Genomic DNA, 72,089 nt, shown 5'->3' with positions numbered 1-72,089 from the left:
TATATTATTAGTCTATCTAAGGCACACATCTGATAGCCTTCATACTTTGTGAGGTGTATAATAAAAGCAAAACCATTTTCAATTAAATGTGTATATTAGTATTATGCTTATTAAATTTACATTTAATTTTAGACTATACATTATTCCTGTTATTAAAATCTAATAACAGGAAAGTGATTTATATTTTATAGAGAATTTTAATGATTACTTAGACTGTTGGGGAAAGCAACTGCAAAACTTCTTAATAATACAGGTGGTATTGTATTTTTCTTTGTTATGAATTATTAGCATACATTTTTGCAGTATTAATTACCAAGAAAGTCATACATAGTATTCAAAAAAGAGAATAAAAGAATAAAATACACTCAGCTTATAAGTCATTTGATTCTAATTCAATCATAAGTATATTGTAGAGTAAAGCCTAGGTTCCTGTTAACGAAATTTCACTTATTTAAAATTCAATGAAATCTACTCAGCATTCTATGTTAGTGTCTTAGAAATAATCAGTTCTCTCATATTATTTATTAAGTATACTCATTTAAGGAACTGAAAATCTTGATACACTGACAAATTGCACCCTCCAGTGGAAAAAAATCTTTATCCATTAAAACTTAGCGTGTTTCTGCATTGCAGGTTTATTTATTCAAATGTGCTTGTTCCTAAAAATGTTTAAAGCAATTACATTTTGACCTGAGGTAATGTATATCAACCACTATTTGTTTCCTCTGGGTCTCCAGGAAGTTGCTCTGAGTTTCAGAGTCTGTTATATAAATAGTACATTAAATGTTAGGAAAGTAAGAAAACTTTTAAAGAAAATTTTAAAAAGAAAAGGAAAAGATAAGATTGGGCCATAAATTAAATATTTTCTTTCTTTAAAAAAATATTTATTTATTCATGAAAGACAAACCGAGAGAGAGGCAGAGGGAGAAGCAGGCTCCATGCAGGAAGCCCGCTGCGGGACCCGATCCTGAGACTCCAGGAATACACCCTGGACCAAAGGCAGAAGCTCAACCGCTGAGCCACCCAGGTGTCCCAAAATTAAATATTTTCTAGAAGAGTATCCTTGTATTTAAAACAGAAATATTTCAGATATCCCATTTCATCAAGCAAATGTTTCCTACTTTAAATTTTTTTTTAATGTTTAAAATGTAAATTACTGTTAGTAAAGTTAGTTTTTACAAAGAACTGAAAGACTGATCACATCTCTGTTTTTCACTCTAATCTGAGAAGCATAAAAGCTGACACTCACAGGATGTAAGAGGTATGTTTTGAACGCAAATCAATTTGACTCCAAAGCTAAACTCATCCCACTATATTCTATGCCAATTCTATGGTTTGACCCCTTGAACTATATATTCTTCTGTTGCTTATCAGTTGGTGGTACATGATCAAAATCAACCACAGATATCACCTAAAACTGAAGTCCTTTTCTTAACTAACAACTGTCTTTGAAATCCCTTCCCTCTTGGGTGGGAAGGGGGTGGGGGATGAACCAAATGGGAAAAGAGGAGTGAGGAGTAGGAGATACAGGCTTCCAGTTATTGGAATGATTATTAGGTCATGTGGACAAAAGGGACAAAAGTGTCAATGGCATTGTAATAGTAGTGTATGATGACAGATGGTGGCTATACTTGTGAGCATAGCGTTACTCTTAAACTTAACCAATCACTATGTTGTACACCTGAAATGTAACATTGTGTGTCAACTATACTTGAATTAAAAAAAAAAAAAAATTCTTCCCTCCTTGGCTTTCCTCTCTCTGCTGCAACATGACCTCTGAAAATCTCTTCTATTTCCATAATTCTTCTATAGCCTTCATCTTACAACACCTTACACACTCCAGGCAAAACAAAAGCCGGATAATCCAATTGTGGCTACCTTTTAACCTCAACATGCTCTTTAGAGGATTTACAGTTTCTTTCTTGTAGAGAATTATGCTAGGAAATGACATTTTCTCTCTGTGTTGCCACTCTGCCAAACAAACATTTGGTGTCTTCCACAAATCAACCTAAATCTTGCTCTGAAAAGGAAGCAAATACAGTATTTATCTCTGTTACCCAAAGGTTTTATAGCCCCTGGACTAATTCTGACCTCTCCCCTTCTTCCTTCCTCTCCTTTGATCCTGTCTCATCTCCAGAGCCCCTGTTTGGAAGCAGCCTAGGCATTACCTATCGGGGTAAGTTTGTTCTCGCCCCTCTTGAACACCTTCCTTACCCCTAATTCAGTGTTTTGATGTTACTTGTCCCAGGTCTTATTTCTACTTCTTCTAAGTCCTTTATTTACTTCACCACTTTACCTATTTATAAATATTTCCATTTTATCACACTTAGATCTTACTTTTCATTCATCTTTCAAAAAATGTACCCCCCACTTCCTAATCTTTTATCATAGTGATTTTATTCTTTAAACTATTACTATTTCCTTTCATCCCTTTTCTCTTCTTTACCCATTCCAGTTCATGTTTTTCTTTCTTATCTTTTTGTCCCTTTCAACACCTCCATGTTAAACGATAGGTTAGGCCCACAGTAGAGAACAAAGGAAAAAGATGGTGTCATGTCTAGTGGAGGAAAATATGAATAAAAAAAACACACAAATAAGCCTAAAATTGTGGATGTTAAATACTGCAAAGGAGAGGTGTGTGGTTTTATGAGAGCATATGAATAGGTTTTTAGCCTAGTCAGAGAAATTAGCACAAAGCTTCCCTCCAGAAGATATGCACTGAGGTCTCATGAAAGGATGAATATGTGTAGGACAGCAAATGCCACAGATGGGCAGCAGTACTAAAACCCAGTGAGAGGAGAGAATATGCAAGTTGATTTGCAAGGAGTAAAACAAGGCTCTTGTGATGGGAACACTGAGGGAAGCATGGCATGAAATTTAGACACAAGTGGGGTTTGGATTATACAGGTTTTGTTCAGAACTTGGGTGCGCATCTTAAAACCAAAGGGATATAGCATTCAAATATTTTAGCAGAGGTTAGAGTGGTGTGAGGAGACTTCATTTGGAATTGTATTATTCCTTTATGTATTAGCCATGCGACATGACTTTGGGCAACTTCCTTGGCTTCTCCAAGCTTCGTCTGTGAAATGGCAATAAAACAGGCATTATGATAGCAATCATGTAAAAAACAGTAACAATAATGATGGCTCAGCTTTATGGAACATCTACCTTGCACCAGACAGTGTTCTCGGTGTCTCAGGCATTGCTCCAATTAGGTCCTATTACTACCATCCCTGTTTTACAAATGAGGAAAATGAGGTACGGAAATGAAGTGAAACAAAACACCTAGTAAATGGTGGATTACCTCCGTCATAGGATTTTGTGAGGATTGAAAGAATTGATATATTTAAAGTTGTGATCACAGAATCCAGTACATGGTGAGCATTTGGCAAGTGTTAGATATGGTACTGGAGATCCAGTTTCATATTAAAATATGAGTCAGATTATAAAAACATGAGGTTGAAATCTAAGTGATGACAGTTCCTCCTTTTTTGGCTAATTTTATCACACTTTTTCTTAAGATTTTGTTTATTTGAGAGAGAGAGAGAGAGAGAAAGAGAGAGAAAACATGAGTGGGGGAAGGGGTAGGGACAGAGGGAGAAGCAGACTCCCCACTGAGCAGGGAGGCTGACATCAGGCTCCATCCAGGACTCCAGGATCATGACCTGGGCAGAAGGCAGATGCTTAACTGAGTCACTCAGGAGCCCTTGTCATACTTACTTTTAACTTTTTCCAAACCTTTTTATTTTTTGCATTTCTCTACTAGCACTTTTCAGATCACTTGGGCCTCTATAGTATCATCAGGTACATTGGTTTTAATCTCCTTGTTGTCTATGCCCCAACTACCCTGTACTTCTCTGGGTATCAAAACTTTTCTTTGGATAAATAACCAGGAGTGGAATTGCTATATTGTATGGTAGTTCTATTTTTATTTTTTTGAGGAAACTCATAGCATTTCACATATGGCTTTTCACATACTTCTCTGGGTATCAACACTTTTCACTGGGCTTTCTGCTACGGTAAATACATTTCTCTAACTTCTTCACTGAATACTCTCTCCAACTCCTTTTGTTGTTGTTGTTGAAGAATATTTGACATATAGTATTATTAGTTTCAGGTTTACAACATAGTGATCCAAAATTTAGAAACATCATCAACTGATCACCATGATAAATCTAGCTAACATCAGTCATCAGAAAAACTTGTTACAATACGATTAACTATATTTTGTATGCTGTACATTATAGCCCCGTGGCTATTTTATTTCATTAATGGAAGTTTGTATCGTTAATCTCCTTCTCCCATTTCACCCATTTCCCCATCCTTCTCCCCTCTGGCTTCTCTGTATCTATGCATCTGTTTTTGTTTTGTTCATTTGCTTTGTTTTTTAGATTCCAAATATGCGAAGTCATATGGTATTTGTCTTTCTCTGACTTATTTCACTTAGCAATAATACCCTTTAGGTGCATCTATAGTTGAAAATGACAAGATACCATTTTTTTAATGGCCAAGTCATATTCCATTATTTACATACATATATAATACACACACACACACACACATATCCCATACCTTCTTTATTTATTCATCTATTGATAAGTAGTTAGGTTGCTTCCATATCTTTCCTACTGTAAACAAGGCTAAATGAGCATAGGAGTACATATAGCTTTTCAAATTAATGTTTTCATTTTCTTTGGATAAATAACCAGGAGTGGAATTGCTATATTGTATGGTAGTTCTATTTTTATTTTTTTGAGGAAATTCATAGCATTTCACATATGGCTGTACCAATTTATATTTCCACAACAGCACACAAGGTTCGCTTTTTGCCCCCCTCCTCGTCGAACCCTGTTATTTTTTTGTGTGTATTTTTTATTGGAGTTTGATTTGCCAACATATAGTATAACACTCAGTGCTCATCCCATCAAGTGCCCCCCTCAGTGCCTATCACCCAGTCACTCCATCCCTCTGCTCACCTCCCCTTCCACTACCCCTTGTTCATTTCCCAGAGTAAGGAGTCTCTCATCTTCTGTCTCCCTTTCTGATACTTCCCTCTCATTGTCTCTCCTTTCCCCTTTAATCCCTTTCATTATTTTTTATATTCCCCAAATAAATTAAACCATATAATGTTTGTTCTTCTCCAATTGACTAACTTCACTCAGCATAACACCCTCCAGTTCCATCCACACTGAAGCAAATGGTGGGTATTCGTTGTTTCTAATGGCTGAGTAATATTCCATTGTATATGTAGACCACATCTTTATCCATTCATCTTTCAATGGACACCAGGGTTCCTTCCACAGTTTGGCTATTGTGGACATTGCTGCTATAAACATCGGGGTGCAGGTGTCTTGGTTTTTCACTGCATCTGTATCTTTGGGGTAAATCCCCAGTAGTGCAATTGGTCAGCCCCCCATTATTGTTTCCTTTTTGGTAACAGCCATTCTGACAGGTGTGAGGTAGTATCTTATTGTAGTTTTGATTTGAATTTCTCAAATAATTAGTGATGTTGAGCATCTTTTCATTTATATACATATACCACAACTTCTTTATCCATTTATCAGTTGATAGACATTTGGGCTCTTTCCATAATTTGGTTATTATCGATAATGCTGCCATAAACACTTAGGGGTATGCACCCCTTCAAATTAGTATTTGTGTATCCTTTGGTTAAATATCAGGTAGTGCAATTTCTGGATCATATGGTAGCTCTATTTCTAATTTTTTGAGGGACTTCCAGACTGTTTTCCAGAGTAGCCACACCAGTTTGCATTCCTTTCAACAGTGCAAGAGGGTTCCCTTTTCTCCACAACCTTGCCAACACTTGTTTCTTCTGTTGTTGAAATTAGTCATTTTTACAGGTGTGAGGTGGTATCTCATCATAGTTTTGATTTGTATTGCACTGATGATGAGTGATGTTGAGCATATTATCATGTGTCTTCTTTGGAAAAGTGTCTGTTCATGTCTTCTGTTCATTTCTTAAGTGGATTTTTTGTTTTTAGGGTGTTAAGTCTGATAATATCTTTTATAGATTTTGAATACTAACCCTTTATCAGATACATCATTTGCAAATATCTCCTCCCCTCCCAAAGGTTGCCTTTCAGTTTTGTTGATTATTTCCTTCACTATGCAGAAGCTTTTTATCCTGATGTAGTCCAGTTGTTAATTTTTGCTTTTGTTTCCCTTGCCTTAGGTGACATATCTAGTAAGAAATTGCTACAGCCAATATCGAAGAGGTTGCTGCCTGTGTTCTTCTCTAGGATTTTGATAGTTTCCTGTCTCACCTGTAGGTCTTCCATCCATGTTGAATTTATTTTGTGTATGGTGTAAGAAAGTGGTCTAGTTTCATTTTTCTGCATGTGGCTGTCCAGTTTTCCCAACACCATTTGTTGAAAAGACTGTCATATTTTTTCCATGGGAAATTCTTTCCTACTTTGTTGAAGATTAGTTGACCTTATAATTGTAGGTCCTTTTCTGAATTTTCTGTCTGTTCCACTGACCTATGAGTTTGTTTCTGTGTCAGCGCCATAATGTTTTTGACTACAACTTTGTAATATAGCTTGAATTCCAGAATTGTGATGCCTTCAACTTTGCCTTTCCTCTTCAAGATTGCATTGGTTAGTCTTCTGTGGTTCCATAAAATTTTAGGCTTGTTTATCCTAGCTCTGTGAAAAATGCTGGTAGTATTTTGATAGGGATTGCATTAAATGTTAGATTACTTTGGGTAGTAATAGAAATTTTAACATTTGTTCTTGTAGTCCATGAGCTTGGAACGTCTTCCATTCCTTGTGTCACCTTAGTTTCTTTTGTAAGTGTTCTATAGTTTTCAGAATGCAGATATTTTCCTCCTTGGTTAGGTCTATTCCCAGGTATCTTATGGGTTTTGCTGCAATTGTGGATGGGTTTGATTCCTTGGTTTCTCTTTCTGCTTCTTTATTATTGTTGTATAGAAATGCAACAGATTTCTATGCATTAGTTTTGTATCCTGTGACTTTACTGAATTCGTGTATCAGTTCTAGCAAGCTTTTGGTAGAGTCTTTCAGGTTTTTTTACATAGCATATCATGTTATCTCTGGAGAGTGAAATTTGACTTATTCTTTGCTGATTTGGATGCCTTTTATTTCTTTTTGTTGTCTGATTGCTGATCCAGTATAGGTTAAACAACAGTGGTGAAAGTGGACATCCTTGTCTTTTCCCAGAGGAAAAGCTCTCAGTCTTTCCCCATTGAGGATCATATTAGCTGTGGGTGTTTCGTATATGGCCTTTATGATGTTGAGGTATGTTCCCTCTATACCTGCTTTGTTGAGGGTCTTTTATCAAGAATGGATGCTGTACTTTGTCAAATGCTTTTTCTACATCTATTGAGAGGATCATATGGTTCTTTTCTTTTATTAATATGGTATATAATTTTGATTGATTTCCAAGTATTGAATCACCCTGGCAACTCAGGAATAAATCCCACTTGATCATGATGAATCTGTTGGATTCTATTTGCCAGTATTTGCTAAGAATTTTTTTGCACCCATGTTCATCAAGGATATTGACCTATAATTCTCTTCTTCAGTGGGGTCTTTGTCTAGTTTTAGAATCAAGGTAATGCTGACCTCATAGAATGAGTTTAAAGTTTTCCTTTTCCTTCTATTTTTTTAAACAGTTTGAGAAGAATAGGTATTGACTGTTGTTTAAATGTTTGGTAGAACTCCCCATGGAAACCATCTGACTCTGGACTTTCGTTTGTTGGGAGATTTTTGATTAGTGATTCAATTTCTTGGCTGGTTATCAGTCTGTTCAAGTTCTTTATTTTTTCCTGTTTCAGTTTTGGTAGTTATATATGTTTCTAGGAATTTCTCCATTTCTTCCAGATTGCCCAATTTGTTGGCATATAGTTTTTCATACTATTCTCTAATAATTATTTATACTTCTGTGGTGTGCAAACTTCTTTCATTCATGATTTTATTTATTTGGGCCCTTTGTCTTTTCTTCTTCATAAGTCTAGCTAGAGATTTATAGATTTTTAAAATTCTTTCAAAGAACCATCTCCTAGTTTCATTGATCTATTCTACTGGTTTTTGTTTGTTTCTGCATCATTCATTTCTGCTCCACTCTTTATTATTTCCCTTCTTCTGCTGGTTTTAGGCTCCATTTGTCTTTTTTTTCTAGTTCCTTTAGGTGTAAGGTTAGGTTCTGTCTTTGAGACTTTTGTTGCTCCTTGAGCGAGGCCTGTATTGCTTTGTATAAAAACAAAGATGGTGGCATCACACTTACTGATTTCAAGCTATGTTACAAAGCTATAGCAATCAAAACAGTATAGTATTAGCATAAAAACAACCACATGGATAAATGGAGCAGAAAAAGGAACCCAGAAAGAAACTCATTCTTATATAGTCAGTCAATTAATTTTTTACAAAGTTGCCAAATATACAATGGGGAGAGAATGTCTCTTCAATAGTGATTTTGGGAAAACTCGGCCCCAATTTTACACTGTACACAAAAAAATCAACTCAAAATGGATTAAACACTTGAATTATAAGACCTGACTCCATAAAACTTCTAGAAGAAAACATATGAAGTAAGCTTTATGACATTAGTCTTGCCCATGGTTTTTTTAATTTGACAACAAAAACAAAAATTAACAAGTGAGACCACATCAAACTAAAAGCTCCTATACAGGAAAGGAAACATTTAGCAAAGTAAGTAACCTTTAGAGGGAGCAGTATTCTCCGTCTGCCTATGTCTGTGCCTCTCTCTCTGTGTGTGTCTCTCATAATAAATAAATCTTAAAAAAAAAAGAAAGAAAAGGAAAAATTTGCACAGTGGTGGTGGAAATGTAAATGGGTGTAGCCACTACGGAAAACATTATGGAGGTTCTTCAAGAAATTCATAACAGAACTAACATATAATCTAGCAATCTCAATTCTGGGAATATATCCAAAGGAAATAAAACCATTGTCTCAAAGAAATATAAGTAAGCCCATGTTTATAACAGCATTATTCACAATAGGCAAGATATGAAAATAACTTGAGAGACGTAGATAGAAGACTGCATAAAGAACATGATGTATATTTCATATATATCACATATATATATTATGGAATATAATTCAGCCAAAAGGGGGGGGGGAGTCCTGCCCTTTGCAACAACATGGAGGGTATTATCCTAAATGAAATAATCCAGAAAAAGACAAATACTGCATGGTGTCACTTACCTGTCGTATCTAAAAACAAACAAACAAACAAATAAACAAAACCCTTGAAGTTATAGAAACAGAGAGTAGGAAAGTGGTTGCCAGAGGATCAGAGGTGGGGGAAATAGGGAGAGATTAGTAAAGAGTACAAATTTTCAGTTAATAATAAGGTCTGAGAATCTAATGTATAGCATGGTGACTATGGTTGGGAACACTGTATTGTATAATTGAAATTTTCTAAAAGGCTAGAACTTAAATATACTCACAAAAAAAGTAAATATATGAGGTGATGGATGTATTCATTAACTCGATGGTTGGAATCCTTCTACAACGTATGGGTATATCAAATTGTATGTTGTATACTTTAAATCTTACAATTTATCAGTTGTACTTCAATAAAGTTGGAAACAAAAATTTTTCCCCTCTATTTAGCAGAGAACTCCCTAAAGTATATGAAGTTTTTATGATCATAATGTTTTCATGGTAAGATGAAAACTCTTTCCTGTTCTTTGTCTTGCATATTTCTGAGCTCTGACTTTGGAGTCTAACATCTAAATGAGCCTACAAGTACTGACTTTATCTGAAAATAAATTTATTAGTAAATTTATTTTTTATTACAAAACTGTATGTTTACAATATAAGAGTTGAAATATATAATTTTTTTTAATTAAGAAAAGAAAATCTGGGGCACGTGGGTGGCTCAGTCAGTTAAGTGTCTGACTTGATTTCAGCTCAGGTCATGATCTCGGGGTTGTGGGATCAAGGCCTGAGTCCAGCTCTGAGATCAGTGGGGAGTCTGCTTGAGATTCTTTGTCTTCCACTCACTCTCTCTCTCTCTAAAATAAATACACAAATCTTTAAAAAAAATTAAAAGAAAATCTTACATCACCTTATCACTCAGAGAAGATTTCTATGAATATTTTTGTGCAATGTCTTCCAGTCTTCACTTAGTATAATTCCTTTCTATACATGTGACCATACCATACCAAAAGTACTCTTTTACACATAAAAATTATTACATGTATTACAATTACAAAAATGAATATACCATTTTTATTATTATATGATTCATATACCATAAAGTTTACCCTTCTAAAGTGTACAATTCAATGAGTCTTAGGATATTTGCAAAGTTGTACAATTATTACCACAATCTAGTTTTAGAACAGTTTTATCACCTTAAAAAGAAACCTGTACCCATTGGGAATCATTCCCCATTTGCCCCTCTCCCTAGCCCCTAATCATTCCCCATTTGCCCGTCTCCCTAGCCCCTAATCAACTACCAGTCTTTGTCTTTGTGAACTCCCTTGTATGTTTTATGTATAAATAGAATCATAGAATATGTGTTCATTTGTGTTCCATGTCTTTCACTTAACATAAGTTTTCAAGGTTCCTCCATGTTATAGCATTTATCAGTACTTTATTCCTTCTTTTATCTTTTTATTTTTTATGTTTAAATTTTCATCAAAAATTTTATTTTAATTGTGGTAAAATACATACATATAAAACTTAACATCTTAATTGTTTTTAAGTGTATAGCCCAGTCAATGATAAATATATTCACATTACTGTGCAACCAATCACCAGAACTCTTTTTTTTAGAGTTTTTAAATTTAAATTCAATTAATTAGCATACAATGTATTATTGGCTTCAGAGGCAGAGGTCAGTGTTTCATCAATCTGATAAAATACCCAGTGCTCATTGTATCATGTGCCCTCCTTATACTTTATTGCTTTTTATGACAGAAAAATATTTAATGTATGACTATACCACATTCTGTTATCCATTTATCAGCTAATGGACATTGGGTTTTTACCACTTTTTGGCTATTGTGAATAATGCTGCTATGAATATTCATGCACAAGTTTTTGTGTGAACATGAGTTTTCAGTTCTCCTATGAGTGGAAATGCTGTATCATATGGTAACTTCATGTTTAACTTTTTGAGGAACTGACATTTGAGAATGTTTTCCAAAGTGGGTGCCCCATTGTATGTTTCCACCAGCAATTTATGAGTGTTCCAACCTCTCCACATCCTTACCAATGCTTGTTGTTATCAGTCTTTTTAATTAGGGCCATCCTAGTGGGTGTGAAGTGGAAAGTACCTAATTGTGGTTTTGATTTGCATTTCCCTAAAGACTATGATGTTGATCATCTTTTCATTTGTTTCTTGGCCTTTATATACCTTCTTTACAGAAATGTCCATTCAAATCCAATGTTCATTTTTAAAGTTGAGTTACTGCATTTTATTTTTTATTTGTAAGTTTTACAAAATATATTCTTTATACTAGATTCTTATCAAATTTATGATATACAAATATTTTCTTCTATTCTGGGATGGGATGGTTTTTTCATTTTCTTGGTCGTGTCCTTTCTTTTTGGTCCTTTTATAAGATGGGGGCCAGTATCACTTTCCAACTATGCTTTTCTTATTTCCTCTAAATCTTATCTATTGTTCTCTATTGGTAGAGACTAAAGGGAGTCAGCCTGCAAAGCTGAGTTCCATTCTCAGCATCACAATGCAGAGTACTGAAGGGTGGACTTGAAGTCAGTAGAATAGACAACAGCTTAATAAATGACACATAGGAAAGGAAATCTTCTTATGGGTTTATCAATTATATGTTGCTTTGTTTTTTACCAAAAAAAATACTTTTTTAATGAGCATATTAAGTGGTTGTTTTCCATTTATATATATATATATATATATATATATATATATATCAAGGAATAAAATATTATATAATAGTATACTTATCTTTTTATATCAGAATATAAAATAATAATTTATATATAAATACTAATAGGTAAATAGAAATATATAAGTACATAAAACACATAGATAATTTCATATAGACATACATATTTGGAATTGCTATATCTTCCTCCTGGATTGCAAATTGTATTATTATGAAATGTCCTTCTCTCGGGATCCCTGGGTGGCGCAGCGGTTTAGAGCCTGCCTTTGGCCCAGGGCGTGATCCTGGAGACCCGATCGAATCCCACGTCGGGCTCCCTGCATGGAGCCTGCTTCTCCCTCTGCCTGTGTCTCTGCCTCTCTCTCTCTCTCTCTCTGTGACTATCATAAATAAATAAAAATTTAAAAAAATGAAATGTCCTCTCAAGTAACACATCTATGTTAAAGCTGATTTTGTCCAATATTAACGTAGATACATCAGTCTATGTATTTGCATGGTGTATCATTTTCAAAATACTTTTAACTTTTCTTTATATTTAAGTTTGTCTCTAGTAATCATCACGTAGGAAGTTTTGATCTTTTTTTTTAATTTAGTCTGTCAATCATTGTCTTTTTAAATGGATAATTTGGTCAATTTACAGTTAAATAATTAGGTATTACATTTGGTTTTAAATCTACCATCTTATTGTATTTCTCTTTTTTTTCACCTGCTCTGATTCTTTTTCTCTCCTTTCTTTTCTTCTTCTGGATTCTGTATTCAATGTTCAAATTCCCTCCTCTATTAGCTTGCTTATCAACTATTCTTTTACTTTTGATTTTAGTAGTTACCTCAGAGATCATAACAAACATCCTTGAGTTGTTAAACTTACATAAAAATTAGAACTTTTTAACATATGCTGGACAGCACAGGACTTGAGAATCTCTTAATTCCTTTCAATGTATCTTGCCTTTTATGTTATTACTTTGTTAATCCCAAATAATAATAATTATTATTGTTGTTGTTTTCAGAGTCAATATTTACTTGCATTTACTCATGTTGTTCTTTATTCTTTCCTTCATTACATTATTCCCTCTATGATCATTTTTTCTTTGCCTAAAATATCTCCATTTGATATATCTGTAACTATGAGTCTGCAGCTAATGAATTCTCTCAAGATTTGTGTACCCTACAAGTTTTTTTTTTAACCCTAGAAGTTTTTATTTCCCTTCTTATAGAAAGGATTTGTTCACTGGATAATATAATTCTAGCTTGGCAGTTATTTTATTTTAGCCTCATTAAGATATTATGAAGATACCTTTTGGATTCTAAGGTTTCCATTGAGAAGTCAGCTTTTGGTCTAATTTTACTCCTGTAATGCTGATAACTTTTTTGTAGTTGTAATGGATGCTTTTTAGATTTTTTTTCCTTATCTGATTTTTAGCATTTTCAATGTGGCATGTCCAATTTTATTTTTTATTTTTTATTTTTTTTTATTTTTTATTTATCCTGCATGAGTTCCTAATAATCTCTGGCTTGATCTCTTTCATTAGTGGGAAACTCTTACCCATTATCTTTTACAATATAGCCTCTTCTTCATTCTCATTTTCCTCTCCTTCTGTGGCTCTATTAAGATTTACATTAGGTCTATTCATGTGTTTCACTTTTATTTTCTCTTTTCTGTGATTATCCGTTCTTGGTCTCTGTTTTATTTTGGAGATTTCTTCTGATTTATCTTTAGCTCAATGGTTTCTCGTAGCTCTTTCTAATCTCAGGTTAAATTCATCTATTGTTTTTATTTCATCATTTGTCTTTTTCTATCCTAGAATTTCTATTTAATTTCCATTTCTTTGTGGAAATCTTCAATATTCTCTGCCAATTTCTTGAACTTATTGCTCCTAGATTCTTTGTTGCTGTTGTCTTGGGCCAATAAGTCCATTTTCTTGATCTCCCGTAGAACTGTTTTGTCTACTTGTCTGTTTTGTCTCTTCCTTTTTTGGAAACATCCTTTTGTGTGTATGTGTTTGATTTGTTGCTGGACATTGTATTTTTAAAATCAACAAATTAAGATTCTGGATGATGTCATCTTAATTGAAATAGGATTTAGTTTTGCTTCTGGCCAACAGCTAGGTTGAATAAGAAGCAATTCCAGATTATCTTTCTCAAGGAGCAAAAATATTAAAGACTTCAGTCTTGTTTTGTTTCTTAATATTTTATTTATTTATTCATGAGAGACCAGAGAGAAAGGCAGAGACACAGGCGTAGGGAGAAGCAGACTCAATCCCAGGACCCTGGGATCATGACCTGAGCCAAAGGCAGATGCTCACTGAGCCACCCAGGCATCCCAAGACTTTAGTCTTGTGATTTTGTCTGTTTCTGGTACCTTTTTAACTCATAGGTTAGGCCTTTTAGAATCCCAGCTGAAAACATGGGGAGTTTATTAGGGCACTTCATTTTTTTGTGATCCCTAAATTTCAGTTTTTATCTCCTTGCTTCAGGAGTCTGTCAAGCTCTGTTCATCTTATCAGCTTTTCAGTTGTTAGTTTTCAGTCAGTAACTGCTTTAAGGGAGAAGCTTCCCCAAATGACAAGTTCATCTCTTTGAACTTCTTTTTCTTGCAGAGCATGACCTTATAGTTCTTTACACACAACTTTGGTAGCTACCCCATGCATTCAAAATAGATGCTTTGCTTAAAACAGCGTTTTGACCTAGCTGTTCACAGTGGGAAAATTGGTTTGAACTACTTAATATACCATTAGTAATACTAGAACAATTCCATGAAAAAATTTTTAAGTTTATATGGCTGATTTAATAATTTTGTCCCTTAACTGGTTCTCAATTCTGATTCATGATTAGAGTGACCTTCCCAATTTTGCTGTCATTAGAAGTTTGTTTTTGTTTTGTTATAGTACTTTTGTGGTTTCAGTTTTTATATTGAAAATTTTGATCCATTTGGAATTTATCTTGATCTGCTGAGAAGTTTATATACAACTTACCTTTATTTTTGATGCCCACCTCATTGTTTATTCTCATGTACTTGACAGTCTATGTTTATAGACTTGAAATTTTACCCTTTTATATGCTAAATTCATCCATGAATTTGAATCTTTGGGCTTTCTGTTTTTCTGTTGCTTATTTGTATGTCTCTGTTCATGTGTCTGTGTGATATTCTTTTTTTAAATCACTTTATTTAGAATTAATTGTCATGCAATATTCTGCATGCATTTAAAGTGTATAATTTGATCAGTTATGTGTATGCACTAGTAAAACCATCACTGCAATCAAAATGATGAACAAAAGGTGTTTTTTTGTGTGTGTGTCCTATTTTAATCTATCACAAACTGACCGCATTTGCTGTAACCAAGCAACAAAGTGATTGGCTTTTTGTCTTTATAATTTGCTGTTCCTAGAATTTTGATAAATGGAATTCTGTAGGCTATATTCATTTTGTCTTTTATTCAATGTAGTTGTTTTCAGAATCATCTGTTATGGCCTCCAGCATTAGTTCTTTTTTTTTGTTAAGTAATAGAATTCTGTATTTTGAACATACAACTTGTTTATGAAGTTACCTGTTGTTGGACTTTTGGGTTGATTCCTGTTTTTGTTAAATTTTAATTCCACTACAATTAACAAACAGTGTATTAGTTTCAAATGTACAATACAGTGATTCAATAATTATATAGATTTCTCAGTGCTCATCGAGATAAGTGTACTCTTAATCCCCTTCATGTATTTCACCCATGCTCCCACTCATCTCCCCTCTGGTAACCATCAGTTTATTCTTTGTAGTTAAGAGTCTGTTTCTTTGTCTCTTTATTTCTTTGTACATTTGTTTCTTAAATTCCACATATTGTGAAATCATATTGCATTTTTCTTTCTCTGGACTGACTTATTTCACTTAACACTATACTCTCTAGATCTATCCATGTTGTTGCAAATAGCAAGATCTCATTCTCTTTATGGCTGAGTAATATTCTATTGTATATACATTGTATATACATTGAATTTCTCCATTCATCTATCAGTGGACACTTGGGCAGCTTCCATAATTTGGAAATTGTAAATAATGTTTCAATAAGCATAGGGGTGCATATATCTTTTTGAATTAATGTTATCATTGTCTTGGGGTAAATATCCAGCAGTAGAATTACTGGATCATATGGTAGTTCTATTTTTTTTTTATCTTTTGAAGAACCTCCATACTGTGTTCCACAGTAGCTGCACCAGTTTGTATCCCACCAAAAGTTCATGAGGATTTCTTTTTTCTCCACATCCTCATCAACACTTGTTTTTTCTTGTGTTTTTGATTTAAGCTATTCTGACAGGTGTGAGGTGATATTTCATTGTGGTTTTGATTTGATGATAAATAATGTTGAACAGGGATCCCTGGGTGGCTCAGCAGTTGAGCACCTGCCTTCAGCCCAGGGCATGATCCTGGAGTCCTGGGTTTGAGTCCCACATCGGGCTCCCTGCATGGAGTCTGCTTCTCCCTCTGCCTGTGTCTCTGCCTCTCTCTGTGTCTCTCATGAATAAATAAATAAAATATTTAAAAAAATAATGTTGAACATTTTTTCATATGTCTATTGGCCATCTGGATGTCTCCTTTCGAAAAATATCTAGTCATGCCTTCAGCCCACTTTTTAATTGGATTATTTGGGTTTTTTGGTGTTGAGTTATATAACTTCTTTATATATTTTGGATACTAACCTTATCAGATATGTCATTTGCAAATATCTTCTCCCATTCAGTAGATTGCCTTTTAATTTTATTCATTGTTTCCTTTGCTGTTAGAAGCTTTTTATTTCAATGTAGTCTCATTAGTTTATTTTTGCTTCTGTTTCCCTTGCTCAGGAGACATATCTAGAAAAATGTTTCTATGGCCAATGTCAGAGACCTTACTGCTTGTGCTCTCTGGTAGGAGTTTTATGGTTTCAGGTCTCAGTTTTAGGTATTTAATCCATTTTGAGTTTAATTTTGGGGGATGATGTAATAAAGTGGTCCAGTCTCATTCTTTTGTATGTAGCCATCAGTTTTTTCTAGCACAATTTGTTAAAGAAACTGTCTTTTTCCCATTGTATATTCTTGTCTCCTTTGTCACAAATTTATTGACCATATAAGTGAGGATTTATTTCTGGGAGCTCTATTCTGTTTTATTCATATATGTGTCTATTTTTGTGCCAGTATCATACCGTTTTGATTACTACAACTTTGTAGTATGTTTTGATATCTGGGATTGTGATACCTTCAGTTTAATTCTACTTTCTCAAGATTGCTTTGGCTATTTTAGGTCTTTTTAGTTCCACAGAAATTTTAGAATTATTTTTTCTGATTCTTTTAAAAATGATGTTGGTATTTTTATAGGGATTTCATTAAGTCTGTAGATTGCTTTGGTTAGTATAGACATTTTAACAATGTTCTATCTGTGAGCATGTAATGGCTTTCCTTTTCTTTGTGTCTTCAATTTCTTTCATCAATGTTTTATAGTTTTCAGAGTACAAATCTTTCACCTCTTTGATTAACTTTACTCCTAGATATTTCATTATCTTTTATTATAATTGTAAATGAGATTATTTTCTTAATATCTCCTTCTGCTCCTTCATTCTTTGTGTATAGAAGTATAACTGATTTCTATATGTTGATTTTTATATCCTGCAGCCTTACTGAATTAATTTATCAGTTCTAGTAGTTCTATGGTGGAATCTTCAGGGTTTTCTATATATATAGTATCATGTGACCTGCAAATAGTGAAAGGTTTACCTCTTCCTTACCAATTTGGATGCCTTTTATTTCTTTTTCTTATCTGATTGCTGTGGCAGTGGCTTCCAATAATATGTTGAATAAGAGTGGTGAGACTGGATATACTTGTCTTGTTTCTGATCTTTGGGGAAAAGATCTTAGTTTTTCACCATTGAGGATAATGTTAGCTGTGGGTTTTTCATATATGGCCTTTATTGAGGTATGTGACCTCTAAATTTACTTTGTGGAGAGTTTTTATCATGAATGGATGTTATGCTATGTCCATTGCTTTTTTGGCATCTATTGAAATGATCACATGAGTTTTATCCTTTTTCTTGTTGATGCGATGTATCACATTGATTTGCAAATATTGAACCCATACTTGAATCCTGGGAACAAATCCTACTCGATAGCGGTGAATGATTTTTTATATGTATTGTTGGATAATTCCCATTTTTTTAGTGTTACAAGTACAGTTGCTATGAACTTTTGTATATAAGACTTTGTGGATATAATACTTTAGTTTCTCTTAGATAAAGATGGAATAGCCAGCTTGTACGATGTGTGTAAGTTTAATATTTTCTGAAATTGTTCAACTATTTTCCAAAGAACTTGTACCATTTTACATTTCAACAGCAAGTGTATGGGATTTCTTGTTGATCCACGTCATCACCACCACTTAATATCATCAGTCTTTAAAAGTTAGTTATTCCAATGGATATACAGTGGTATATCACTGTGATTTTAATTGGCCTACTCTTTAAGATGTATTATAAAATAAAAAGATCTTTCATGTGCTTATCCTCTTTCAGGAAGTGTCTGTTCAAGTATTTTGTTCATTTGCTCATATTTTTCCTTCTTATGAAAGGAAAAATGAGTTTTAAAAGTTCTTTTTATATTCTGGATATCAGTTCTTAGTCATGTATATTTTTTTAAATATCTTCTCCTATTCTGTAAATTGCCTTTTTATTTTCTTGTCTTTGGGGAATAAAAGCATTGAATATTAATGAGATCCAATTTAATGATGTCTTTAAATCTATAGACCAATTTGTGGGCAATTGACAACTTCACAAAATTGACTCTTCCTATATGTGAATATGGCTTCTTTCTTCAATTATTAGGTCATTCATTTCTCTGAGGTATGTTTTAGGGGAAGGGCTCAGAAAACAATAGCCAATATGTCAAATTCACTCATGGTTTGTTTTTGTATGGTCCATAAGATAAGATTAAATTTTACATTTTGAAGAGTTGTCAAGAAAATGAGGAACAAAATGGGATAGAGACTGTCTGGAGCTTATAAGCTTAAGCCTTTAATATGTGGCCCTATACAGAAGAAAGGATGTCAGCCCTGTTATAGAGAATTGTGTATAAAGGTCTTAAATAGAACTTAGTAGATAAATTCTCAGGCATTTTATATATTTGATACTGTTGAAAAACATCTTTTCATGATTAAGTTTATTTAAAATGTTACATTCTTGGTACAAGTTAGCTGTTCAATGGACATTCAATGAATAAATGAAGAAAACATTTTCACTTTCTCACATAAACTGGTGAAACAGCCTATCAAAGGATATTGATGTAAGACCAGACAGAGCAGCAAAAGGAAAACATAGGATTTTCTGGAGAATGTAGGTTTCATTTCTTTTGTGGCTTTCTACCTCTGCTCTTTCCTCATTGGGCCTTGCCCCATCAGCTACTTCCTCTGACAAAAACTTCTGACACCTTGGAGAAATGGCAGTTGGTGCTATATAATTGAGGAAATGTAAAAGGCATTCTTTTTAATTTTTTTATTTCATTATTGTTCACTGCTGGTATCTTACGGTACTCCAGAGAAACAGAACCAGTAAGATAGATATTTTAAGAAATTGGCTTACATGTTTGATTGTGGGGGCTGGTAAATCTGAAATCTGTAGGGCAGGCCTGCAGACTAGAAAGTCAGGTAAGAGTTGATGTTCCACTCTTGAGTCCAAATACTTCAGGGCAGTAGGCTGGAAACTCAGGCAGAGTTTCCTTAGGGAAAGCTCAGCCTTTGCCCATAAAGCCATCAGCTGATTGGATGAGATCTAAGATTCTCTCTTTAGCCAAACTTTAAGCAGGCTCCTCTAAGCTCTCTCTCAACCAGACCCTGACTTTTGAGCTTCTGTGTTGGTTTCCTCATTGTTCAATTTTATCAAGAACCTACTAACTCAGTTTAGCCAGAATCCCTCACCCTTACTATCTAATATCTTGTTTCTCATATTCCATCACACCACAGGTGAGGACTGAACATGATGGCTTGTCTTCATTAAGATTCCTATCAGGTCAGTTGAGCCAAAATCCTCCCTTAACCCTGACATTTCCTCCTAAGAGTTTTCCATCCACTGACACGCCCCTTCCTTTCCCTGGCCTGCTCCTGGGCTGTAAATTCCCACTTTTCCTTGTACTTGAAATTGAGGCCAATCTCTGTCCCCTACCACAAAATCCCATTGAAGTAACCCTCCTGCATAAATTCTGCCTTACTGTTCTTTGACAAGTGTCAGGAATAATTTTTCTTTAACAGGCTCATCCATATTATGGAGGATATTTCGTTTACTTAAAGTCTACTGAAATGAATGTTAATTACATCAAAAATACCTGCACAGCAACATCTAGATGGGTGTTTGACCAATTTGACCACATTGACAGATACGATCATCCATCACAGCTCCTATAGTATAATATTATTTCATGTTGCATGTTAACTTTGTGTTCTACAATTTTTTTGTATTAATAGTTAATCCATAGTTGTTTTTCATCCAAGCCTTATACCTTTTCTTTCTTATCCATAGCTATTTCTCCTGGGTAAGATCTCCATTAACATGTCAAATTAAAGTGATGACAAAAGGCATGCTTCATGCATTATCAATTTCTGTAGAAATACTGACTTTTTTGAGTCAAGTATGGTATTTGCTGGTGTTTTCTGTTTTGTGTGTTTTTGTGTGTGTGTGTGTAGATTCCATTTATCATACTAAGAACTTATGTTCCTAGTTTGAGATTTTTTCATTTTTTATTATATTTAAAAAGATTTTATTTATTTATTTGACAGAGAGAGAGAGAGAAAGCTCACTAGTAGGCAGAGTGGTAGGCAGAGGGAGAAGCAAGCTCCCTGCTGAGCAGAGAGCCCAAAGCAAGGCTGAATCCAGGACCCTGGGATCACTGTCTAATATAATTTTGTGTGTTTAATTTATTAAATGTTTTTCTGCATCTTTTGAGATGGTCTATAGTTTTTTCTATTCAGTTAATAAGAATTACATTAGCTCATTACTAAATTTCAACAATTCTTGAATTGTAGCTCTTTCTCCCTCCTTCTCTCTCCCACTCCCCCCCCCAAATATATATATATATATATATATATATATATATATATATATGTATATATATAACACACACATAGAGCAGTTGGATTTGATTTTAAGATTTTGTACCTAAGATTTTGAGTGAGTTTGATCTGTAATTTTCATTTCCTGCAATGTCCTTCTCAGGTTTTGATATAATGATCCTGCTGGCCTCATAATATAAGGTAAATATTGCTCCCTTCCTCTTTTTAAATACATTTTTTGGAAGAGTTGTACAAAATTGGTAATATTTCTTCCTTATAGATGGAATTTATTATCTGGAAGACTTTTTATAATTAATTTACTAAAAATAAGACTGCTAAATCTCTGATTCAATTTTGATAATTTATGTTTTCCTAGGAATTTGTCTATTTCATATAAATTTTGAAATTCATTCTTATAAATTGTTTATAGTACCTTCTTGTTATGGTTTTAATGTGACTAGAACCTGTAATGATACCTTTTTTATGTCTCATGTTATTTGTTCCTTCTGTTGTTGTTGACTATTCTTGCTGGTAATATATCAATTTTATGCCTATTAAAATAATAAATTTTGGTTTCTAGATATTTTGTCTATTCTATATTATTGGGTTTATTGGAATAACATTGTCTTATTGACTTATAATAATTGTAGGATGTATAACTTCCTCCTTATTTTTTTTTCTAGGGGAAGGGCAGAGGGAGACAAGCAGACTCCTAGCTGTGCCAGAGCTAGGAAATAAGAGCCTGAGATCATGACCTGAGCCGAAATCAAGAGTCCAAAGCCCAACTGACTAAGCCACCCAGGCGCCCCTGTCCTCCTCCTTTGTGATTCAGATATAGATATATACACATTTTCCCTAAATGTCTAACATATATATATATATTTTAGCAATTATATATACATATATATGCTATATATATGTATATATTAGTCATTTATGCTACAGGCCTATCAAATTTTTTTTTTTTCCTGAAAGAACCAACATTTGGCTTTGCTCATCTATAAGTGTGCTTCCTTTTTATTTCATTAATTCCTATCTTATCCTTTTTCTTACTTTTTTATGTTTACTTTTCTAACTTCTAACTTTGAGAACTTAGAGGCTCATTTTCAGCTTTTTTTTTTTTGAAATATAAGAATTTAAAGATATCAACTACCCTTAATGCATAGCTTTAACTAGATCTCACAGTTTTGCTATGTTTCATTATTACTATTCAGTTCAAATTATTTGGTAATTTCCATTGTGATTCCTACTTTGAATCATAAGTTATTTGTAAGTTATACTAGTTTCCATTGTATGGAAAAATTTAAAGTATCATCATTACTTTTATTATTCATTAATAATCTCATTACACTTCTTTGAAATATGTTGACAGAGGAAGACATGGACATGGCCAACATGCACATGAGAAAATGCTCTGCATCACTTGCCATCAGGGAAATACAAATCAAAACCACAATGAGATACCACCTCACACCAGTGAGAATGGGGAAAATTAACAAGGCAGGAAACAACAAATGTTGGAGAGGATGCGGAGAAAAGGGAACCCTCTTACACTGTTGGTGGGAATGTGACCTGGTGCAGCCGCTCTGGAAAACTGTGTGGAGGTTCCTCAAAGAGTTAAAAATAGACCTGCCCTACGACCCAGCAATTGCACTGTTGGGGATTTACCCCAAAGATTCAGAGGCAATGAAACGTCGGGACACCTGCACCCCGATGTTTCTATCAGCAATGGCCACAATAGCCAAACTGTGGAAGGAGCCTCGGTGTCCATCGAAAGATGAATGGATAAAGAAGATGTGGTCTATGTATACAATGGAATATTACTCAGCCATTAGAAACGACAAATACCCACCATTCGCTTCAACGTGGATGGAACTGGAGGGTATTATCCTGAGTGAAATAAGTCAATCGGAGAAGGACAAACAGTGTATGTTCTCATTCATTTGGGGAATATGAATAATAGTGAAAGGGAATATAAAGGAAGGGAAAAGAAATGTTGGGAAATATCAGGAAGGGAGACAGAACATAAAGACTCCTAACTCGGGGAAACGAACTAGGGGTGGTGGAAGGGGAGGAGGGCGGGTGTTGGAGGGGAATGGGTGACGGGCACTGAGGTGGACACTTGACGGGATGAGCACTGGGTGTTTTTCTGTATGTTGGTAAATTGAACACCAATAAAAATTAATTAAAAAAAATGACAATGATCTTTCTTTTTTTACCAGATCAATTTTTATAAGTGCTTCATTTGTATACCGTAAGTATTAAATGCTCTATCTTATGTGTATCATTTACGTCAATTTTACTAAGGCTTTTTAAAAATGGTATGCTTCTTAGTAATTTTTTGATGTAATCAGTTACTATAAGTTACTATATGAATGTTGGTTTGTCTTTCTCATATTAGTTCTGCCAATTTTTAAAGCACAAGTTGATATTTTGTTAGAAGATTGCATCCATCATTTTTTTAAAAAAGACTTTGTTTATTCATGAGAGACACCGAGAGAGAGGCAGAGACACAGGCAGAAGGAGAAGCAGGCTCCCCACAGGGAGCCTGATGTGGGACTGGATCCCAGGTCCCCGGGATCATGACCAGAGCCAAAGGCAGACGCTCAACCACTGAGCCACCCAGGGGCCCCTGCATCCATCATTTTAATCACTGTTGCATTCAGTTATATTCTCCTTACACTTCTAAGATTTGGCGATCCTTCAAACTGATTTACTGTTCATTTAACAGGTTAAAGACCAGCAAATTCCATCAGAACAGCTAAACTGTTTTGCATATATAGACATTCTTAATAATAGAATGTTTTTAGAATTTTTAGGGTAAATTCTAAAGAACTCATCTGAAGGTCACTTTGTTAACAATGACAGTATGTGCATTCCAGAGGATTTACAAAACTATTAAGAAAATAAACTCTTGGGTTTATATTTGCATCTTCTCTTTCCTCAATAGCCAAATCTTGCCAGAAATTTCTCAGCTTTTTAAGTATCCTAATATTCTGATTTTTGCTCTATTGCTTCTCTTTCTTACATTTCACTTTTCTTTTTCCGTTTCTTTGTATATGTTCATTTTTTACTTGGTTTTAACCTCTCTTCTGTTTTAATATGAGAATCCATAATTATACATTTCCATCTCTGTTCTAAGTTCTAATAAAATGATAGCTTTCACACCTATTTTCTTAATCTGCTTGGTTATTTTTAGCAATTTCTCACTTATTCATTTTCCTTCAATTCCTCCCTTTATTTTAAAAAACATTTTAAGTATACTTATTTTCTGTTTCCGAGAAATCCAGTGTCTTCAGGCTTTGTGCATCCGAAGGCTGCAGAGAATGTTTCTGTAGTTTTTAGTCTCTTGTTTTTGATCGACTCTCATTTTAGACGGCTGGCTTTTGTGGGAATGAGTCATGCAGGTGACAGGAATCCTTGTCCGGAATTCGTGTGAGCGCTAGGTATTTTCATTAAGGGTTTTAACTATTTTCAAATCAAAGAAAACTTGGGTCAGTCAAGTTTCCTCAAAGTTTCCATCTTCCCGTGGGAGAAACTTTCCACCCCAACTAGTTCTTCCACTGCGAGCCGCGGCCCCTGTAGGCTCCCAGCGTACCTTGCGCCTGTAGGGGGTGATGGGTGGCCTGGGGTCACCAGGCCTGGTTACCCATTCAGTTTGGCCTCAGGCTCCTATTTTCCTTGCTTCTGCAAAACCGCCTCAACCAGGACCTTGCTACCAAAACTGTGGTCCTCCGCCCAGCGACATCAGCATCACTTGAGACTCTCAGAAATGCCACAGCTTAGGTGCCGGCTTCAGAAAGTTGTTCTCGTCGGGTTTTTTTCTTTCTTTCTGTTTTGCCTGCCTTTCCTGTCCTAACAGCCGTGTACTTGTACGTACAACTGTCCCGATATTTTCTGTGTACATGGAGATGTTAAAAAAAAATAATAATAATAATTTTAGGAGCAACCGCGTTCGGGGTTTAAAAGCCGAAGAGGACCGGGAGGACCTCAAGCTCTTGCTTAGATGCAGCGCGTCCGCCGAGGCCGGCGGGTCCCCGAGCAGCACGGCCGCCAGCGCGGAGGAAACCGGTGCGTGCCGTCGCGCCTCCGCCACTTTCCCCGGCACCCAGCGGGCTCCTCACCCTGCCCCCCCACCCCACCCCGCACCGCGCCGCAGCCTGGCTTCCCCGCAAAGCCTCGTCCGCGTCAGTCACAGCGGGGCCACCCAACCACCGCGAAAACGCGGAGCAACGGATCCGGGGCGTAGCTGGGGTCCCCTCCCGGGCAGCGCGGAAGGGGGGCGTACGGAGCATGCGCGCAGGCGGGGTGCGCGCACATGCGCAGTGCAGGCGCGGAGGCTGCGCGCGGGTGACGTGTTCGGCCGCTGCGGGGGCGGCGGGGCGCGGGGAGGGGAGGGCGGGTGAGGCGGGGGGCTGAACCCGGAAGTGGGTCGGCGCTGGAGCGAGCGCGCCCGGAGTGGAGCTGAGCGGCCGGGAGCCGGCGGGGGAGCCCTGGGTCCCCGGTAATGGGTCTGCGGGGCGTTTGCCCGGGGAGACCGGGGTGGGGAGGGTGGCGGGCCGGCGTCGGCGGGCGCGGCGTCCGCCTGGGCCGGGCCTGGGCAGCCTCCTCAGCTTCCCTCCGCCGCCCCGCCGGCGACCCTGCCGCTCCTGCCGGGCGCCCCGCCCGCGGCCGTGCGCTGCGGGCCGTTCAGCCGCGGGACGCTCTCCGGCCCCGAGGGGGTGCGCCCTCCCCGCGCGGGCGCCCGGCGTGTCGGCGGGGACACCGGGGGGTCGCGGCCGCCACGGCCTTATTGTGCCAGCCCGGTGCCCCGAAACCCTGAAGGTAGCGCGCCTCAGCCTGCGACCCGCCGTGATCTTGGAGGGACCCCCCCCTTTTTTTTTTTTTTTTTTTTTGCCCTCTTTTTAACCCATCCCGTTCGTGAATCAGGCCCGAAAGGTGTGCTCCGGCGTCCTTTAAAATTATTCTTTTGTTGCCTTTTATAACCCGGCCCTCCTCGTTCTCCACCCTAAAACCGTAGCCACGGGAAAACGGGAAGGTGTGACTTTATTATAATTTAGTTTTGGTTTAGAAAGGATTGGTACGCGGGTGCCGTGAATGGATCTTTAGGACTGTCTTTGCGATGGTTTTTGTTTTTTATTATTACTCTTCTTATTTTTACGTGTTTCTTCCTCTTTTGCAGACCATGAAACCGTCGGGCACGCCCCTCCAGAAGCTGTTAACCGAGACAATCTAGTTTTTTGGTTTTTCTGTTGTTGTTGTTGTTGTCCTCTCTTTTTTTTTTTTTTTTTTTTTTGTTTTCCTTTTCTTGTTTTAAATACGTCCCTGAAGACACTTATGAAGTTTCTTGTTCTGAAACTGTTGTACTGCAATGAAGAAAAGGAGAAAGGTTACTTCAAATCTTGACGAGAAGATCCACCTGGGCTATCACAAAGATTCTCCAGAAGGCAATGTCGCAGTGGGGTGTGATGAAGTAACCTGTACTCCTTCCCCAGAAAGACCAGCTCCTGAAGCTCTTCACTGCTACCAGGAACTTCCTCCCTCTCCAGATCAGAGAAAACTTTTGAGTTCTTTGCAGTATAACAAGAATCTGCTGAAGTATTTAAACGATGATAGGCAGAAGCACCCGTCCTTCTGTGACTTACTTATCATAGTAGAAGGGAAAGAATTTAGTGCACACAAAGTCGTTGTTGCCGTCGGCAGTAGTTATTTTCATGCGTGTTTGAGCAAAAATCCAAGCACTGATGTTGTCACCCTGGATCACGTAACACACTCCGTTTTTCAGCATCTGCTTGAATTTCTGTACACGTCAGAATTTTTTGTGTACAAATATGAAATACCTCTTGTGTTGGAGGCAGCAAAATTTCTGGACATTATAGATGCAGTGAAGTTGCTAAATAATGAAAATGTTGCCACTTTTCAGACTGAGCTGGCTGAAAAGTCTTCACCGGAAGAAACACTAAGTGAATTAGCTGGAAGACTATCAAATAATCATCAGTGTAAATTCTGTAGTAGACATTTTTGTTACAAAAAGTCTTTAGAGAATCATTTGGCTAAAACCCATAGGTCCCTTTTATTAGGGAAAAAACATGGGTTAAAAATGCTGGAGAGAAGTTTTTCCACAAGGAGATCGAAAAGGAATCGGAAGTGTCCTGTTAAGTTTGATGACACCAGTGATGATGAACAGGAAAGTGGTGATGGGTCAGACCACTTGAATCAAGAAAATTTTGATAAAGAAAAGTCAGACAGGAATGATTCTGAGGACCCTGGAAGTGAATATAATGCTGAAGAAGATGAGCTAGAGGAGGAAATGTCCGATGAATACTCCGACATTGAAGAACAAAGTGAAAAAGATCATAATGATGCAGAAGAGGAACCTGAGCCTGGTGATTCTGTAGGAAATATTCATGAGGGGTTAACTCCTGTAGTCATTCAGAACAGTAACAAAAAAATTTTGCAATGTCCTAAATGTGATAAGACATTTGACCGTATAGGTAAGAAAAGAAAGCTTGTGTTCTGTCTCTAATAACTTTTCCTGATATTTTAAGGTTGATAATTAAAAACGAAGCTTTGAAAGTAACTTTTAGAGGAATATTTAACTAGAGTGGGTATTTGATAGTGCTTATTTTAACTAGGGTGGGTATTTGATAGTGCCTATTTTATCTTGTTTTAAATTTGTTTTGATTCAGGAATTTAACTGTTTTTATTAGCTTTTATTTTCCCTACCTCATGTCCCATTAAAAGGTGACAGATCATTAGTTCAGGTATTTGGTATGAAAAAACTCCAGACTTAATAATTATGAATGTCGTGCTTTGATTTATATGTTGATTTAATTTCTTAGATAAGTTCTAGAAAATTGAATTTAGTATAATTGAATTCAACTTAATGATTTGTATACTATTTCCCCTTTAACATGGCTGTATCTGAGTTGCAAGTCTCTAGTATCTAGCTAGTACTGTTTAGAATTGGAATGTTTTAGTTTAGGCTTATAGTTAAGAGTAAAACTGAACTGGATATAAATTAATTCTGTAGGTTTAAGCAGAAATTAATTCTGCTTTAGGAAATGTCTTGATTAGTAGTATTCTTTATTATAATAACTAGTAACTTTTTTTTTATTAGAAAAGTATATGCAGGAAATGTGATCTATAACCTTAAGTTAAAAAGTATGTAAGTGAACATTTAATTTCAAGAGGTCTAATATTTGCCAGCAAAATAATTTTTGGAGGTGGTTTTACAAGAACTAATGTAAACTTTTAAACTGCAATAGTTAAGCTATTTCTATATAAATCAAAGTTCAGAAATTTTTAAATATACTCTACCACATAATGTTAAAAGGAACATTGAAGTGCAGTTTGACCTTGTAATATTATTTATGCAGTTTGATATATCCCCATGTATTTCCAGTGTTGAGTTACTTACTTACGTTACTGGTTTAGGTAAAAATTGATTTTATAAGGTATTGGTAATCATTTGCTCTTAAAATATTGGACAGTACACACCCTATGGCATAAGTGGTAACCTCTTACTGCTTTTTATTTTAAGCCTTTGAATCTCCAAGTCAGAATATTTTTGACAATCCAATTTAGTAATTACTTACCATTATTTTTACTGTGTTTGAGACTCTGTACAAACATGAATAAAATAATTTCATGAGTAACTCAATTGGAAGATCATAGGAATAAAGGAACTTGCTAAACTCAGGCTTGCTAAACTCAGGCTCTCTTACTCTCCCTCTCTTTCCCTCCCTCCCCCCTCACGTAACTATAAAACAAGTACTGTGAGGGGTATGAGAAGAGAGTATTTTTGGATTGAGATACTAGAGAGCACATTATCTTTTTAGTAGATTCTTCTTTGACTCTATATTCTTAGTACATGCCTCTTCTACTCTCTTAGTTTGACCTGATTTGACTTGAGATGAATAAGCAGGGGTCAGGTCACAAGTGGCATTGTAGGCCCAAACACTTAGATCTCTAAACTATCCTGTTGAATGTGAGGGCTGTGAGATGCTTTAAGAGTAAGAGGAGTTGTATGTTTCTAATTTCAAGTAAAATTGGAAAACTAAATACTGTAATTCATAGTCTCTTATAACGCTGTCAAGTTCGCTCATAAAAAAACTTAGTAATTTTATTTAGTTTGGCATTTCCTCAAATAATTTTATTATAAGACACTTCTTTGGTGCTTCTTTTAATATCCAAAAAAACCCACTGCAGTTCTTTGCACCCAATTTAGGAAAACACTGCTCAAGATTAAGTTCCCGATATACTAAGAGAAAGGTGTTATGCAGCTTTTTTAACCGAGGGCAGCCCAAATAATTGTGAGAATCAGTAGGTCACATTGTAGACTTACCTGCAGCCTATGTTTCTGAATGTATTGGATACTATACCCTTCTTTTTATCCACCCCTTCTTTTGCTTAAGCCTCACTGGTGCCACTTGCTTTTCCCCAGGACTGAGATGGACTTTTCCCCAGGACTGAGTGGGATGATGCTGATACAATGCTAGTAGTACCTTCTCATGGAGGTTATTATGAAGATGAAATGGGGTAGTCTTGTGAGTCACTCAGAATACTGTATGAAATTTAGATATTGAAGGAATACTAGCTGCTCTTATTTTAATCTAGTATAGCTATTACGTATCTCTACTAGTAATAAACATTAAATTACATATTCTGTGTTCTCAAGAATGTTAAAGTTGAATGAGTACGTGCAAAAACACAATCATTGCAGTGAAGATAATCGTACCAGGAAAAGTAAAAGGAATCAGTAAAGATTTCATAGAGCAGATAGCATTTGAACTGAGAACTAAAGAATAGGAAAGAATTTACATGGCAAAAGGACTAACACGTGCAAAGATGTTGAGGTATATTGGTTCTGGAAATTGCTGAGGGCTGGGTGATTTCAAGATGGGTGAGGAGGTATAATGAAAATGGTAGATGAAGACTGGCACATAAGCAGAGGTCAAATTTTGCATGTTTTTTATGCCATATAGAAGAGTTTAGATTTTATCAGTGAGTGATAGAAACTTGAAAAAAATTTGACAAAGGAAATGACAGCCTACTGAAGTTTCAGGAAGGTCATGATGGCTTCAGTAGGGAGACTGACATTGGAAAGGACCAGAGGATATTGTAGCCTTGGACCAGGAAGATGAGTAGCATTGAGGATGGGCTGTGGGAAGGGGATAGATCAACAGTTGCACTGAATATAGACTAAGTGGACTGGGTGATGGATAAAACTGGCTACCTAGATTTTTGGTGGTTTATTTCTCATTAGACTTTAAGCCTGAAAATTTTGTCTTTTGGTTACTAATTTTTGTTAACACCCTAGGTCATTGCAAGTAGCAAGTTTTCAGTAAGCTCCTATTTAAGTGAACTAAATTTAAAGATTGGTGTCTGACGTAACTTTGGACTTGTAAGAGGCCAGTTGGGCTTCTTTATAAGCTTCTAACTTTGGTGTTTTGGAGTGGTTTATGAGAATTAAAGAATAATCTGTGAGACCTGCTGGAACCATTAGCTCCACAATATGTAGTCGACTAATTGGATTCCATTACTTTGGGTCTTTTATCCTTTCTGATGTATTTAATAGTTGCTTGAAGTGGGACTCCTGATCCAGTTATATTTTTCCTTAGGCTACCAGCTGTCTTGCTCTCAGCGTATTCTCATGCAAATAAGATTCCTTTGACCTTTCCCCCTTAAAGGGTAAAGTGGGTGAAAAAAACCTAGTGGGTGAAAGGCAAAAATAGGGAAAAGATGACAGATGGGTGAGAGAAAATTTGGATAATTTATCTTTTTTATTGTGCCTACTGGTAACTAAAATCTTTCCTTGGATTAAATTTATAATCTCTTCTAGAGATAGAAAATACTTTATAGCTTTTTAAGAAATGTGACTCTCTAGACCAACCTGACAGATTCCACTTTGTCCTTAATACAGAAGAGTTATAACAGTGACACAATTCTTTAAGGCTAAGTAGTTTAGTTAAGTGTTCTTTAGAGTATGCCATGTGAATAAATTCAAGGAATAATAGAAGATTTAGCAATACTAGATACACAATGAGCTAATTTGGGAATATTTCTTTTTGTAAAACTGACAAAATCTGACAATGGTAATTGTGCATGACTCACGGGGGAATAATAAATTCTTAAGCACAAGGTCAAGTTTTTTTCATGTGAAAATTTCTTTAGCCTGGGACACCATTCATATTGGGATTCATTTTAGAAAAATTCTGTGGTTGAAATTTGTTAGTTTATGCATTTTCTTTTGGTAACCAAGAATGGTTGGACATAGTATATTATTCTCTGAAGGGATACTATTTTTTATTGAAAAGTTTTTTGAAATGAATATTTTATTTATTGTTGAATTCTCTCCCCACCACATAAGAAGAAACAAATGTAGGTGTTGACTGTTTATAAGTACTTCCCGCACTGCTACCAGTTTTTTTAAAAATGAAATTTCTTTAGAGATTAAAATTTTCCCTTATTTGCCCCTAGAGATCTACCTGACTTTTACGGGTTCAGTGTTTCCTTAGGAGTTGTGTCTCTACTGTTGTTCAGAAATTCAAATCCATAGACATAATTGGCCTTGCAATGCCTGTGTGCATAAAATTGAATTAATAACCTAACAAAAAAGTTTTTTCACTTTAGAGATTCTTAATGTCATAATGAATCATTCAAATGCATGTATTTTCATTGGTCTCTCTGGACTCTGCTGGATTTATTTAAATTAATTTTTTTTAATTTTGGATCTTCTGGTTAAATTTATTTTTCTTGGTTAAGCCATAAGTCTATTTGTCTTTAGGAAAATGGAAATTTAATAGTTAAAAGTGCTTTTGATTTTTAATTTAACCGTCATTTTGGTGGTTTTGCTATTCAACTACATGTAACTTAATTTGTATTTGCAAGCAAGAAAGAATTTCTTTAATTAAAGGGAAAATGGTTTTAATGATTAACATCTTTTCAGCAAAGGGATTTTCATAGGAAATAAAAAATTTGGTGAAAATTTTTTTTTATACTTTAAGATTTGTTGAGTTGCTATTGTTCACTTGAGTATAAAAATGAGATTTAAACATTAGATGGTTGGTTGTCTTTTAACTAAATGTGCACTGTAATGCCCAGTTAAGAATGGACCTTTTCTTAAAAAAAAAAAAAGTTTAAGTTAATCATTGAAAAATCACACTTTATACTCTTGATTTGTGTGACTTTTAACTAAATGTGCACTGTTAAGAGTGGGCCTTTTCTAAAAAAAAAAAAAAAGTTAATCATTGAAAAATCATACTATATACTCTTGATTTGTTTACATTTTTTTTTTTACCACAAGTATGTGTCATATAATTTGAAAAGCAAATTTAATAAAAATGAATTGTGAAAACTTTCACAATCAAGGAAACCTTTTTAATTCCTTGCAATGATCTCAATCTTTTCAAAATTAAAATTGTGGGATTTTAGTACGTATTAATAATATTTGGATTCTGACTTTTATATCTAATTGATGTGTAATAAAGGTTAAGGAATCTAATACATGCATGCCTTTTTATACTAATAGAAAAAGAATAAGATCAGCTCAGAAAACATTTTTCCAAAGATATTATAACAGTAATGTCTGGTTATACCCTGCAGAGGTAATATGAATCAGTATTTTGGATAGTTCAAGTTCAGAGATGCATATATTATTATCTAATATACATATTTACACATGTGCTCATACATAAATTGAAACAAAAACATTGCACAAAAATAATGTGAATATGCTCTGGTATTTTCTGCTCTATTCTGTTCCTTTCTTCCCCTCCAAATTCTATTCACAACCTAAGGAATTTATTTCATGAACACTAATGATCTTTAGTTTGTAAAACACTTGATTTAAGCCATAAAAGTTCAGGTCTTCTTCTGTAGGACCTACTTATTTGTGACAATTCAGATTTCACCTTGGAACACACAAGAACACCTTTCCCCCAATAAATTCCAGGATTAAGGGATCCCTGGGTGGCGCAGTGGTTTGGCGCCTGCCTTTGGTCCAGGGCGCGATCCTGGAGACCCGGGATCGAATCAATCCCACATCGGGCTCCCGGTGCATGGAGCCTGCTTCTCCCTCTGCCTGTGTCTCTGCCTCTCTCTCTCTCTCTCTCACTGTGTGCCTATCATAAAATAAATAAAAATTTAAAAATAAATAAAAAGGTTTTTAAAAAAAAAAAAAATTCCAGGATTAAGTCTCATCCCTTGAACACAGCAGAGGAGGTGGTGGTCGTAGGTTGTGTGTATACATGTACAAATGGAGAATATCTCCCAGCAGTGGCAGAGAGAAGACAGAGATGCTAGGCTATTTTAACAACGGTAAGGGAAAAAGTGAAGTTCTTAGACTTTTTCCAGAGAGCTGAAACCCCAGTTTGATCTATTATAATATATATTCATAAGTCAGCTATACCCATATGTATATTTGAAAGATATTTACAGGTGTGTACTGTGACTAGTAACCACATAATAATAGTAATAGATGAGTAACATTTATCAGTGCTTACTAAATGCTGGAATGTTTTAAGCATTGTGTATATATTAAGTCATGTACTTCTCGCAACCCCATGCAGTATTAATAAACAGAGAGGTTAAATAATTAGCTTAGTTAAGGTCACACAGCTAGTTTAGCAAGTGACCAAATACTTGAGTTTCCTGACTGTATGTATGTAAATAGTGCATCCACCATCATCTGTGTGGTCTATACATCAGTACTTAATGGATTTTTCATCATACTTCAGTTTTTCTTTGCTTGTAATTGTCAGCTTTCCCCCTCCCTTGAGAAAAATACTTTGGTTCCCTTTTCTGGGTATTCTGTATGTAAGTGTAGTGGAATTAATTTTTAGGTAATAAACTAGGTGTTTATTAAGCTTAAATATACATAGATGTATGTAATAGAATGGTGAACTCATTTATTTCACTAAGAAAAATAATTACGATTATCTGTTTTCCTCATTGGTCTGGAATATTTGGGTTGTTTTCTAATTTCCATGATATGTATAGAATTTTTTCTAAGTATATAATTGAAATGCTAATTTACATTAGCTTTGGCCTAAAGAAAAATTTATACATTTATTTTGCTGAGCAAAGGTAAGCTTTTAATTGAACACTGCTGTTACCAGTAATATTTTTTCTTATTTTTATTGCTTTCTGCTCAGAAGTATCCTTCATCGAAATTTCTACTTTAAGTTACTAGATGTGCTCATTCACAGCTTTGATTACAGAGTAATAATAACAAACAATTGATAGCTCATACTGTATCAGACATTGTTAGAAATGTTTTAATATGTATTGATTCATTTATTCCTATGACAATCATATGAGGTAAGTATTTTCATTTCATTTTTTTCAGCTGAGAAGGATTTGAGGCATAGAAAGGTTATTTGTCCAAGGTTCCATAGCCTGTTATTTTAAAAGCCAGCATTTATATCTAGGTGCATGGATCCAGGGTCTGTGCCCTTACCTGTGATGCTGTTCTGTCTCTGGACTTTAGAAATTTCTGTTCTATGTAATAATATGAAAAATTTTTAGTCAAAATAGGAGTATAAATGAAAATTAAGCCAAAATGTATCTTTTTATTTCATTTTTTATTGTAACTTTTTCCCCTGGAAAGTTCATGTTAAAATTTCTTGATTTTTTTTTTTCCTGTTGGAGAAACCTGTAACATTTGTATAGAATTTAGATATGTATTCAGATTATAATACAAACCTCATATTAGTATGACTTTGGGTGTCTATGCATTATACCAGCTCATCTTTCCTTTTCCTGCTTTCTTTGATACTGCCCACATATGTTGGCTTTAGCAGTTTAATGTTAAGCATGCATCAAGTACAGGTGATTTGTTTTCTAATGTCTTATAAGTTGGAGAGATCTTACATGAATATACTGTAGTAAAGTATAGGTTTTGTTGAATATACTAGATTTGTGGTACCCTTTCCAGACTACCTTCTGTGGAAAGATAGATAAAACTGTCAAGAATTCTAAGACACATAAGCATATTATTTCTCCTTTTGAAAAAAAAATTATTTGACAGAGAAAGAGCAAGCACAGGCAAGGGGAACGGCAGAGGAAGAGTGAGAAGCAGGCTTCCTACTGAGCTGGGAGCCTGATGTGGGGCTCTATCCCAGGACCCCAGGATCATGACCTGAGCCGAAGGCACACACTTAACTGAGCCACCCACACAGTCCTTATTTTGCCTTTTTAAGATATTTTTAAAAGGACTGTCAAATCTGAAAATTTTTTTCAATTCATGCATATACATACTAAAAGTGAAGTATAAAAATAGTATATCTTAAGTGACAAGTAGAATTTTGCTGAAGGTCAATTTTAAATTAAAAAAATATATATATTACAGTTTTATTTAATTTCAGTGACTTTGCCAACAGAATTTTAAGCAAATTTACTCAAGTCTTAATTTTTAAATACCTAAACATGAATAATTGTTTTTCAGTGACCCTAGTTTTCAAGGAAAGCAGTACAATCAAAGTAATAAGTCTTAAGGTTTATCAGAGATCTATATTTTGGTAAACTTTTCGAATTTTGTGTGTGGGTGTGTGTATTAAATGTTATTAATCATGAGATTTTATTTCACTGTCAAATTTCAGTCACTGTGTACTAATATACTGAATGTAATTTTAACTTATCTCTTTTTATAGGGAAATATGAGAGCCACACACGTGTTCACACAGGTGAGAAGCCCTTTGAGTGTGATATTTGTCACCAGCGCTATTCGACAAAGTCTAACCTAACTGTTCACAGAAAGAAGCACAGTAATGAAACAGAATTTCATAAGAAGGAGCACAAGTGCCCTTACTGTAATAAACTTCATGCAAGCAAGAAGACTTTAGCCAAGCATGTTAAGAGGCAAGTATTATCTTGCTTCCATAATATACTTTATTGTGCCTTCTAATTTAAATATGGAATAAGCTAAAAACAACTATGGGATGCTTGTCTCCAATTCTTATTTTGCTTAATATTTTGCAAACATTTCTGATTACAAATATATTTGATTACAAATTTAGTAAGAGCAGCAAATGTTTGTTTTTTATTAATGCTATTGAGATGAATCTTTTTGATGTTGAAACAAGAACTAGAGAAGTTTAAGATGGTATTTTAGTCCTCCTGTTTTTTATTTTGGGTTTTGACAGGTGTATTTTCAAAATACTTGGTTTTAGAACTTAGGAAACTTATTCTTTGTGCTCAACTTTGTCTTTGGTGTATAAAAATTTGTGAGAGAAAGCATGTTTAGTACAGTATTGAATATTTAATTTTAAGAAAGGAAATTTACTGAAATTTGGACCAAAAAAAACATAAATCAAGCAAATTATCTTGAAGATTATCTGTGAATAGCTAGGTTCCTGAATGTATTTAAAATATCAGACTTTTCTTTGACTATTTCTGCATAAATTTGGGCATATACATTTTTTAAATGTTAACAGTACATATATTCTTAAGGTAATTTACATGTTCATTTCTCTTTATGAAAGAAATCAGTGCCTGATTCTTATAATCACTGTCGACAGATTATATGGAATATGAACTTAGCTAATATAATCTTTTCCTAATAGTCTTTTTTTCCTTATAGATTTCATCCTGAAAATGCACAAGAATTTATCTCCATTAAGAAGACCAAGAGTGAAAGTTGGAAATGTGATGTAAGAGCTTTTAATTTGTAATTAGATGTAAAATTTTTTAATTTTAATTAGAAAACCAAAATCAATGTAATGTTACCTCTGGGGAAAGTAATTAGATTTTAAAGTAATACAAACCTAGCTTATCTCACTTTTAGAATCTTTCTTTTGTACAAAGTTATCCTAATATTTTCAAATTAAACCCCATAAGGGTTAGTTTTTAGATGGTAGACCTGATGGAAATCTTATTTTTTATTTTTAATGCAACCACCATAGCATGTGCTTATAGTTGTGTATATAAACTGACATTGCTATGTAAGTAGGAGTTAAAATGTTAGAATTTTCCCCCTACATCTGGTTATTTGTCTCAAAACTTAGTGGCTTTTAACAACCGTTTTATTATATCCCACCATTTTGTGGGTCAGTAATCTAAATTTGGAGCATAGCTTTGCTAGGTAATTCCATTCCACCTGGTGTCAACTGAAGCACTCAGTTCTTTTCAGCTGATATAGGTGGTCTGGTCTGGTCTTGTCTGGTTTGGAGCCACTTTGAAATGGCTTACACACACGGGTGGAACTTGTTGGCTGACAAGCTGCTCAGCAAGGACAGTTGGCTAGGGACCTTGATTCTTCTCCAGAAGTAGTCTCTTCATGAGGCTACTTAATCTTTCTAGCATGGTAGCTAAGCTCCAAGAAGCCCAGGTTAAACTATCAGCATTTTTATTTAAAAGGTTTATTTATTTTTATTTTATTTTATCTTATTTTATTTTATTTTATTTTATTTATTTATTTTTTTTTAAGATTTATTTATTTATGATAGAGAGAGAGAGAGAGAGGCAGAGACACAGGAGGAGGGAGAAGCAGGCTCCATGCCGGGAGCCCGATGCGGGACTCGATCCCGGGACTCCAGGATCACGCCCTGGGCCAAAGGCAGGCGCTAAACCACTGAGCCACCCAGGGATCCCTGGTTTATTTATTTTTAGAGTGAGAATGCTTCTGCGCGCATGCATGCTCAGGGAGAGGGAGAGAATCTCAAGAAGACTCCCCACCAAGTGCAGAGCCCGAGCTGGGGCTCGGTCCCATGACTCAGAGATGACAGCCCAAGCCGAAATCAGGAGTCAGATACTTAACCAACTGAGCCACCCAGGAACCCCAAAACAATCAGACTTTTTATGGGCTAGCTTCAGAAATCAGACAGCATCGTTCTCAACACATTCTTTTGTTTAAACAGGTTACTACAGCTAGGTCAGATTTAAGGGGATGGGAATTAGTTTCTGTTTTTCCAGCAGTAGCAAAGAATTTTTAGATCCCTCTTCTGCCACAACCCCTAAAATACTTTTTCATTATTCAGGTAAATATTGTTTGAAGAAGTCATAAACTATCATTTGTCTTCCTTATTTTTGGGCTTCAATTTATATATACAGCAAAATTACCACCATTTCTTTAATTTCAGGTTCCAGGAATTGAAGTTAATTACTGTTTGGATCTACATAAGTTGCTTTCTTCTCCTTACTAAGTTTCATCATCAACTATAAAATAATAAAAATGATACATACTTCACAGGATTATTGTGAGAATTAAGTAAAATAAACCATTAATTATTTAGCATTGTGCCTAATATATAGTACATGTTATATTGTTCTTGTCCTTGTTGTTGTCGTTGTTGTCACAGCAGCCCCTTCCCCCCCCTTGAATAAAAGAAAATTAAAACTTTAGTTTTTTTAGAGCAATTCAAGTTTTATAGCATAATTTCTGAGGAAAGTATAGTGATATACCCTCTGCCTCTAAAAATGTATATTTTCCCCCATTATCAGCATCCCCTCAAAGTGGTATATCTGTCACAGTATTGAACCTACATTGACCTCCCCCTTTTTAAATCTCATGTCTGCCAGACTTTTTTAAAAAGCTCTTCCTTTTGGCCATTTCAAGAGATAAACTCTAAAACTATTTTCTGTGGTTTCTTATTCTGATTCCCAATTAAATATATGGCAACAATAATAAAACCTTTTATTCATGACATGTGATTTAAAATATAAATTTGGGACACCTAGGTGGCTCAGTAGTTGAGCATCTGCCTTTGGCTCAGGTCATGATCCTGGGATCGAGTCTTGCATCAAGCTCCCCACAGGGATCCTGCTTCTCCCTCTGCCTATGTCTCTGCCTCTCTTTCTATGTCTCTCATGAATAAATAAATAAAAATCTTTAAAAAGTAATAAAAAATAAAAATATACACTTAACAGATTTTAGAAATCATGACTAGAATGAAGATATTAAGAGTACTGTGTAATCCTAGAAATTATCCTATTAGAAACGTAAGGAGTTGAAATTCAGCTACCTTTAGTACAAATTTAAAATAATTCCATACTATAATTTCTTCACGGCATTTTTTTCCCTGCACAATTAGAATTTGATTATACTTTTGGTAACTTTTCTGTTGGGAAAAATTTCTCCAACTACTTGAATTTATGTGTTTGTTTCTCATCATGAGCTTGGTATTTAAACTTTTAATTCAAGTTCCTTTACATTTTGTGTACATTTTCTATTAGATTTGTAAGAAGTCTTTTACTCGAAGACCACACTTGGAGGAACATATGATTCTACATTCTCAAGATAAGCCTTTTAAGTGTACCTATTGTGAAGAACATTTCAAATCACGATTTGCACGGTTAAAGCATCAAGAAAAGTTCCATCTGGGTAAGCAAATTACTTTTTCTAAGAGCAGTCATAGCAATTATTTTTTTATATATATATTTTTAAGATTTTATTTATTTATTTTAGTAGGGGAGGGGCAGAGGGAGAAGGAAAGAATCTTAGGCAGACTCTGCACTAAGCACAGAGCCCTACATGGGGCTCGATCTCACAACCCCGTGATTATGGCCTGAGCCAAAATCAAGAGTCAGACGCAAGACTCACTGAGCCACGCAAGCACCCCAGTAATAGGAATTATTGAGTAACACACCATGCTGGAGGAGCCTGCTGCTGTTGAACCACTTAGGAGAAGGAAGTCAGATAAATTGGGAGAAATACGGAATGTGCTGCTGTTCTTGCAGATGAGTAAATGTGTTTATTTTCTGTTTTGGTGGCAGATGTGTCTGTGATCATAAACTGCATTCAATCATAGTTCATTCATTGTTGGATAGGTCTGTGAGTGCTTGAATAAGGCATTTTTGTTTTGGAAAAACTCATTTTTCAGGGAATGAAATGAACCTAGTATATGTGGAATTCAGTATTATATTTGACAAATCCTCTCTCTAGTGCTTCTGGCCGAGGTGGAAACTTGTATGCTAGATGGTAGTTCAATTAGGTACATTTAAGACAGTTAATACAGATAAAGAATTACTGTCATCCAAAGTAGAGACCATTTGTTCTGCAGCATTGGTGATATAGTGGTGAGCATAGCTGCCTTTCAAACAGAAGGCAGCCTTTTCCCTATTCAACTTACATAAAAATGTATACTTCATGCCTATGAAATTTGTAGATGACATAAAGCTGGCAGAGCTAGTTAATAGAGCAGAAAATAAAAATGTAAAAAAAAAATCTTTGTGCTATAGAAAAGTTAAAACAAAATTAAGAGTAAATACCAAATCATAAACATGGGAATTATCTGACTTTTAGTCGTTGGGGATTGAGGAACTGTAAATGGTATAGAATCCAAACTCCTCTATTTATAGATGGGCTTAAAAGCAAAAGCTTTTTAAAGCACAATCTGAACGAATAATGTCATATGACTGACTAAAACCACTGTAGTTTCAAACTATATTAATAAAAATCTATTGTTCAGAATCAGGGAGATAATTATCTCACTGATTTTAAATTCATCTGGAACATTGCATTCATTTCTGGATACCAACAATCAAGATGGATATTGACAAGTACGTTCTCAAGAGGTGGGTAATTACGGTGACACAGGGTCTTAAAATTATGTGAAAGAACCTTGAAATATGTTGTCGGGGAAAGGTAGATAGCACAACTGTGTAATAAGGAACCCTTAATCTTTACAATTCTGGTATATAAGACAATGTATGCTGGAAGACTATTTTTTTAGCTTTAGTATTTTATGAATTGCCTTTAGTAGGTCGTTCTATCAGAGTATCTCATCTTAGGATTCCTAAGAAGCCATCGTATGAAGCAATTTTTATACTTAGCAGAACGTAGTTGGAGACATATTCATGGTTGCATGTTGCATGTGAGAAATTTCTTTTTATACGTTAGTTCCAGGAAAAAGAGTTTCTCTTGTGAAATTGGTAGGCTTCTTCCTTTTTAAGATGAAAACCATAGACAATCTGTTTTTGTCTCATGTTATAGAAACATCATAGCAAAATATAATTTTATGGTTAACATATTTGCTTCCACTTCCTTTTCTGTTCTTGATTTGCTAAATAAATACATAATTTAGTAAATACATAGGTATTCTAAGTCGACCTAAGTAGACATCCTAAGGCATAGGTTTAGTTTTAATTTAGAAATTTTTTTAAGTATTGGAACTTAACAAATTGAAGTAACTTAGCTTGCACACAATAGTTATTTTTCCTGTCAGTAAAATTATACAAGCAGATCCTTGAACAGATAGCAGTTAGAATTGTTAAAGAAAGCATTCCTAAAGGGTGGTTGAACTAGAACTATGTGTGTATATGTTTTATGTATGTACATATAATACGTAATATATACATTTCATATGTATATACACACATACCACCTCTATGCTTCTATTTACCTGTATCACTGTATGTTATGTGATGGATGTATATACATTCGGGTCTGAGGTATCGCCCAAGAATTTGCATTTCTGCAAGATCCCAGGTGATGCTGGTGCAGTTGGTCCACATACCACACATCTGTGTATTACTGCTTTAGGTCATTCAAAGCCATACTTGCACTACGTACATTAGGATTATATATTCTGTAAATCAAAAGGAGAGAGATTTCTAAGGAATACAGTCTGAACAGTCAGAGTAGAAGAATTTTTAATATATCTCTATGTATAAGTATAAAAATTGTAATTGGCTTTAAAGTCAAATCTTCTAATTTTATCCTATTTAGAGAGTTGGCATGAAAAACTCCTTTAGTAACTTCCCAGCCTAGCTTCAAGTTCAAGGAGGTTCAACTGCATGCAAAACTGGGTATCCAATATAGGGGAAAGAATGTAGGTATTTCTTCTGAAGAACTGGTAAGTAACCGAACGTGAAAGAGAATGCTCCGTTCTTTCTTCACCCAGCTGGAGCATTCAGGAATACATACAGTTATTTTACTCTTGGCCTAATGTACACTTGCCTTAACATACTCATCTTGGTGCTTTTATTTGCTTTATCTTTTTATCTTTAACTGTGCAAATGCTGAATCTCTTTTTTCCAGCTTCTTGAAGGCTTTTTTTTTTTTTTTTTTTGGTGGAGAGTTGTAAGAGGAGATGGAGGGATTTTCCCTAACACTACTTATGCTAGTAATGAATTAAGAATCAATAAATACTTGTTGAAGAGTTAATAAATGAATAAAAGGCTCAGATCTCACAGAAGATGAAATATTGGGGATTTTAAATGAGAATATGTTAAAGAAGCTTAATACATTTTGAGGTCATCTCTCAAAAACATGTTGAAACTCCCCCAAAACTATTGCAGCTACTGAACAATTTTTCTTATAGATATGCTTATGAATTCCAGTGTCCAAATGCCTTTTCTTTCCATTGTTCTATTATGATTAATTTCTCATTAGAGTTCACAGTAGAGTCTACAGTATTTTCATCATTAAAAATTTGTGGTTTTGAGGAACAAGAGTAAATTTCCAGATTATGAACTCTGCGGATTCCTTTATTCTTCCAAAGTTTCTCAGTAACTTCCTTTCTGGTATATGACTGGTTTTTTTTTTTTACTTTGTTCCAGTCTGATTTCAAACAAGGACTTGGCCATTTCAATTTATTAACTCATTAGGTTATTCATCATTTATTATATTAGATGGCACACCCTAAACTCAGCTCTGGGCATATAGAGATGATTGTTAACTTGCCTTAGGAATAAACAATCAAGAAGAGAAAACTATAAATGAATAAGGACATTGTTTATAATACATGCACTTACAGTGGTAGGTATACATTCATAAATACCTATCAAATTTAACTTCATATCTATTCTTTATAAACTTTTAAAATACACTCTTCTTTCCTTTTTAGGTCCTTTTCCATGTGATATATGTGGCCGCCAGTTTAATGACACTGGAAATTTGAAACGCCATATAGAATGTACCCATGGTGGGAAGAGAAAATGGACTTGCTTTATCTGTGGAAAATCAGTACGAGAAAGGTGAGGAATCATCTATACTCCCAGAATAATCTCGGTACTGTTATATAGAAATAATTAACAAATATAGTGTATAACGATTTGGATAATGCCAGATATAAGATACTTAAATTATACTTTAATTTGAAATTTAAGGACAGAAGAAGAAATTACATAAAATGTTATAGAAGATGATATGAAGTTAGGATTTGCAGGTTATTTGGTAACTTTAACATAATACCACTTTGTCTCTTTCTGAAACCCCACTAAAACTACATTAAAGGTTATTGATTGATTAGAGCTGATTTAAAAGACAGTAAGCTACAAAGATAGGGAGAACAGAAATGTGACAAGAGCAACACAGATTTGGAAGCTAGAAAGCAGGTAGATCAGTGGAAACTGACTTAGATCTAAGAAAGACAAATCCCAAGTGGCAGTGGACAACTCAAGAACATAGTTTACACCATAGAATCCACGAAAGGTATAGGAGTGGGCAGTATCCGATACCTTTGGAACTAGGGCGAAGGAAGACAGAACAGGGAGCACTGGAGTAAAAAAAAAAAAAAAAAAAAAACTTTAGAAGTTAGATTATTTGGATTTTCTTCTGCCACCCGCACAGGTGATTGCTGCTGGGCTCTTACCTCTATCCCAACTTAGCAGATACCTGGTGGAGTATACCATGTTGTTAGATGGTGAATTCATTCTGAATGTTTAAAGCAGTGAGCCCCAGGCCTTGTTCCTGCTGACATCTTGGATTTTCGATTTTACCCCTCACGCAGTAGATTAGAGAACAGTTCCCTAAAAATCTGAGCCAAGCAAAGGACAAATATATTCTCTAACAAATAGTACACTCAGGTCACCTATTGTGAAGCCTAGTCATCCAAGCCCTCATGCTCTTTGACCGTGCCATCCACGTTTTAGTCTATCACATGAATCATAGGCAGATAGAAGAATTAAAACACAGAAGGAAAGCATTTAACATGGGAGCTAGATGCCAACACAATCATGAAGGAAAAAAAATAAAATCTTGAAGGAAACAGATTATGCAGAAAGAAGAAAACTTGCAAAAAAAAAAAAAGGAAGTAAACAACAATTATGAGTATCCTCAGTTGGAGATCTATAATCCATTAGACAAGAAAAAGATGCTATGTAAGAGTCACTGACATAACAAATCAGAGCTCCCAGAAATTCCAAGTGTAATGGATAAAGTACAGACTCTAATGGAAGGATTGAAGAACAAAGTTGAGGGAACCTCCCAAAAAGTAGAGCAAATGATACAGAAGTGTGAGACAAGGATTAGAACATTAGAGAACCAGTCAAAAGGCCCAGAAAGGAAAAGCGAACAACGAAAATAGCAAGGGAAAAAAATCATCACTGAGTAATTCAAGATAATTTCCCAGAACTGAAGGACATGAGTTGCCAGACTGAAATTAACCATCAAATGCTTAGGACATTAGATGAAAATAAGCCTACCCCAAGATACATCACTGTGATATTTCAGAACACTGGCACAAAGAGAAGCTTCTGTATGCTTCTAATTGTTCAAGGAAAAAAAGTTACATACATTGAATTATGAATTAGAATTACTTAGCTCTCTGAATAGCAACACTAGATATAAAATGATACAGTAGTACTTTGGAGATTTCTGAAAGAAAATTATTTCCAGCCTAGAATTCTGTTCTTAGTCAAATTAACAACCAAGCCTGAAGATACATTAAGACATTTTTCATGATTATCAAAAAGTTAGCCTTTGATGTACTCTTTCTCATAAAGCATCTAAAGGAGCTACAGGAAATAGAAATTGTGATACTTGACAGAGGCAAAGGGAATTCATAGGAGGATGGTAAATGAAGTTTCCAAGCTGTCAGTTGTGCAAAATGTGTATACAATGGGTAATCAGTGCACAGTGGTAGTAGTAATGCTGCATGACAGATTGAGGGTTGTCATTGCTAAGATCCCTGCTGGCATGTTTCCTCTTTTAGCTAGGGGACAGAATGCTAGAGTAGGTCTGACCCCCAAATTTTGTTTTAAATTTTATTGTCATAACAGCACTTAACATGAGATCTACCGTCTTAACAAATATTTAAGAGTACAATACAGTATTGTTATTAAATTACAATACAGTATTAAGTTATTAATACAGAATTATCATTGAATTAAGGCACAGTGTTGTACAGCAGACCTCTAGAATTTACCCATCTTGCATAACTGAAACTTTATACCCATTGAATAACAGCTCCCCATTTTCTTCTCCCTGATTCAAATTCTTACCTATTCTCTGCCACTGTATAATACCTGTATACTTGTTAGTGAGGTTCCTACTATTATATTTATGCCTTGCTACTTGATTTAACTGAGGATATTTGTTTCATTTCACAGAAATATTATTTTATGACCTATCCATGAGAATTACAGGTAGCCCATAGTAAGTTTAGAAGCAAAATCTGTATAGCAGCCTATTCACTTTGACTGGATTTCTGTCAGACTTCCAATACTTGATCCACTCTAGGTTGTCAGATGTTCTGATTGTGATGAACCCTCTGTTTTCCAGTGTTTATTCATGACTCTAACACTGACATGTTAGAAAGGGCTCTTGCCAGTTCTCAGGCAAGCTACAGCCAGACTTTTATACAGACACCCTGTTCATGCTGTCTTGTGGCTTCTTGAGTTAATAAAGGCAATATTGTTAGATTTGTGCTTGCTACTCAGTTTTTCAAAAATATACAATATATTACTTAGTGATACATACTACTAGGTAGTAAAAGAAGAAAGGGAATGGCTAACATAAATGGTTATCTCTGAGAGATCAAGAAGGAACATGTAGAGGCATCCTGAGATATAGTAATGTTCTAAGTCTTATTCTGCATTTAAGTGTAGTAATTCTATCCTTAGAACAAAATGTACAAATTTTATATCCTTCAGTATATAATATAAAGGTTCCATAATTTTAAAACATTAGAAATGCCACTTTCTTAAAATAACAAATTAATGTAATGGTAAAATAGGAAAATCAGTATGCTATATTTACATGAAAACTTATAGATTGATACAGTTTATTTTATACATTATAAATTCTTTTTTTCTTAAAGGTCTTTCTATAAAAATAAAAAGTGAACCAAAAACTAAAACAATCTCTCCATCTTTTTACTTTTTAATTACTTAATAGATGGGGGTGTAGGAATAACTTTAGGGATAATTTCCACAAAGTTAAATACACCTGCAGCCACACATGTCAAGTGTTGGTGGGCCTTGTGGAGGAGCACCATCTACTGGCATGGATCTACCTTCATCTCAGGTTCAGCCTTACCACTCAGAAGATCAGGATTAAAATAAAAAGAAAGTATTAGAAACAGTCAAAAGTCCGAAAAGGTCAGACACCTTTCCCTTTACTTTTTTTCCTTCCAGAATAACTTTGTCTCTCCTTATTCAGCACTTGACATGTAGGAAATCTCTTGAGTGTTAGAACCAAAGGAAATGCTAGCTATATATTTGGAGCAGCAGTGGTTATACAGTAGCCTACCAAAAGTTCAGAAATAACAGAAGTAAAACCAATGAATCACCAAAGTGGTAACTGGGTAACTAGTGAAAGTTTATTGTGCCTACATAAAAAAAAAAAGGTTTGCAAATCAGGACCACTCAAACCAAAACATAGAATGAGACTCAGGTATATTTTTATATGCAGTTTTTATACAATGAGAAAGCAGTGACTGTTTATTCTTCACAGCGGTTGGTTGTGACATTAGAATTTCTTAAGTGATAAAGAATTGGTTAATAGTTACCTCGTATCAACCTTAGAAAGGAGCTTTAAGTTTTGGCTGTGATTTTCAGAGGTATAAACAAATGACCCAGGGCAAGTTATCCTTGCAAAATAAGCTATATTAGGCTTTGTTTGTGGGACTAAACTCATTTTGTCTGCTCAGGGAACTTTCAAGACTGATCTCTTTGTTTTTTATTTTAACAAGCCCATCCTGGGTCAGTAGGGCTGGAAGATTTAAGAATGAGAGTGATTGTATTCTTTATATGGTTTCCTTTTTTCACATTGGCATCTAGAAGTTACAAGTTAACCTGTAAAGCTTTCTTTGCCATAAAACATTCTTTTCACAGATCCTGAGCATGTATTTGAAAGAAATAGTACTGATAAACTGGATTGCTTATACATTATTAAATTCTCTACTAAAATTCACATCAGTTTTACTTAATGCAGTAGTAACAATTTATCATTTATCATTGTACTTCTTGATAACTGCTTAAGCTGTATAGTTAAATCTTTGAGCAAACTAATGGCAAAGGAAGCCAAAGTTAATTTGTGTGTGTATGTGTCTTAAAGAAGAGACAAAACAGATGTGATTATATGCTTGTGAGACTAATCCAAGAAAAAGCAAAAATACTGTAGGAAAAAAGGAAACTGGTCATAGTATCTGTTAGCTATACCTTTCTAGTAAGCGTTCTGAAAATTGTGTTTGAGAGAGAGGGAGAACACCAACAGGGGGACAGGGGGCAGAGGAAGAGGGAGAGAGAATATCTTAAGCAGGCTGCACAGCCAGTGTGGATCCCTATGCAGGGGTTGATCTCATGATCAGCCTGAGATCATGACCTGAGCCAAAATCAAGAATCAGACGGTTAACCAACTGAGCCACCCAGGCACCCCTGGAAATCTATGTTTAATATACGTATTGACATTAAGAAGTCTTCAGATAAGTATATATTTTTTAACACAGGACTACTTTGAAAGAACATTTAAGAATCCATAGTGGAGAAAAACCTCATCTTTGTAGTATTTGTGGGCAAAGTTTCCGTCATGGAAGTTCATACAGGTAAGTCAAGACATTTTTCCCCTATATTAGGTAAGATATATGTCTTTTTTTAATTATGTCTCTATTTTAATTCTGTTTTATTGTTGCATTAGTTATTTGTTGAATTAAAACATTTCTTAGCACTTAAAATTATGCAAAAAAACTTTGACATTTCCCCCTACATTACAACTTTTAATATTGTCTTTATTCTGTAGTATAAAATATTAAATATTTCATCATCAAGTTTGCTAAATGCTTTATTAAGTCACTATCATATAAATTTATTTCATTACTTTTCTTTGAATCAAAACTCATAAAACTCTGATGTTCTAATAACCTTAGTGTATTTCATTACTCTTAATTATCAAAGAATATTTTGGAATGAAATATGGCAAAATTGAAAACTCTAGGACTCTCAGTTTAGGAAAGTCTTCTGTGTATTAGTTGTAACCTGTGTCACTTTTTATTTATTTATTTATTTATTTTTCTTAAGATTTTATTTATGTATTCATGAGAAACAGAGAGAGAGAGAAAGAGGCAGAGACACAGGCAGAGGGAGAAGCAGGCTCCACGCAGGGAGCCTGACATGGGACTCGATCCCGGGTCTCCAGGATCACACCCTGGGCTGCAGGCGGCGCTAAACCGCTGAGCCACCAGGGCTGCCCCTGTGTAACTGTTTTTAAAGCTGAATCCCTGACCACATGTGCAATTTGTGAAAAGTTGGCTTTTTCCTGAATAAATAATGTGAGATATATGTACATTTTACATGTTTATTAATGCTCTTAGGGTTTTTAATCTTAAGGCTTAAATGTTTACACTTTCATTTTTTATTTTCCTCTTTCACCTCTTTTTAAATAGAATGTGTCCTCTTTAGATGTAATTCAGTCAGTTTATTGGTTTTAGTTATGAAATCAATATCTGTTTTGGCAACTTGAATGGGAAAACCATTCATTTCACTGGGATATATTTGATAGAGGATTATGGTGCTAAAATTAATTCCAAGTTAAATGAATTTTAATAATTTAAACATGTATAACCTGTCCTTGGGTGACTATAAAATGAACTACACTTTGGTTAGTATGAAGAAAAGGAGCAAAAATGTGTCAGAAAGTTGATTACTTATAAAATTTACTAAATTTTTACTTATCAATTTATAAATGGTATCAGTTGTCCAGGAAAGGGTTAATTTTTAATTATTTGCTGTATCACAGATTTAAGTCACTTACCTTATTTGTCTGATTCTAATTCCTTCTGACTTATTCCTACTTTTGCTATCTCTGAAACTCCACCAGTCAGATATACAAAAACTTTATACATTTAGTATGTTTAGTGAAGTAGACTTAGGATCTAAGTCAGGAAGGAATGTCATGTAGACGTAGTGTATGTGCAAATGTTGAGATGTCTTTTGAAAAAGTGAGTAGGAACCTTGTAGCCTGGTAATGAAAGAGTCGGGAAAGATGAAAGTCCAAGAAATAGAGCAAATAACGTATGAGGGTGAATGGATAAGTAAACAGCCCAGTTTCCCTTATTTAGAGTTAATCAAGATTTTTCCTTGGTGTCACCAGTTTTTATGGTCTTCAATTGTTTTTTCTTTATAGACTTCACTTACGAGTACATCATGATGATAAAAGATACGAATGTGACGAATGTGGGAAAACATTTATTCGTCATGACCACCTTACAAAGCACAAAAAAATACATTCAGGTAAAGGAAGGTGTACTTTGTAATGATGTTTATAAGATCTTTTAAAAAGACACTTGCAACCACATACTGCATCGTGTTTATGTTGGCTATAATTTAAATAATTTGGCAAATGCTGGTCACAGTCACTTCATTGATAATGCTGATTCTGAAAACCTTTTTTAAAATATCTGAAAGGAACATAATTTTATGACATGTTTTTGTTCACTGTAGTTTTAATCATTTGGTTTCCTTATATGACTACAGACTATATTTTGAAGTTTGTTTTAATCAAATTCTCAAAATTTGCATTTTTGAATATAATGTGAATGTGTGCAATAATTGGTATTGGTGTTCCTCTAAAGGGAAATGCCAAGATAACATTTCTCATTTTTATTGGATTTTAAAGAAATTAGCAAAACAGATGTTTGAAGAGAAATGATTATAATTGGGTATTATAGTTTATGTAATAGTGAATTTTTGAAACCCCATCTTTGGAAAAGAGTATGTTAATAATCCTGATCAATTTCGGATCTTTATACTGTATTTATAATTTTTATATTCTGGGGCTTTCTTTCATATTTTCCTCTCAGATTGATGTTCAGGAAGTGCTAAGAGAGCCAACTATATGAGCACAATAATGGGAAAGAGCCATCTCTATGAGCACAGTAGAACAGGTGATTATTATTATTATAAACATAATCTAAATATAAAGTATGCAATGGCTGTAATTATTTCCTTAAATGATCACAATGAGGTTGCAGTTCTTATCAACACTTTTAAGAGATACTAACAGTCTGATGACTTTTTCACTGAAATTATGCATTTTCATTTTTAGGAGAAGAATTCTAAATTCCTAATTCTGGAGATGACATGCTTTAATTGCATACTGGATTAAGTTGAAACAGTGGTTTTTAAAGGCCAAGCCTTTGTAACTGAATATAAGAATGGAGATGAGAAATGGGACTAATCTATAATTTTACTTCATATTTTATTTTGGCTCATTACAAATAGATGTATGAAATCCCCACAGATGAAAAATATTTTAAAAATAAAGTACAAAGATCTGAAAATTTTCGGGACTTTTTTATCAACAGTAAAACAGCCTATTCTTGATTCAGTGTATTTTCACTTGAAGTATTTGACATCTAGACTTAATATATTCCTAAAAAAATTAGTAAGTTTTGGAGTAATTTCATTTATCTTCTCTGTTACATTGAAAGGTTAAGATTTTAAGTCTATAGCAAAAAACATATTTGTTGTTTTTCCAAGTGGGGAAAAGGGCTCACATCCATGAAATAAGCATAGATTTATTGAAGAAAGGTATTTGAGTAGGGAATATAAAACAAATAGCTCAGAATAAAGGGTTACTTTTCTGGTATATTTCCTACCATGTTATCTTAATATTTGATAATATATTTCTGGAGGGACAAACTGAAGTGCATATCATATTATAATCAAAATATTTGGGTCTTTAAGGTGAGAAGGCCCATCAGTGTGAAGAATGTGGAAAATGTTTTGGTCGTAGGGATCATCTCACTGTTCATTACAAAAGTGTACACCTGGGAGAAAAAGTGTGGCAAAAGTAAGTGAAAAAGCAGTTTCTCATAATTACTATATTGGATAACTATAGGTTAGAGGAATTCTATAGCTTCTCTGCTGACCTAACAGAATTGAATGAAACATTTTTGTTTTGTTTTCAGTGACTCAAGGCTAGGAGGTGGTAGACAGTAAAGTTAATCGCTAATATAAAATCTTGGCATTCTTTGGGCATTTCATTTATCTTTGGTTGCTGTGGCTCTTATCTAAAAATATAAATGTGCTGCCTATATATTATACTTAATAAGAGCAAGTTTTGGGACATATTTCTCATCAGAACTTAGATTTCTTTTTATCACACTGATCATTTAAAAATGGTATTTTATGTGAAGGAGGCATGTGCTGTCCTGAACACCAACTTTTTTTTTTTAATTCCAGTATACTTAACATACAGTGTTATATTAGTTTCAGATGTACAATATAGCAATTCAGCAATTCTGTATATATTCATTGATCATCACGAAAAATGTACTCTTAAATCTCTTCACCTATTTCACCCATCCCCCTGCCACCTCTCTCGGGTAACTATCAGTTTATTCTCCTGAGAGTCTGTTTTTTGTTTTCTTTTTAACACCAACTTTTTAATGAAATTCAGATATTTGGGTTTAACTGAGATTAGTTGTTGAGTGTAAAATGTTCAGAGAATCCATTTCTTGCACAAGGTGTTTGGAACAAAGGCTAAGGTACCAAGAAAGGTAGGTTAATAGCACTGAGCATGATCAACAAAATATACATAGTATCTTTAAATGTGGTAAATGATAGACCTCTTTGAAGAAGAGTAGGAAGTGTTGATTTGTATCCAGTTTTTGTATTCTCATATGCTGGTTTATTGTTTCACTGATTTTGTTCAGTGATTCACTTATTGAATCAATGTATTCATTGTAGTCATTGAATTCTTCTATTCATGAGGTAATAGGAATCCTGCTAAGTGCTAGGATAGAAAGATAAACATGATCCTGTATAGAAAAAGAAATAAGGGAGCACCAGGATGGTTCTGTCAGTTAAGCATCCAGCTCTTGATTTTGGCTCAGATCATGATCTCGGAATTGTGAGATCCAGCCCTGCGTCAGCTTGTCCCTCTCCCTCTGTTCTTCCCCTTGATCATGTGCACTATCTCTCAAATAAATAAATACTTAAAATCTTTAAAAAAAAAAAAAAAAAGGAAATGAGAATTTAAACATATTGTAGGAATGGCTGGAAAATAGACTGAACTGCAGACTCACTTGCTCCTGAGATTCTGTAACTTTTCTCAACCACTTTATACCTTGAAAATCATTCACTATCTCAGGAACTCTTGTTATATAAATTATAATATAAAACTATATTATTGTTTAAATAAATTATATAAATTGTAATAGAAATTCAATTGAGAAAAAAATATGTATTAATTCACTTAAAAATAGTAATATACTCATGCTCACGTAAAAAGCAATTTGAAAAAGAGCTACTTTACAAAACAGATTAAAAAATATTAAGAGTGGCATGTTTTACATTTTTGTAAATCTCTAATGGCTTAATAGACAGTTGGATTATCATATCTGCTGCCATGTGTTATTTTGTTTGAAGTAAATGAAGAAAATCTAGCCTCTCTGTATACATAGTTGGTAAAAGGAGGAGTATTATGATAGCAGTGTTAGGTAATTGTGGATATTAGTCTTTGCTACTACACCAAAACAGTTTAAGTGCTAGTTTCTTAAAGGTAGTTGAAAGGTGCAATCTGAAACAAGATTAATGAAGTTTTCATACTCTGTTGTATATTGGTCTTGTACTTGAATGGATTTTTTTTACCTACACATATTATAAAATGATGTATTGTCATTTGGAAAATATGGGTTCACTAAGTTATGCCAATTTTCTAAATGCTAGCACATTTCATAGTACAGGATCAACAAATCACATTTGTTAATATTGCCTCTAGTCTCTCAGAAAGGAGTATTGGAAAACTGTCAAGATCAAAAGGGGCAGATGCAAGTTTTCCAAAAAAAAGTTTTTTAAAGATTTTATTTAATTAGAAAGAGACAGAAAGAATGAGCAGTGGGGAGGGGCAGTGGGGAGAGAGAGAGAAGCAAACTCCTTGCTGAACAGGAAGCTTAATGCAGGGCTCGATCCCAGGACCTGGAGATCATGACCTGAGCCAAAGGCAGATGCTTTACCGACTGAGCCAATCAGGTGCCCCAGCATATTCTCCAAAATTTTTATACTAGGTTGAAAGCTCAAACTTCATCGTTGTTGGAAATATTGTCATTTTTTTCCCTTAAAGTAACAGGTTTACTTCCTTTAATTTTTGTGAAAATATCTGCCAAATACTCAAGTCTCTAGTTGTGACTTGTCTTTCATTCTTTCAAGTAAAATGGTATTTCATGGAGAAAATGGCAACTTCGGCTCACAAATCAGACTCATGAGTGCTTTTCTTTGAGATAACTGTGGTACTTTGGTATGCAATAGAAGTGCTTCTTGTGTAGTTCCACTTCATCACAGCAAACATTAAAAAGGCCACATTCTGAAAGGTTGGAATTTAGTAAAATTAGTAATTTAACTCCTTTATCATTTTTTTTTTCTTTCTGTTAATACATGGTGGTGAAGAGTACAATGACCATTGGTACATTTTAGTATCACTACCTTGTTTGGAGTTGAGGTGCCAGCACTTTTACCTACCATGCCCTGTATATGTCATTAGTGTAAATGTCAATGCAATGAAAAAGGCAAATAATGTTATGGTATTATTTTGAAAATAACTTTGATCTTGTAAACCTTATGAAAGAACTTTGGGATTCCCTCACTGCCACCAGAGCCTATGGGCCTATCTATTGTACTGAATAATTATGGAACCAGAACCTGTAGGTTCCACTTTCTACAAGGGTTGGCTAATGGTGGATCTAGAATATGAAGCCTTGTATATCATTTTATGGAACAAGTACTTAGTCCTATGTGATAAAAAGCCATTGAAGTTTTTAAACAAGAGAGTGACACAGTTGGATTTCTTTTGCGGTAGGTCACTCTTACGGATGTATGGAGGCTGGATTTGTGGTGGATAAACTGAGGCAAGTAAATCAACCAGTTGGAAGGCTGTTAGAATTTAGGAAAAAGATGATGAGGGCCTAACTAGGGAGCAGCATTAGTAATAAATAGCAGAAGATACTTATTTGAAAAATACTTAAGTCTTTTGAGAGAATGGGAATAGTTATCTATGGATAATTCATATTTTAAAGGAATTCCTCTTTTCAGGTGGGTGGTTGATAAACCAGCCACTGAGATAGAGAATACAGAAGATGGACTAAGTTTACGGAGGAAGAGGATGAGTTGTTTGGTGTATATTGAGATGCTTAATAGAAACTCAAACAGGAAATGTGATAGGTAAATCTAAGTCTAACTCTCAGGAGTGAAGTCTGACCTATGGATAAAGATTTATATGTGAACACATAAAAGTAGGTTATCCAGGGAAAGAATGTGGAATGATGAAGGTTAGCACCCTTTCCGCCTACCCATTATTTTCTAATGTTTCTTCTTCCCTTTTGAACATTTTTAAATGGTGACTCTATTTCAGTATCCACTTCTCCACTTGCCATTCACTGTAACAAGCTGTTGTGTATGACTTCTGATTTTACTGTACCTCTTAAATCGCTGTCAGTATAAGTTCCTTTTTGCCACCTGCAATTGACATCTTTAAGTCCTTTACACATTGGGCATCTCAGCTTCATTTGGAACTGTTTATCATTCCTATCCTGAAGATCTATACTCTAGCATCCCTGTGAGAAGGGAGAGCTGATCCATCTAGATCTTTGTAGATTTTATCTTTATCCTATGTTCACTGGGCAATTAATTGAGCATATCTGTGTTCAAAACTTCACTCCATTCATAGTGTAGACCCAGATTTCTTAGCTACACCACTAAGACATTTTGGGCCAAATAATTCTTAGTTGGAAAGGTGTCCCGTAAAGTGTAGGATGTTTATCAGTATTCCTGGCTTCTGTCCACCAGATGGCAGTAGCACCTACCCCGGGTTGTGAAAGCCAAAAATGTCTTTAGGCATTGCTAACTGCCCCATGGAAGTCAAAATTGCCCCTAGTTGAGTACCCCTGCATCTTTCTGTGCCTGCCCATGGTGACTCTGTATCTCTCTTTGAATTTACTATGGCTATGAATGGAACAAGACAAACCAAGCATACTGGTTACAAATCTTTTGCTAGGTTTATCAGTGACACTCCCAAGTCACTAAATCTAGATTATATTTTTAAATGTCTGTTTTATCAAGTAGAAGTAAGTTTCTGGAAGACAGGACCTTGCATAGAGTTTTTGTAGCCACTTTATAAATGTTGAGTTGAATGAATTGAAAAGTATGAATGCCATTTGAAACCTTAGGCATACTATTGCTATTGAATATTGGTAAAAATCTGCTAACCATTCCAGTAAGACTCAGTAGATATGTTAAGAGCAAAGTGTCTTACAGAATATTATAGCTGCATATATTTGAGTTAATTATTTTCCCATATACTCATCAGATATGAATTAGTTTCAAGGTGAGATGATGGGCTTTCCTAATAACCACAACTTAAATGCTAATCATTTTACAAATATCTTACTCCTCATAATGAAATTGGGATCTAGGATTTTTAATTCACAAACACAAATTCTTAGGTACTACATTTCACTGCCTGATAAGGCAGCTTTGAGTAATTTACAGCTTTTTATGTCTATTCATCTGTAATAAAAATAAAGGACTGGTATCTCGTTCTTTTAAAATTTAGGTATAAAATTTAAGTTTGTAATATTATTTGTGTTATTAAGTGAACCAGTTAGAGCAGTGTTACTTTTTTGATGAAGGCACATTTTGAGACTGCTGCAGTTTCTCTTCATTTGGCCCCAACATCTATTTTTTGAATTTAATTAAGGTATACTGTATGTCCATAAAAATTCATTCTTTGTAGTGTATTGTTCCACAAGTTTTGACAGTTGCATGCAGTCGTGTAATCATTACCACAGTCGAAATACAGTGTAGTTCCATCACCCCTAAATTTCTACCAGACCTTTTTGTTCAACTCCTTTTTTCTTTCTTCAACCCATCATTGATCTGTTTCTGTCCCTATAATTTTTCCTTTGATGTTTTTAATAGCAAGTAATAATAATACAGAAGGTCAATGATTTATTTGAATTTTAAAACTAAGTTGTTTAAAGTTAGAAGTCTAAGGACCTCTTTTTATAGATTTGTTTGTTGAATGTAACTGGTGGAGGAAGAATCAGAGATAAAGTTGGTACTTTAAAAGTATTTCCACATTCCTTTGGAATTCTGTACTTTATTACTGTGAGAACTATAAGTAACTTTAGTAAATAATCTTATAACCTTTTTTCATGATGTTAAATTTATATTGAAAACAACCTTTTTTATGTTTCTTAGATACAAAGCAACCTTTCATCAATGTGATGTTTGTAAGAAAATTTTTAAAGGCAAATCAAGTCTAGAAATGCATTTTCGGACTCATTCAGGTAAAAGTTAGTGGGTACTTTAATATCTTTATGTAATTGGGAGTAAAATATGGACATTTAAACCTTGTTCTTCTTGGTTAAATTGTTCTTGGTTAAATTTTCCCTTTACGCTTTTTACTTATTATGTTAAAATTGGCATCATAAATGAGCAATATTCTGCCCATCAATTAATTCTCTACAAGCTTCAATATTTTTGAATATTGTGGAATTTGGGCAGATTTTTCTCCTTGGGAATTTACTCAACTTTTAGTTCCAATTTTCCCCTTTTCTGGATGTTTATGTTTGCTCTTTCTGTGTGTAATTCTCTAAAGACATTCCTTTTTTTTTTTTCTGTTTTAAAATACCCAGATATGATTTGATCGTCTTGCTTATTACCAAGTTATCCTGTAAACTACCCTTTTCACATAGTGAGTTGTGACTTAGGAGAATTCCGATTGCTCCATGTTTTCACCAGCACTTGATACTGTCTTTGTTTTAAGCCATTCTGATGGGTATGTAGCACTGTCTCCGAGTGGCTTTAATGTGCATCTCTCTGAAAGTAATGATACACCTTCCCATGTACTCATTTGAATATCCTCTTTCTTGGAACACCTGATTCATTCTTCTGCTTTTCTTAAACTGGATTGTCTTTTTCTAATTGATTTATAGGAGTTCTGTCTGTATTCTGGATATGAGTCCATTGCTGGATATCTAAATTGCAAATTTATTCTACTCTGTGGCTTTCTTCTTCACTGTAGTAATGATATCTCTCAGTGACTGAAGTTCTTGAATTTTATAGAAGGCATGTGTCAGGGTTTTTCTTTTTCCAGTTAGGTTCTTACTGTATCCTTTTGAAGAAATTTTTGCTTATTTCAAGGCTGTTAATATTTTTTTCTCTTACCTTTTAGATGTTTTAATTTAGATATTTAGATTATGAACCTTCTGTAAGTTACTTTTGTGTTCATTATTAGGCAAAGGTCAGAGTTCCTTTTTTACTTTTCTCTTTTTACATGTAGCTATCTAGTTACTCTAGAACCATTTATTAGAAAGACCATCCTTTTTTTTACAGCATTTCATTGGTGTATGTGTTTTAAATTAAGAGATCATATATACTGGTTTGTTGCTGGGCTCTGTTCAGTTCTTTTGTACTATATCCTTGTACCATTGCTATACATTTAAATTACTGTGACTTTTGACATCTAGTACTGTAGGTTATCCAGCTTTGTTCTTTTTTGATGTCTTTATTCTTGTTTATGTTTTTATATAAATTTGAAACATTAATTTCCAAACATAAACACCTGCTGGGAATGTTATTAGAATATCATTGAGTATATAGCCAATTTTTCCATAATTGATTATCTTTATAATATTGAATGAATCATCCAATCCATGGACAATCCCTACATTAACTTAAGTCTTTTTAATTGTTTCTCAAAGGTGTTACACTTTTGCGGGGTACCTGGCTGGCTCATTTGGTGGAGCATGTGACTCTTGCATGGAGCCTACTTTTAAAAAGAAGTTATAGTTTTTTAGTGTAGATATCTTACACATTTTTATTACATTTATACCTAGATGTCTGATTTTCTTGTACAAAATTTTATAAACTGTATTTTTATTTGTATTTGTTTCTGATGTATAGAAATGCAGTTGAGTTCGCATGTTGACTTTTTATCCAATGACTTTGCTAAGTTCTCATATTTTTATAGTTTAGCTCTTTTTGGATTTTCCAAGTATACAAACTGGCCATTTGTGAATAGTCACAATTTAATTTCTCCCTTTTTAAGTCCTTTTATTTCCCTGTTGGCCTTATTGCTTTGGTTGACATCACCAGTAGTATATGAATAGAAATACTGATAGTGGTCATTTGTCTTATTCTCAATCTCCAGGGAAAAGCTTTCAGTATTTTATAATCAAGTATGATGTTTCTATATATTTTATAGGTTACTGTTTCTCAGTCAGATAAATTACCATCCATTCCTAATTTATTAAGAGTGTCATGAATAGATATTGAATTTAATCAAAAATTTTTTCTGTATTTATTGAGGTGATCATATCTTTATCCTTTATTAATGAGATAAATTACATTACCTAATTTTTTAATATTAGATCTTTCATTCCTGAAATAAACACAAATTGATCATGTATTATCCAATTACTATATAGTTTAATTTGCTTATAATTTGTGTCTGTTTTTTTTTTTTTTTTGGTCTGTGTTGATTTAGACGTATTCCTTTTTTTTTTCCCCTTGTAGTGTTCCTGACAGGTTTTTATTAAGACTATGCTGGCCTCAAAAAATGATTTGGGAAATAACACATCTTTTTTAAATGAAATGGAGGAGTTTATGTAAAGTTGGCATTATTTCCTTATTCATACTTGGAGGAATTCACTGATAAATCCCTCTGAACCCATTTTCTTTGGATAATGACTTCAATGAAAGATTCTTTAATAGTTACAGAGCTGTCAAATCTTTTTTTCTTATTTTTAAATAACTCTAAAATATGAAGTCTATCAGCAGAATTCAAGGTATCATATATATATTTTAGTGACTATAGGATTTTTTTCCCCTTGTTTATACATGTTTTTTATTTCACTTCTGCTTTTTATCAAAAAATGTTTTGGCATTAATTTCTGTTTTTCCCTAGCTTTTCTACATCAATGCCTAACTTGTTAAATTTTAGCATTTCTTTTTTTTTTTATTTTTTTCTTGTATGTATTTTAAAGTTCTATGTTGCCCCCTAAACACTATTTTAGTTAGATTCCACACTTTACTTTCTGGTTCATGTTTTTATTCCAATTCATTTACAATATTTTCTAATGTATATTCTTTATTCTCTGATTTATAGCTTATTTTTTAATTGCATTGCTCAATTCCTAAATATTAGGGTTTTCTAAGTATTTTTACATCGCTGATGTTATGATATATTTTTTCTTTCTTTTTGCTTCTAATCTTTCTGTGGATCTGTATTTAAGATGTGTGTTTAGAACATCATTTTATTATCTCTTATGACAATTGCTTTTAATTAGGATGAGTTTAGTCATTAAAATTTTACATGATACTTATTTGGGTTTAAACCTGTCATGCTATTTGTCCCATCTGTTCCTTGATACTTTCTTTCCCTTGTCTTCACTTCCTTGTAATCATGGAGAATTTTTATTATACATTTTCCCCTCGGTTAGCTTGTTAATTGTATGTTCTTGCATTGTTCTTTAGTAGTCACCCTAAAGATTGCTGTGTATATTCATAAATTATTAGAGTCTAAAGTTAATTCTTTATCAATTTCTAGACAATTCAAAGATTGTAAAACACCTTTATCTCTCACCTATTATGCATGTTATGTATTTTAATTCTACATATACTTTAAGCCACATAAGACATTATATTTTGGTTCGGTTTAAATAACCCATATTATTTATTTTAAACCATGTATTTATCCTTTACTGTTTGCTGCTTTCTGCACTTGCATTCTTCCACCTAGTATTTTTTCTTTCTGCATGAAGAACTCCCCCTTGGTGGATATCTGCAGGATAAGTAACCAGTTCTCTTAGGTTTTGATTATCTGAAATGTTTCTATTTTTCTTCATGGAGAATACTTTTTCTCACTATAGAATTTACTTTAGTACTTAATTTTCTTTGAACATTCTAAGTATGTCATTTTTTCCTCTTTGAACTTTTGTTTTTGTTAAAAAGTATACTGTTATTGTTGCTCATTTAAAGGAAATGTCTCTTTAATTGTTTAATTGGCTGCTCTTTAAGATTTTTCTGTCTTTAATTTTTAGTAGTTTTATTTTGGTGTGTCCAGATGTGCTTTTTGCTATTTTTAAAAATATTTTGTTTTGTTTTGTTTTGGGTGTATGTGTGTGTGTGTTTTTTTAATGAGGTTTGTAGAACTTGTTGCATCTGTGACTTAAGATGTCTTTCTTTTGTTTAAGAAGATTCTTTTTTTTTTTTTTTTTTTTTTTGTTTAAGAAGATTCTTAGCTGGTTTTTCTTTCAAATACTGCTTTTGCTCTATGCTCTCTCCTTTTTCTGGGACTCCAATTTATGTATGTAAGATATCTTATTTTGTCTTTTATATATCTCATGCTCTTTCTGTATTTCTTTTTTTAATTTCATTTTTTAGAGCGAGAAAAAGCATGACACAGGTAGGAGGGGCAGAGGGAGATGGAGAGATAAAATCTTAGGCAGGCTCCACACCCAGCCCATAGCCCATGCAAGGCTTGTTTTCATGATCCTGAGATCATGACCTGAGCTGAAATCAAGTTAGACACTTAACCAGCTGAGCCACCCAGGCGCCCCTCTTTCTGTATTTTCAATCTTTTTCTGGGTGCTTCCATATGGATAACTCCTATTGATCCGTTTACCATTGTACTAAGTATTTCTTTTGTGGTGTCAAATTTGCTCTTAAACCCATCTACTGAATTACTCAATTTTATTTATCTGTTCCAGAATTTCCTTTTTCCCATAGATTCCAATTCTGTGGTGAAATTCTCTTTCTCTGTTTTCTTGAACATATTAATCCTATTCATTTTAATATTCTAGTCTACATAATTTTTCTTCACCTTTAGTTGTATCTTTTATCTTTTTGTTACCCCTTCTTTTGGCACTTGGTCATTTGGTTCTGTTTCTTGATATGCCTGACAGTTGTGAATTGAACTTTAGATTTTGTGAATGAAAAATTGTAGAGGCTTTTCAAGTTGTATTCTTTCCCAGATATAATCAATTTTCTTGTCACAGGTGCACAGACTGAGATGGCATTGATCTCTTTTGGTCTATTTCTACTCTACCTTTCTTCTGGTTCATCATGATTCTGGGGTCTCAACTGAAGTATTATGTTTGTACCAGAGTCTTCCCCATTTTGGTGAAACTTAAACTCTATAATCTTTGTCTCCCCAGTTCCCTTGGGCTTGCTGCCATATATCTGCTTAACTCTTCAGTTTCCTAGCCTCTGGTTTCTAGCTATTTTATCCAGCAAATGTTCATCTTGGGTGTTGGCATATATAGGTATTTTTGTTCAATTCTCCGTTGTTCTTTCCTTTCCAGGCTCTTGACCCCTTAAATCCTTGTTAGTTCCAAACTCCAGCTTTTATCTTCCCATTCTAGTGGAGTGTCATGAGGTCCTCAGCTGGCACTTGGACTCTGTTTCCCCATACATTAAATCTGAAAGTACATTGAGGAGAGAAAACACCTTTCTATCTACCTGTGTCTCCAGAATCATCCTGACTGCCTTTTTGGTACTTCAGTGCCTCAAAGGATTAGATTTTTTTTTTTTGAGTTTTTAAAAATCTTGTTTCTTCTCCCCTTCACTGGCAAGAGACATAGTGGGACATAAACTACTCCCATCAAGTCTGAATTCTCAATTTATATTCCAATATACTAATTTTTAATATCTAAACACAACTGATCCACTGGAAGACATTTTCTAATTCTAAAGGTTTTGTTTTTATATATTTAGAGAGCATTCATGAGGGGAGGCGTAAAGGGAGAGGGGAGGAAAGCATCTCTAGCAGACTCTGTGCTGAGCACAGAGCCTAATGCAGGGCTTGATCTCATGACTCTGAGATGATGACCGAAACCGAAATCAAGAATTGGACACTTCACTGGCTGAGCCACTCACGTGTCCCAACAATTTTTAATTCTAAAAACTCATAAGCTACTCTGATTTTAGCTGACAAGTAGGTTATATTTCTTTGAGCATTGTTTTCTCTACTTCTACTCTTAAAAACTAGACTTTCTATATATATATATATATATCTTGCAAAAAACCTTTCCTTTGTCTCCTTAGGCCTCTGATATTTGATCTTGAGATGCATCCAACTTGGATTAATTATTGTCAAATCGATAATTTTGCTACAGAAAGACTTGCTGTAGAAAGTATATTTCTTTAATATGTATTCCTCATTTCATTAAGTTCATAGTATTGAACCTTTTCACTGTGTATCTTTAAGCAATCTGGATTTGCTTTTTAAATATAATATCAATATTTCTTTGCTGATCTTGCTCTTTTTACAAACTTAAATTCATTTTTTCTGTTGGAAAATATTTGCTTAAAATGATCATAGAAATTTCGTAAAGAAATATGCCTACTTGGGTCTCAGTTTCTTAAAAGTATTTCTGGGACACTGAAACTGATTGACTATGACTTTAAGTCATCATAAAAGCTTTTTTATGAATGTGCTTAAAAAATTATCATGGTTAGTACTGTGCCAAAGGTGAACGCTTAAAACCAATATTTTTATCTTTAAAAATAAATTCTGTGCTTGTTGGTGGTGTTAGTAATGCTCTACTAGGGTTTTTATTTTAAAAAAAAATCATTAAAAGCTTCAGGTGTGACTGGTTTGATGCCAGGAATTACAGAAAGAATTTTATAGTTCTTGCATTTTGGAAGTGTAATTTTGTTTTTCAGAATGCTCTTTTATGACCTTTTTCATATTGTCCCTGATTCTAGGTATTTCAGGCGAAATCATATTGTGGATACAGTGTGTTCTTTATATGGTTGCAAATACTATCTTTTCAGGAATTTTAACCCTTTATATAATGTATTACTTCATGTCTTACTTCCTCTTTAGTGATAATCAGTAATGATACAAGTCCAGAAACAAGTAGAAGTCTAATAGTACAGAAACCAGCAGTCCTGTCTGTATAAATTTTGTGTTATTGGGATTTGAAAGTTCCAGTGGTCTACAAAATAACAATTAAGCAATAATACTTAACAAATAATTAATTGTTTGATATTGGTGGCTCAACTTGAAGATGCAATTCTCTTAATTTTCTAGATTTGGCATTGTCATAAATGGAGAGATGAAGAAAACAGTGCTACCAACAAACCCATGTAACAATTACTATAAAACCTTTTCATTTAGCTTTAAAAATAAGTGCCTCTGTGTCTGTTACACAGTTTTTTGTGTGGGCTTATTTGTTCTGTATTGCTGCTGTAACAGGTCACCACAGCCTCTTAAACAGTATAATTGTGTATGATTTACAACTCTGTTAATGAGAAGTCTAAAATCTAGATGTTGGTATGGCTGCATTTCTTTCTGGCAGCTCTAGAGAAGAATCTGTTTCTTTCTCAATTGTCCTTTTGGTAGAACTCATTCTTTGAGCTGTAGGACCAAGACGCAAATTCTAGTTTTATTACTTCTTACAAGCTGAGCGTCTTTCTTTCACAACTTCTGGAGGCCACCACATTTCTTGGATCTTGGGTCCTGGCCCTTTTTTCCATTTTCAAAGCCAGCAATGCAGGGGCTGAGTTCTCATTGCATCTCTCTGACCCATTCTTCTTCAGTAACAGGCCACTTTTGAAGACTCATGTGTTTAAATTGTGCCTACCTGGATAATCCAGTTAATCTCCCCATTTCAATTGTTAATCAGATCTGCACAGCCCCTGTTGCCATGGAAAATAAAGTATTTATAGCTTCCTAGAACCTGTACATTTTTGGGAGGCCATTATTCTGACTACTACATTGGCTAACCTATGAATTTATAATGTTTAATATTAAAAACAAAACTACAGTGTGGAAACCTGACTCACAAAGAAGTGAAAACTAGTCCAACTTCCTTGTTCTTTACCCTGATCAATTCTCCTTACGATGACCTCAGGCTAGACAGAAGTATCACTATTTCTTTTCTTTTTTTTTTTTTTTTTTTAAGATTTTTATTTATTCATGAGAGACACAGAGAGAGGCAGAGACATAGGCAGAGAGAGAGGCAGGCGCCATGCAGGGCGCTTGGTGTGGGACTCGATCCCAGGACTCCAGGATCACGCCCTGGGCCAAAGGCAAGCGCTTAACCACTGAGCCACCCAGGCATCCCAAGTATCACTATTTCTTAGTCTGAATCTAAGAACCCAGTTAATCAAAGTTGCAGTTTTACATTTTATCCTTCTTGCGTGGGAGGAAATTAGATGTTTTGGTTTTACAACTTTTTTTAGGGGCCGTAGTGGGAATAAAAGCAAGCAATAATAATCCTCTGGGTCCGTTTAGTACTTACACCAGGTACAGATCTGAGCACGACTTATTTTCTCATTCAATCCATTTACCAACTCCGAGGTAGGTACTATTGTTATTCCATATTTCTGGTGAAGAAACTACGTTTGGAAACTATCTTGTTCCAAGTTTGAGTGGTAAGTGGTACTGCTAGAATTCAAACCGGATCTTTTTAATGTTCAAGCCTGTTTTCTTCACTGGCTTAATATACGGTCTCCCTTATGTGATAGCATGTAGTATCACTGCTATTATTACGTTCCTGTGAGTATTCGTGTGGAAAATTTGCTACTTTAAATCATTGTCTTACCAAGTGAGTGCATTTTACACTTAATTTCATTTTTATTCATACAGGTGAAAAACCATACAAGTGTCAAATTTGCAATCAATCTTTTAGAATTAAGAAAACTTTAACAAAACACCTGGTTATTCACTCTGATGCCCGACCTTTCAACTGTCAGCACTGTAATGCAACATTTAAGCGGAAAGACAAGCTGAAATACCACATTGACCATGTTCATGGCATAAAATCTCCTGACGATCCTCTCGGTACTTCTGAGGAAAAACTTGTATCCTTGCCAGTAGAGTACTCATCTGATGATAAAATCTTTCAAACAGAAACAAAACAATATATGGACCAGCCCAAAGTTTATCAGGCAGAAGCCAAGACTATGTTACAGAACGTGTCTGCCGAAGTATGTGTTCCAGTAACGCTGGTTCCAGTTCAGATGCCTGACACTCAGAGTGATCTGGTGCGTCATACCACCACCCTCCCACCATCTTCTCATGACATCTTGTCGCCACAGCCACAATCAACTGATTATCCCCGAGCAGCTGATTTAGCTTTTCTGGAAAAGTATACTCTTACTCCTCAACCTGCAAATATAGTTCATCCAGTACGACCTGAGCAAATGCTAGATCCTAGAGAACAGTCTTATCTTGGAACATTACTAGGCCTCGATAATGCTACTGCTGTACAAAGTATTTCTAATAATGAGCATCATTCATGAGTAAATCTAAACATTCCACAGACTTTTTAGATGGTTATGTGCTAATGGTAGCCTAGACTGATGGCTTTTAAATTAGTAGGGCTGCTATTTTTTCATTTTCTCTTGTTTCTCCAGTCCTCAGAACCATTTCAAATCAAGAAAAATACGTATCTCTGTTTACTGAGCATACAAGTATCTATTTGGACACATTTTGAGGTATAATATTTGAAATGAACATTTTTGTGATTTTTAAAAATGACTTAGTGCTAATTTTTAATGGTTTCTCAAACTTTTCAAAATTACTAGCTGTTGACTTTATGGCTTTGTTTTTGGTTTTTTCCTTAATTATCAGTGGAAATTTTTATTCTTCTTTAGTTTCAATCCTCTTTTCTCCCTTTACCATCTTCTAAACAAGCCTAAGGACTATGTAGCCTTTAAGAAAGAATGTAAGAGTACGCCGATAATTGCAACTTTTCCTTATCCTAACTTATGATCCATTCAGCATTTTAAACAATCGAATTAGGAATTTAAATTCATAGGGAAGTCTTGGATATTTCTGTGTTGTTTTTTATGTGGCCATAATTTCAGGCTATTATTAATACTTTGGTCTTTTGGCAAATTCAAAGCCAGAAAGCTAACTTTAATGTAAGATTAGCTTGTTAAATGAACCCTAGAATTGAAATAATTACCCAAATGATTGGTTTTTACCTATGCTTCAATAATTATGAATAAGAAATGCAAATTTTTATGTACAGGCATTAAATTATAGAAGTTGAAAATGTATTAAAAGCAAATTATGACAGTTTTAACTAGATAGCTTTCAAGGTAAGTTCATCTTTTTATATTTTGTCATTTAAGAAACATCAACAGTACATCATAGCATGTATTTTCATCTCACTAAAGGAGGGGCAATTATAACTAATCAATGAAATTTAACTAACAAGCTACTTTTGGTCTCATTTACATTGGCTAATGAAATTCTGGGAAACAGAACCTAGATATTTCATATGTAATTGTTAGCAAAGGTGCCAAATTTAAAACATAATGTTTACTTAAATTAAAGGGAACCACTACTTGTATACAGATTTGCATGTACTCTAAGACCTTTAATTTTGTTTTTCACATAAGCCTAATGTCTGTAATTATCCTTGATTTTTATTTTTGTAGGAGACAAAAGTTGAGGACTTGGTGAAAAAAAATAGCAGTCAGAGCAAAAAAACCTCAGTGATAAAAATTAATCGAGGAAAAAAGTCAAAATTATAAAATACCTTTAAAGATGTGCACTTTCCATATTTTCAAGTCAATTTAAACTTAAAACTAGGATAATGTTTCCTAGTAGAGCTGCTTGAAGGATTAGAATAGGCAGGGTTGATTTATTACTAGCATGTCATTTGTATGTAAACTACTGGAAAATAGCAATTTTAAGAGTTTTCTATTTCAGTTTTGTTTACACTCCTAATTGCTTTAAGCACTTTTTTTGTGTAAACTGTAAAGTCTGGCCCAGCCCTTGTGAAAAAAATCACAAATAAAATAATGAAGTTCTAATGAATGAAATTTAACCACTTAATAATGGGGAAACTTGTTTACTGAAGCACTTAAGAAATGAAGGTACTTTACAGGAAAATTCACCATACTAGTGGAAATAAAACAAAAGGAGAAAAAATGTTGAGATTGAGGCAGTTAACCAAAGTAGCTCATGTAAGTAACAAAACCAACCTGAGTTCACCTCAGTTATCAGGGTTTGGTTGTGATTAATCTAGGACACCAGTAGAGATAATTAATGTATTCTTTTTAAAACATTCTTGCTTTTGTGTGGAAATGTTATATGAGGTACTTACATGATTGAACTTGACTATCTGAGGTACTATTAGTCTGTTAGTCTTTCAAAATGACTTGTAAAAATATAGATCTTTATGATTTTTATCATAAAGACCAGCGAGATTTTAACTAAAAACCTTACTATAATGAAATGAAATAATACCTACAAGTATACCCTGCCTTACAGTAACAGAAACCATTGTAGAAGAGTTTGGACTTACAGAAAGGCAGATGGCACGTATGTGTCTGTGTACAGTATATTATATGCTTGGTAGCAAGAAAGAAATAGGGTGTTGCATTTTCACATTGAAAAGAATACTTTGCTTTTTGAAGGTATTTACTTTAGGATTCTTTTCATAATAATTCCCCTATAATTTGATTGTAGGTATTGGTTTACAGTATAAAACTTTTCTGGAATACATCTCTTATATAAAGTGAAATAGAATTATATTTAGTTATAATTGTAGATAAACTTGAATATTGGTTTACTGTCTTTTAAAATGCTTTCAGTTATCTCGTTTAACCTCATAAGCAGCTCTGAAAGAGAAAGGATGTACTTACTATATTCCCATTTTAGAGAAAAAGAATCTGAGGTTAAGATAAAGGACTCAGTAAGCTCACATCATTAATAAATGGCAGAGCTACTAATAGGGAAAGAAAGCTAGCATTAATAAATGCTTAACTATGTGCCAGGCACTACATTTTCTCATGTAATCTTAAGCAGTCTGGGAATTAGATAACATAATTCTTAGGAAGAACTGATCTCAGCGGGTGGACTAACACACACAAATCTGCTGCCTCTAATTTCCAAAATTAGAATATAGGAAATTTTAAAATTATGAAAACCTCATGGATTTGGGCAAACTGAATGTATATATGTTGTTGAAGTTGGCACAAAAAATATGAAATGAGGCCTACTCTTTTTCAGTTAACCTTTTGTAATATTTAATTTGGAGTATTTGGACAAATGTCCCATTAACTCTAAAATCCATTAATTTTGTATAACTATACTTAATTTTGAATCTTGCAACTAAGTTTAGCCTCATTCAGAATTTTTTATTTTATGAGCATAATTTATTGTTTTAAATTAATTTTTTAGCTATAGCAGTTAGCACTTAATATGTAAATTGAATAATTTATCAAATGTAGAAATTTGTTAACCTAATCAGTTTTTACTTAAATGCACCAAAGATTTTTAGTAGGTATTAAAATAGTTTAAAAGAATTAAAATTCTTTGTTGTTTGAATAAATATTTGTCCAAAGAAGCACAGTTGAAGTCCTAGGATTATGGATTTAAAAAAAAAAAAATCATTAGTTTGAATACTAAGATTGTTTGTGTTTATATGTATAAAAATAAAAACAGAAGAAAATACTCTGGGAATAGTCATACTGACAAACCAATTACAAGTAAGAATACTCAGTTTTCCTCAGTTTAATTAATTGAATGTTATCTTTAAGTGGACACTATTAAATGCTAAGTAATAAGCTTATTTTTTACACTACACTATTAAAATAATTTTGCCTTAGAATTTTTTTTTAAGACAAGTTGAAGTTATTTTTATAAGAAACCCCACCTATTTTTTGCAGCCGAAAATACCATTTAAGATTAGGGTTTGTTCTTCATGCCAGCAAGATTTAACCAACAATAGTAAAGGTAATGATCTTTGCATACTTTTAAGTAATTTAGTCATTTATTGCTGGGAGAAAAGGAGTAGCATAAATAGGGTTTTAAACTGGTGCTTTATTAAGTGACTTCCTTTTAAGCGACTGTAGGTCATGAAATAGGTACACTAATAATTTTCTGTCAACTTTAAAAATGTCAAGACATCTTTGCAGAGTGACTACAAACTGTTAAGGGCTAATAAGTAAGTAAATATCATTCGTTGCTTTTTACTCTTTAATTGCAAACAAAAACACAAACTGGTATGTTTATAAGTTTGAGTTCTCTTCCTACAGATCATCTTTAACATATCATTGATGAAAAGTCAGATTTAGAGCATTAGCTCTTTGACAGTGTCCTTTTTATACCCAGTCTTTTCTGAATTGAATGCTTTGTGCCTTTTCAATGTGTTGTAGTTGCTTAAAATTGATTCTGCTGGCTAGATTGTACTGGTTAATAAATGATTTTGATTTTGTTGTTGTTGTTATGGGTTTTATGTTTGTGCTGCCTGCTGGACAGGCAACCCTTTTTTTAGATTACTTTATGGTTATTTAGGAAAATGGCACTAAGTACTAGTGTGAAAATTTGGTTTCGTTAAATCTCTTTTGTGGCCTTTATAGTTACTGTGAAGCCACTCCAGGGCCTGTCTCTAGATACTTATTAGAGGAATCTGACAAATAAAATCAAATGAGTAGTGTGTCTGCCTCACTGTCTCCTCCTCCCACCCACCCTCCCCTCCCTTTTTAAAAATAATTAGTTCCCATAACTACACAGCTCTACATTGAATGGCTTCTCATTTCAGTTTGCCTAAAACTGAACTAGAGGTGATGGTTTGAGATGAGTTTCTCATTAAGAGCAGCAACATCCCAAACAACATACAATTTGAGTTGATGAACTCAGGAAAAATTAGGACTTTTAAAGTCATATTTGGATTGTTCTAAGATTCAGTGCCAAATTTGAAGTGACTAAAAATGTATTCTTTAATAAGGAACAAGTAGCATTTCTAAAACTTTTTAAATACTATTATGATAAATGTTACTTGTGATTACAGTGAATAATGGATAATATGAGAGTAATTTTCTAAATAATTTCTAGGACCTATAGGCAATCCTTCCATAGATCCTCCCCCTTTTGCACATTCCTCTCGGTAAAATCTATAGTGTTCTTTTGGGGGGATCAGCCCCTTGTTTCCTCTAATGTTATTTCAACTTAAAGATCCTTTTATCCTAGAATATTAGCATGCTTTCTGCTCTTCCCTTTGGAAGTAGCATTAATAAGATAGAAGTAATAGGATTAGGTTGTGTGGAAGATGAGAGAAAGAAGGTCTTGGTAGAGAGAGTGACTATGTTTTGTTTACTCTTCATGTTTCATTCACCTTGCTATGTATTGATCTTAAATCTATGACTATTGAAGAATCTCAAGACAATTTAAATTTAGCCTCTGCAGCCATTTATACAAAGAGAAAATAAGAATTATATTCAGAGAATAGAAGTTATACAAAGACGGACATATCTTTTTTTTAATTCTTAAGTAAAAAAAAGTAATTTCAGTGCTTGCATTATTGTTGGAGAGTCTAAAACATTTCTTGAATGAAGAGCATGTATACTTCTCATTGTTATTTTGCCTCTTTGCTTGATATTCCTGCTTGCGTTAAAGTTGGACAGTGTACTGTGGTGTAATTACAAAATTTTTATTTCTTCCAACAATTGGACTTTTCTTATCCCTATAGATACAACTGTATTACAATAGATGAGTGTGGCTGCCAAAAAGAATGAGTACAGAGGTGAGCATTTAGCTGCTCTATGTTGTGTAGTAAGTGTTCTGATTAAGGGGATTCATGATGTACATTAAAGTGGAAATGCTTTTAAACTTAGCCTTCAGTCTCAAATCATAAGTTTTGTTCTTAATCATTAAAGGACACTTAAAAGCAATTACAAAGAAAAATCTAAAATATCAAAATTCATTATTTTGTCAACTGTGTGTGAAGTATCTTGTGTTACATAGATATTTTAGCTGTCTCATGTTTCATAAATACAAATGTCTTTATAGAAAAATTCAGTTCTCTGTGAAGACTAGGAAGTGTATTGTATATTGAACTAGTTCTTTTGTGTTATTTTGATATTTAAAATAAATATAAACTTCTTTGGTCCTAATAAAGCATATCTAGGTTTTATTGAACACATTCGAAAGCATAAGAATGCAGAACATACTCTGTATGCCTCCTTAAAAATTCAATGTAAAGACCATAAACAGCTGGAACATCTGGCTTACCACACAGTTCCATCCATAAACCAGGCTTTTTCTTCCTTTATGAAACGGTCACAAGGAAATCCACAATTTTCCCAAGTTGTAGATTGAGAGAAAGGCTGGGAAATACAGATGATTTTGAGCAATGTGGGTCTTGCAGGAACTGACCCCTGCCTGGCATAGTTGAAAATCTGCATAACTTTTGACTCCTCAAAAAGCTAACTACTAATAGCCAACTGTTGAGCAGAAGCCTTACCAATAACATAAAACAATGCATATTTTGCATGTTATATGTATTATATACTATATTCCTAAAGATATAGTAAGCTAAAGAAATAAAATGTTATTAAGAAAGTCATAAGAAAGAGGAAAATACATTTAGAATACTGTAAAAAGTCCTGCAAGTGGACGGGTGCAGTTCAAACCCATGTTTTCCTAAGGTCACCTGCATTGGCAAAAATGTAACCGGGATGTAGGGAAACAAGCAATAATGCAATACTCTGGAACTATTAACAACTTTGGTATTCCCTCCCCCAGATTCTAAGGGATGAGGGGAAAGACCCATGTGGAGAGGGCACCTACCTGTTAGGCTATTGTCACTTTTAATGATGAGATGTAGTCAGCCCAAGGTGGGAGAGGGGAAGAAGGACTAAGTACCCTCCCCTCACTCTTCTCCCTTAGTGACCTCCCTCTTCGAAACAAACCAGAAGCCATAGAGTAAGAAAAGCTATTAATGTAGCATATACAGAATATCAGAATCCCACAGCAAAGAACAGTGTGGAAAATAGGGGAGTGGAAGTGGAGGGGCAAATAAAAAAATACCCAGGACAGTTCATTGTGCTTTAAAAAAAAAAAAAAAAAAAAGTGAGTTAATAGCATTTCTTCATGAAAAACTATGAAGGGAAAACATATAAACAAAATGTACTATCACCATGTTAAAAGACTTGAATCAAACACTTCAGTGACTTAAGCTTTAAGAGGGCTTATATTTGCAATGTCACATTGATGAATAACATTAACAATATGAAATAAGTGTACTT

General features: G+C 34.3%; 1 protein-coding gene across 1 annotated transcript; it reads left to right on the top strand.

Annotated features, from left to right (window-relative positions):
- Positions 1–25,284: 25,284 nt before the first annotated feature.
- On the top strand, positions 25,285–70,959 carry ZBTB41 (zinc finger and BTB domain containing 41). The gene is made up of 11 exons (XM_041760263.1): positions 25,285–25,434; positions 26,113–27,424; positions 35,585–35,792; positions 36,514–36,583; positions 39,105–39,252; positions 42,719–42,848; positions 47,543–47,638; positions 49,216–49,322; positions 50,778–50,883; positions 56,289–56,377; positions 64,690–70,959. Exons 2-11 carry the CDS (start codon positions 26,302–26,304, stop codon positions 65,343–65,345), a joined length of 2,733 nt encoding a protein of 910 aa, XP_041616197.1. The 5' UTR covers positions 25,285–25,434; positions 26,113–26,301; the 3' UTR covers positions 65,346–70,959.
- The last annotated feature ends 1,130 nt before the right edge of the window (positions 70,960–72,089 follow it).

This window comes from Vulpes lagopus, chromosome 1, assembly GCF_018345385.1.
Source record: "Vulpes lagopus strain Blue_001 chromosome 1, ASM1834538v1, whole genome shotgun sequence".
Taxonomy (NCBI): domain Eukaryota; kingdom Metazoa; phylum Chordata; class Mammalia; order Carnivora; family Canidae; genus Vulpes; species Vulpes lagopus.
The sequence above is the reverse complement of the archived record's forward strand: the minus strand, read 5'-3'. Positions and strand labels throughout refer to the sequence as shown.

Coding starts and splice junctions, on each gene's coding strand:
- ZBTB41 (XM_041760263.1), top strand. CDS start 26,302: ATGAAGAAAAGGAGAAAGGTTACTTCAAATCTTGACGAGAAGATCCAC. Junction 27,425..35,584: donor TAAGACATTTGACCGTATAG/GTAAGAAAAGAA, acceptor CTCTTTTTATAG/GGAAATATGAGAGCCACACA. Junction 47,639..49,215: donor CGTCATGGAAGTTCATACAG/GTAAGTCAAGAC, acceptor TTTTCTTTATAG/ACTTCACTTACGAGTACATC.